The sequence below is a fragment of the Pholcus phalangioides genome, unplaced genomic scaffold (assembly GCF_987345545.1).
Source record: "Pholcus phalangioides strain wild (caught in Gottingen) unplaced genomic scaffold, Ppha-v1.0 ptg000041l_1, whole genome shotgun sequence".
Taxonomy (NCBI): Eukaryota; Metazoa; Arthropoda; class Arachnida; order Araneae; family Pholcidae; genus Pholcus; species Pholcus phalangioides.
The window spans coordinates 754,659-826,747 of NW_028301627.1; the positions used below are offsets into that span (position 1 = coordinate 754,659).

At 38.2% G+C, this 72,089-nt stretch overlaps 2 protein-coding genes across 2 annotated transcripts; one reads left to right on the forward strand and one right to left on the reverse strand.

Moving 5' to 3' along the window:
* Positions 1-16,701: 16,701 nt before the first annotated feature.
* On the forward strand, positions 16,702-21,680 carry LOC149065022 (transcription factor MafK-like). The gene is made up of 2 exons (XM_089254406.1): positions 16,702-16,957; positions 20,660-21,680. Exons 1-2 carry the CDS (start codon positions 16,886-16,888, stop codon positions 21,050-21,052), a joined length of 465 nt encoding a protein of 154 aa, XP_089110532.1. The 5' UTR covers positions 16,702-16,885; the 3' UTR covers positions 21,053-21,680.
* A 10,892-nt stretch (positions 21,681-32,572) lies between these two features.
* Ttc30 (tetratricopeptide repeat domain 30) lies at positions 32,573-58,419 on the reverse strand. The gene is made up of 16 exons (XM_089254450.1): positions 58,279-58,419; positions 54,388-54,453; positions 52,507-52,716; positions 52,347-52,403; positions 50,961-51,029; positions 50,261-50,327; positions 47,708-47,812; positions 46,710-46,838; positions 46,067-46,269; positions 44,741-44,806; positions 44,336-44,532; positions 42,876-43,086; positions 42,072-42,143; positions 40,177-40,280; positions 35,362-35,570; positions 32,573-33,744 (listed from the first exon to the last, which is right to left on the reverse strand). Exons 1-16 carry the CDS (start codon positions 58,324-58,326, stop codon positions 33,617-33,619), a joined length of 1,941 nt encoding a protein of 646 aa, XP_089110576.1. The 5' UTR covers positions 58,327-58,419; the 3' UTR covers positions 32,573-33,616.
* Positions 58,420-72,089: the final 13,670 nt, after the last annotated feature.

A 72,089-nucleotide genomic window follows, 5' to 3' on the forward strand; every position in this document is an offset into this window, starting at 1 on the left:
AACAGGACTATCGATCCAAAATTCTCTCTTTACGCTTTCGTTAAACGTCACCGCGTACGTGTGGTATATTTCCAGATCACTCAAGTGGTCCCCCCCCCGGTGCATTCTTACTTCAATTAAGTGGCCTGGGGCGAATTTCCAGCTAACCAAGTGGCCTGCGGTACATTTTCAGATTGCTTGAGTGGCCCGCGGCACATTCACAGATCACACAAATAATCTGCGGCGCTATTCTAGAGGTGTGTCCGCGACACGTTTCCACACCGATGAAGTGCTCCACACTCTTCAAAAGGTTGAGTCAAGTTGTAATGTGCCGCGAGTCATTCAGGTGGTCTGAAAATGTGCCACGGGTCGCTTGAGTCATCTGTGAATGTGCCACAAGTCACTTGGATGATCTGAAAGTGTGCAGCGGGCCACTTGAGTGGTTTAGAAATGTGTCAAGCACGCCCACTAAAATAATCTGTAAAAAAAATGCATCGAGCCACTTGAAGTGTATCGCAGACCATTAGGTGATGCGTGTGCTGCGAGCCACTCAAGTGATCTCGAAGCGTGCCGCGGGCCACTCAAATGATCTGTAAATGGGACTCCAGCCACTTACAACTGAGCCCACTCAAGTGAACTGGGGTTTTGCCGCGTTTCGCTCAAGTGATCTGGAAATGTGCTCGGGTAACTTTGGTGATTTGAATATATGCTGTTGGCAGCGTAAATGATCTGGAAATATGCCGCAAGCCGCTGAAGTAATTGGGAAATGAGTCCTTTTCTTAAATGATTTGATGATCGTTCGTGAGCCACTTGCGTGGTTTTGTCCCGGGCCACATAAGATAACTCCGAGGGCCATTGGTTAGCATGTGTGGTTTAAGGCAGACGTGGTTTAAGGTGACAGTCATTCATGAACATATGCAGGCCATTCTAATCGTTGTATCCTTCGGGTGTAATTTAACTCCAGGAGGTGTTACATCAGGGGTGTCTCATATTCAGTAGAGTTTGGGCCATTTCACTGATTATGAAATGTGTCGCGGGTCACCTGTAAATATGTCGGTCAGTTTAATACTCTGGAACTGTGCCGCGGTGATCTGTAAATATTCTGCGACACATTTACTGATCAGGGAAATGTGCCGCAGGGCACTTGAATGGCGTGTAAATGTGTCGTGAATAATGAGCGATCCGGAACTCTTCCGTGAGTGTGATCTAGGAATGTGCCACAGGTGAATCGGAACAGCAGCTGGGATAAAATCTGGAACTGTGCCCAGGGCGGGACTTAGGCAGGTGCAAAGGGTGCAGCCGCACCGGGGCCGCTAAATTTTAGGGGCCGCAAAACGAATTAAAAATACTTTGTTTACACTGAGAAAAAAACGTTCATTATCATTTTTATAGGACGGACTCGCGATGCGAGGATGCGGATTCGAACCCCACAGTGGTGGTCGGCTGAAGTTGGTTTTCTGTGGTTCCCAACTTCAAGGCGCAAATGCGAGCCGATCTCCCCGTTAAAAAGTCTCGCCACAGAGAGCAACAGTCCTACAACGATAAATCATTCAATCATAACGCTTCACTCATAGTTAGAAAAACTGGTGGCAGATGGCAGCACTACACATAACAAGCATTACAGAGAAACAAAAAAAACTTCACGTCAGGTTTCACTATACGTACACGCACATTCCCGCATGTACCGGTGGGAGGTTCCGCGGGAGGGGGGTGTAGCAGTAGTAGGTAGGGCCTCCAAAAAATGGCTCGGGGATCCACGATGTTCTTGTCAGCCATCTCGTTGGGCAGTTTGCCTGTTTCCCTACTGCTATTTTTCCTACTTTCCGGAATTGATGGAGAGCATAATTAACTAAAATTCAAAACCAATAGTATGAGATCACGCGTAAGAAAATTGATAGATCTCGAAAATCAACCGGATGAAGACTTTGATCTAAATGGGGGAGTAAAAATGCTGTTATCCTTGCATGTTGACCTCCATGAAAGCTTGGAATCTGTGTCCGGTAAGGTGGATAACTTACAGTGTGAGCTTCAAAGGTTTGAATCGTCTCTAGGAATTTTGGAAAATCGTGTTTCTGATCTTGAGAAAAACCGCTCTGGTGAAATGATATCTCGTGAGGACATCGGAAATCTGTATCGTTTGAACAGGCTGATGGTGGACAAAATTGATGAACTGGAAAACAGACATTAGAAGGGAAAACCTCGTCTTTGTTGGTGTCCCCGAGGGTCCAGACGAGACTGCTGAATCGCTTGAAAAAGTAATTAAAAAACTGTGCTCTGAAACTTTAGATGTGGATGGTGTTGAATTCGATAGAATTCCCAGATTGGGTCGCAAAGTAGGTGTGAGGCCTCGTCTAGTGATTGGTAAACTCACTTATTATCGTCACAAGATGTCTGTGCGCTTGGGAATGCTAGCAAGCTGAAGGGTTCTAAGATATTCATCAATGAGGACTTCAGTGCTCGCACCAGGTATGCTAGAAAGAAGTTGCTGGATTTTGCGAAAGATCCGCAGAACCCAGAGCGCAGCAGTTTTTCACTTAGGTACAACAGATTATTAATGAACGGAAAGATTTTCATGTTTGATCACGAAAAAGATTCGGTCTACGAAGACCAGCGTGTAAGTGATCCTTCGTCTGACAATCAATTAAGAGCGAGTGTTTAACCAGAGTGATTTGATTATTGGTAATCATGCCCGAAATGATACTGGTGATTTCACAGCCAGAGGGGAAAGTTGTGACTATTTTATGTGTCGAAGTGCGGTTTCGACCACTGGGCGGATTGATCCTGACTATCATAGTTCTATAAATAGTAATTCATACGTAGTTCCTGTATCTGTGAGTGATTTTTCAAATTGCGAAATAGTGTTAAATCATGTTTCACCAACTGACCATATATTTCCAAGTTGTGCCGATTCGAGTCCGATCACAGTTTCAGCAAACAAAAAAATATGTAATTTTCTAAAGTTTTTATCATATAATATATCTGGCTTTAATAACAAATCATGTTTCCCGGATTTTTTAAAATTTGTATTAAGTTTTGATTTATTTTTTTTGGCGGAAACATGGCTAACTAGTGAATTTAAAATGATTCCAGGATTTTCAAATTATACTATTATACAAGAAGCTGCAGTTAGGGAAAGTAATACGGGCCGACCTAGTGGTGGTATGCTATTAGGTTTAAAACAAGATGTAATAAAAAATTTCAAGCTCCTATTTAGATCCAGATTCTCTTTAATAATTCAGTTAAACCTCGGCGCAATTAACTATCTACTTGCCTTAAATTATTTTCCCCCTTCAAACAACTATGACGGTGATTTTGTAAATTTTTTAAATATATTTGCTGAATTTTGCGAAAATTTTGAATACGTGATATTAATGGGCGATTTTAATGCTCGTATGGGAACTAAACTCCAATTTCCAATGTTGCAATTAGATGAGATAATAGATCGCCGTTCTTTAGACAAGCGAACTGATAGACGGGGTGAAACTTTGTATGATTTTGCAATAACAAACAATTTGATTCTCCTAAACGGTTGCTTACCCTCTGATCATAAGGTTGAATTCACATACCTAGGGCACAACGGTGCGAGCGTAATTGATTTGATGTTTGTTTCCGAGATTCTCTATACCCAATCGGTGACCGATTTTGAGGTGGGTGATGATCCTGCTTCTGATCACATGCCGGTTTGGATGTCATTTTTCGACCCCCGTGAAATATCTTATCAGAGGCTTATTGGATGTTCTGTAGAAAGAGCTCGATGGATTGAGAGCTCGCGGATAGAATTTTGCCAAAATCTTAATACGAATTTGATGGAGATGTCTGAATCAGATTTTATAAACGATCCCCAACTTTTCACCACTGCTTTAATCAATTCGGCTAAAAATTCAGGAATGATCAAAACAACTCGACTGCGTCGTTCTTATACGAGTGGTTTTAATCCTAAATGGTATGATGACGAATGTCGTGCGTCAAAAATTGAAATGCGTAAAACACTTCGTAAACTAAAAAAAGATTATTCTGTATTACTCTCGTTACAATATCGCGCTCTGCGTAATAAACACAAAAAAAATTGTGAACAAAAGAGACGGAATTATTTTGCAAATTTGAATGAGATGCTCATAAATAGCCGAGATTCAAAAACATTTTGGTCACTCTTGGCTAGTCAAAACAAAAATCCCCTTGTTCCGAATGGTATATCAAAACAAGATTGGTTTGATCACTTTTTTAATCTGTTTAGTCCTGAGCCTGCTTCTCACATTATTTATGCAATTCATAACGAAGGCATAGATCCCATCTTAGATATTATGATTTCACCTTCCGAACTAAATACAGCTCTAACAAATCTTAAAATTAACAAAGCACATGGAGTGGATCTCATAGTAAATGAATTTCTGATCAATCTAACCCCCATTGGTATAAATTTACTGCTCAAAATTTTTAATAATTTTCTAGAAAAAACCTATGTCTCAAAAGATTGGCTTGAAGTCATGGTGCTGCCGATCTATAAAAAAGGTGATCGCTCTCTACCGTCCAACTACCGCCCGATATCATTAGTATCTTGTCAGTTTAAATTGTTCACGTCTATTTTGAATAATAGATTGACAAAATGGCTACAGACAAATAAGCTCATTCCGGAAGAGCAAGCTGGTTTTAGAAAAAATTACAGCTCTGTCGATCAGATCTTTGTACTCAACTGTATAATACAAGAGAAGCTCTCTAGACCTCGCGGAAGATTTTATGTCTTGTACGTTGACTTCAAGAATGCATTTGACATCATAGACCATGGGATCCTTTTTTACGTCTTAAGTAGATTTGGTTTGAGTTCTCGCTTCGTAAATTTGATCAAAGATATTTATCGCAAAGCTTCACTAACAATAAGTACTGATCTTGGTTCTACTGATAAAATTTATATTCAAAAAGGACTTCTGCAAGGAGAAATATTAAGCCCAACCTTATTTTCTTTATACATTGTTGAACTTATAAGCCGTTTCAATAACTCTGACATTTCTCCTATTCAACTTAGTTCAACAACCTCAATTCATTCTCTATTTTTTGCTGATGATTTAGTAATTTTGGGGGACTCGCCAATAAATTTACAAAGAAAAATAAATATACTTGATAGGTTTTGTGAGGAATTTCGGTTAAAAATAAATGTTGATAAAACCAAGGTCATGGTATTCAGACGCGCTGGTAAATTGAAAAATGCCGAGAAGTGGAGATTACGGAATACCCCACTTGAAATAGTAAATAATTATACATATTTGGGTGTACCGTTTTCGTCATCCGGTTCGTTCACACTTGCAAAAACTAGATTTGTGGCAAAGACAAAATTGGCTATCCAAAACGCTTGGCCAATTTTTTTAAAGGCAAAAATTTCATCCATAAATGTCGCTATGAAACTCTTCCATTCAATAATATTGTCCGTGCTGACATACGCAGCACCAGTCTGGTCGGCAGACTATATTGATGATCTGGAACATATTTTTTCTTTTTTCGTAAAAAAATTATTGCAAATATCACCAAATACACCCGGATACATGATTCGCGTTGAATTGGGTCAAGCTCGAGTGGCAATTACACTGAAAAAACTTCTTATTAAATTTTATGGACGAATCTTAACTATGAATAGCTCAAGATTTCCCAGGTTATGTTTCTCTAAACTTTTGAACAACTTGTTGGGCTCACACGGAAACTCCAAAATTAACTGGTTAAATTCCATTTTCAAAATTTTTGACAATACTGGCTTCAGCTACCTCAAAATGGTTGAAGATCCCACTGTTCTCAAACAACACCTCCCATTTATAATTCACACGCTGGTATCACAGAGTATTCAATTAGACATGCGATTCCTACAAACATGCTATGGTTCTGTTTTTTACCGCACTATTAAAAATGTTTTTGGAGCGGAGGATTACCTTTTGAGCACATCTGGGATTTTGTTCAAAAGAATATTAATTCAATTGCGTTTTGGTAGCAATTCTATTAGGATAAACGACAATTTTTTAATTATAAATTCCAATAGTAACTGTACATACTGCAATTTAAATCAGCTGGAAACGTGGAATCATGTGTTTCTTTACTGCCCTACTTTTGAGAACTACAGAAGAAAATATTTTGAACATATGTTACGCCCTTCCCTCGAACAAATACTAACATTGAGAAATGTCGATATACGTGATGTATATAATTTTCTTATTAATGTAGCCAAACATCGATCACTGTACAGTGAATAAGCCTTTTTCCGGTTAATATAAAATTACAAGTCTAGTACTTGGATATAGACTTTGTGTTTCTTGTATAACTAATTATTTTATTTTTATTTTATTTACTTTTTTTTCACCTTTTTTAACGATACTAGTTGTTTCATGTTGAGATACTTGGTGATTGTTTCAGGTTTGCTTATGTTGTTATTGTAATGTAAATTGTGCATGTAAATTTTGTGTTGCTACCCACTTTGAAATTGGCTTATTGCCAAATCAATAAAGTAAGTCTAAAGTCTAAGTCTAAAACCAATAGAAAAAAAAAAATACTTCTAAAAGTGATGAAAAAGAAAAAATTCTGGAATTGATCAGTTCTGATTCGTGAAATTTGGATTAGCTAATGTCGGGGGAATTTGAGTCACATAGACCATCTTATATAAAAAGTATTCACGAAACAATTTGCGACGAAGAGAAATGGTCACTATTTAAGTCACTTAGTGCCAAATGTGGTAGGATTTTTTTACAGTAACCGCACTCCCTCTCTTAAAAGATTTCTCTTTTACGCTGTGACAGTGATGGTAACTCGTGGGAAATTTCCCATAGTCGTGGGAAAAATTGGCCAAAATTTGCCCAAGTGGGAAATTTCTTAGCATTTGTGGGAAATTTTGAGAGTTCATCAAACAAAACAATTTTTTGCAACAAAAAAAAAAGAAATTAATGCAGTGCAATACTTTCCTATTGTAAAATACTTGATTATGTATTTTTCCCGCTAGATGGCAGCTCATTTTTTGGGAATGGGTGGGAAAAATTTAGTCAAAAGATAAATTTTTGAGGGAAATTTCGATGGAAGAGGTTACGATCACTGCGCTGTAATGTATCAGGGAGAGCGACGCGCAGTGGTCAATATAGCGAATTTAGGAGGAAAAAAATGTTTTCTCGGAAACTAATGAATATTTTTGAAAAATTCTTTTTTGCTTCTCATCAAAAATAGTCATCCACACAGGCTGAGATGTATAATTGAACAATAATAACGTTTGGCAATTTTAAAACTACTTTGGCATGATTACTACGTTTTCTACATTTTTGCAATTCTTTCCATTTCAATGAAATAATTACTCATTTCTAATTAATCTCTCCAGCTTTTAATTGAAGTTCTTACTTTTCTGATTGACTGTCTCCAAAATAATAATGCATCAGTCATATTTATCACGAGTAATATTTAAAATATTATAGTAATACCAAAGCACATTCTAAACAAGATATTGCCACGAAAAGCCGCTGTGATGGTCGGGTGGTTATAGTGACGGACACGCGATGCGAGGATCCGGGTTCGAACCCCACAGTGGTGGTCGGCTGAAGTTGGTTTTCTGTGGTTCCCAACTTCGAGGCGCAAATGCGAGCCGATCTCCCCGTTAAAAAGTCTCGCCGCAGAGAGCAACAGTCCTACAACGATGAACCATTCAATCATAACACTTCACTCATAGTTAGAAAAACTGGGGGCAGATGGCAGCACTACACATAACAAGCATTACAGAGAAACAACGAAAAACTTCACGTCAGGTTTCACTACACGTACACGCACATTCCCGCATGTACTGATTCGTTGAGGGTTCGGCGGGGATGTGGTGTAGCAGTAGTAGGTAGGGCCTCCAAAAAATGGCTCGGGGATCCATGATGTTCTTAAGTCAGCCACCTCTTTGGGCAGTTTGCCTGTTGTGGCGTTGTATTTGTATTTTGTATTGTATTAAAACTTGGGGGGGGGGGGGCAGAACACTTAATTGAAGTTTAATATGTAAAAAAATCAAGAGATTTTCACTCGAAAAATAATAAACTATTCTCTTACAACACGAAACATTAAAAATAAACAGTGCAAATAAACAAAATCTATGATTTGTGGGCTATTGAACATTTCAAATCGCTATGATCAGGGTCTATCAGGGTCTTGTTACTAGATCTCCACTTTTTTGATAAGAAACTGATGAAATATTTGATTTTCAGACGAAACTTACTACTCTTGACTTCCAGGCTATGTTCCAAAATTTTGACTTTTCTTCAATATATTGCAAGGGCGTAGCCAGGAATTTCGTTCGGGGGAGATTAAAGTGATAGACAATAGATTTGGCCATCTTTTTCCCTTTTTTCGGTCATTTTCCACATTTCGGGGGAGGGGGGGGGGGGACTTGGGATCTGGCCCCCCTCCCCCTCCCCTCGCTACGCCCTTGATATATTGGATTAACAGGTCTGCGCAAGCTCAACCCACCATTAGCGTGAATAACGTCAAACAACTCTAGACGAGTCACTCATGCACCCCCGATGTGAACAAATAATTTCCCGATTTGGACCACTGTGCGATGGGGCTAACGAGAAAGAGAGCTCCGTCGCTCTCTTTTCGTTAGCCCCCCCCCCCCGACTCTCCTCAGGACTCTTGGATATCTATTGAATCTTCATGCAGTTCGCATACCTTGCCGCTATGGCGGTCGAGTGGTCATAGTGACGGACTCGCATCGCAAGGACCCGGGTTCGAGCCCCACCGTCGCCATAGGGGTCGTCGGCTGAAGTTGGTTTTCTGTGGTTCCCAACTTCAAGGCGCGAATGCGAGCCGATCTCCCCGTTAAAAAGTCTCGCCACAGAGAGCAACAGACCTACAAAGAGCACAAACGTAATTCAATCATAACACATCACTCACTTCCCTTCTGAAATATAGATGGCAGCACTGAAAAACCAAACACAACACTACATATGCACTCAAACTGTTAGGTTACACACACAGTTACACCTCCGGCACAACTCACTAGGTAGTAAATCGCCCATAAGATAGACCTGAGTTGTGCTCGGTTTGACGACCGTTGGAAATGCTTGGGGGTTAGAATTGGGTTTACCACGCCATTACGAAGAAAAACGGTTTATTTCTTTATCATAGCTCTAAAACACTCATCAACCAATGGAACCGAATCACAAAAATAATGCACTGAAACAATCATTCGCATCACTTGTAGGAATATTATTTGTGTTGACAGATCTCGATAACTTTAAAATTTCAGTGAAATAGCGGAGCGCTCTTACACACACATTTTGTCGGATGCCATTCCCCCCCCTCGAATTGATTCCGAAAGAGTGACCCCGCGGGACATTTATTATCCTAGGGCCACTCATTTTTTTTTAATAGAAGTTAAAAAGGGGCTACACAGCCGTAGTCGTCTGATTTTTTACGGGCCACTTCATTGATTTGAAAAAGTTTTCCACTGAAGTTCATTTGAAACGTTTTCATTGATTTGAAAAAATATGTCACGTGCCACTTAAAAGCTTTGTAAACATGTTGCAAGTCACTCGCGTGATCTGTAATTACGTCGCCGGTCACTCGAGTTATTTATAAATGTGCTCCAGAACTGTGCGACGAATCATCTGTAAATATGGCATGTCGCGGGCCACTTCATTGATTTGCAAAAAAACGTGTCGCCGGTCACTTGAGTTATGTATAAATGTGCCATGGAGCATTTAAGTGCTTCAGAACTGCGCGACGAATCATCTGTAAATATAGCATGTCGCGGGCCACTTCATTGATTTGAAAAAACGTGTCGTGGGCCACTCGTCTAAACAGCGTCGCGAAACGCATGCGCTGGGGTAGGATTACGCGCTGTGATGGGCGACAAGCGGCCCAAGATTCCACGGCGACACCAGATCACCTTTAGATCGCTGGTGATGTCTCTGACCAAACATGGTGTAACTTGTTCCATGATGAGAAATACAAAAATAGTCTACATTTCTGGGGATAAGGGCCAACTCAGAGGCGAAAATGTCTAAAAATCGCAAAAGTTGCTAAAAGCTACAGGAAATAGGTCTTCAGAGTTTCAGCCTTATGTGGGAAGAACGAACGAGGCTGTATGTATGTGTAAATATCTCAAATTTCAGGAAGATTATGTAGGAACTTCCAAAGATATACATTAACTCTAATTAATCAGGAAAATTTAGGTATTGATTAAACAAGTTAATTACGTAGATTTTATTGCAAAATTCAATCATGGAAGTTTGGAAATTAATAATTGGAAATAAAATTCATCACTAACACTTACTCGCGTACTTCGTCCGGCTCAACAAAGAGACGTCATCGCGTGGAGGTTTTTTGCTAAGAAATCCGGATTATACCTATTTTTTTGACGAATCATTATCTTGTAGAAAAAAAAATCCGGTAGCAGAAAATTTCTCTTATAAAAAATTCTTGTAACTAAAAATTCTCATGTAAAAAAATTCCTATGACGAAAATTTCTCTTGTAATCTTTCTTTTAATAATAATATAGGATTTTTTTACAAGATAATTTTTTTTGCTATAGTAATTGTCTTATTCTATATTTTTAATTAATTATTATTTATTTATTTATTATTATTATTTTATGTATTATTATTGTTTTATGTATTATTATTGTTTTATTAATTAATTATTATTTATTTATTTATTATTATTATTTTATGTATTATTATTGTTTTATTAATTAATTATTATTTATTTATTATTATTTTGCATTCACGTCTTCGCCGTGGTTGGGAACGGACGTGCTTTTATCGCGCTCCACTCACCGACCAAAAGCAGCAGTTTTATCCGAAACCGTTGCCAGGGGATTACCGAAGGATTATCCGTCACGTTGGTGCGCCATTTTGTGTCTTTTTTTGTGTTTTTCTTCGTTCTCGTGTGTTTTACTTATCGTGTTGTTTATTTTTGGATCATATTCTGCGGTGTTTTCTTTTTTTTTTCTTCTAGCACACGTTGGATTTGCGAGATATGTGGTTTTTTCTTTATTATTGCTCTCAATTTTTTTAATTTTCGTTGTGTATTTTCGATCGACTTAAATTTTTTTTCTCGTTCGCATTTCATTTTCATTGTATTTTCGCCAGGTTTGTGTTTTCTCTCTTCTTTGATATAAATTCGTAGGTTTTTTGGACGTTAGTGTTAGCAAACAGTGTATACTTTTTCCCGGGTACTCTCAATAACTTTGTTTTTCCTTCCACTTGGGCCTATTGTTGTAGTGTTAGAGTGTGTTGTATTCTTTATATACATACAGGGTGGTAACTATCGACCGCTCAATAATTACACGCGTGATTCCTTGCGAAAAACTAATATGGAAAAGTGTTTTCCGTTTTTCGATCAAAATTCGATCGATAATTCATTCATTATTACAAAATATACAGGAAGGAATGTTGAGAAATATCCATACAAAAAACATAGACGCACCATTAAATGTAAATTAACAACAAAAAAAAAATATATTAAAGGAAATCTCAGACTGAGAAAATTTCAAATTATAATTGAAGAAATAATCACAAAACACCAAAATAGAATTGGAACCTAATTGAAGAAATTGTGTGAGAACTAAATGTGAAATATAGAAGAAAAACAATTGACAGAGAGATAATTTCAGCACTCATGAAAATTCAGAATAAATGAAATAAATTATTCCAAAATAAATGAAAGTTCAAGAAAATGAAATAAATACTTTCAGAATTAATGAAAATTCAGAGTATAATTGAAAGCAATGGTAGTTCCAGAATTGATGAAAATTCAGAATTCCAAAAATGACGAATGTTTAGAATTTATTGAAGAAACAATTTCAGAACTGGTAGAAATTCAGAATTTATAAAAGAGAAATAATTCTTTCTAAATAAAAATGCAGAATTCTCCAGAATGGACAATTTAGAATTTATGAAAGAAATTATTCCGGAATTTATGATAATTCAGAATTTATGAAAGAAATAATCATTATCGTAAGTGCCGGGGCCCGATGCGACCGCACCTGTTGCACCCCGAAGGGCGGGCAATATCGCCCACCAGGGGGCGATATTGCCCACTTTGGGAAACACTGTCCCAGATGCTCCACATTGGAGTAATTGGGGAATTTTTTGATACAAAGACAGGCAGAGATAGGTAACTCAAGCTTCAAAAAAAAAATCGAGCACCTATTTTTAGCACCTATAAAAAAAATTGATTTCATTTCTACATTTCTTTTACAGTCATTTTATTCTAAAATCAAGGATTAAAATTGTCTTTCCAGCTCAGAAATTACATCATTATTATGACCATATGCGTGCCCAGCGAGGGGCAGCTGCCCTCCTCCTCTAGAAGAGAGATTAAAGTGTAGTAATTGACAGACACAGCATAGACGTGCTAATTTAGTACCAGTGAGTTGCCCCCTCTAGTTCAGATCCTGGGTACCTCCTTGATAATGACTACGATCAAGAAATATTCATCTTACGTATGCGTCATGTTTTTTTAAAATTCACTGCAATTTGAAGAGGAGCTTCATTTGCCGCGATTAGCGACTTTTTGCGAATTTTGCATGAGGTGGCGACTTTGCTTACTTTTAGCATCTTTTAAGCGATAACGTAGCAATGTCCCGTATTTCGAAGTCCAGTTTTTCGTATTTTTCTTGAGCAAATATGGTCATGCAACTTTTCGCGTAGTCATCATAGGCATCACTTTGACGGGACAGGCACAGGATGATCCCCCATAGAAATCAATGTTAAAATTTATCTATCACCCACATAAAAAGAAAGAAAGAGAATCGATTCATTTCGACCATCTTTTCTAGATTTACTTCTTTCAGGAGCCGCTAAGGAAGCCGTCATGTTGGTTACCTTGGATACGGTTTGTATCTCTCAATCCCCTTCACTCAGAAAGGGAAATATCACGTGATCCAAAAGCCTCATTCAGTGTGACCATACATCCCGTATTTTCCGGGCCAATCCCGGTATTTTCTGTCTTTTTGGCCATCCCGACTTTTTAGCAAAAGTGTCCCGGTTTTTTCCGTATGCTACACGAAGCCTATTTGAATTTTTATTCTTTATTGAAGTCAAAGATTGAAATCATTTTTCAACTCATAAATTATGTCATGATAATTACAACCATAAATGAGAATATTAATCTCCCACATCTGTCTTGGTGAACGTTTTTTCGTGGAATTCATTTTAATTACTCTGACCATATCTCCTCAAATGAAATACGGGAAATTGAGATTCCAAATACGGGAAAATACGGGACATTGCCAATTATCGCCAAAAATGACGCCAAAAGTAAACAAAGTTGCCAAATATTGGAGAAATTACGTAAAAATCAAATCGCATAAATAAAGCATTAGTGCGAATTTCAGTGGATTTAAATGAATTCCACGAAATAAAACGTTCACCGAGACAAATGTGAGGGATTAATATTGTTATTTATAATTTTAATTAATATAATCTAATTTATGAGGGGGAAAATAATTTCATTGTATGACTTTAATAATGAATAAAAATTCAGGTAAGCTTCGTGTAAAAAACGGGAAAAACCGGGACACTTTCGCTAAAGCGTTGGGACGGCAAAAAAACAGGACAGACCGGGACTGTCCCGGGAAATACGAGACGCATGGTCACCCTACTCATAAATTGTTATGATAATTACAACCATAAATGAGAATGTTAATCTCCCACATCTGTCTTGGTGAACGTTTTTTTTCGTGGAATTCATTTTAATCCACTGCAATTTGCAGTAATGCTTCACTTCCCGATTGTGATTTTTTTTTTCGTACCTTCGGCAATATTTATGGTGACCATACGTCCTGTATTTCCTGGGACAGTCCCGGTTTTTTTTCTTTTGCAAGAAAAAGTCGGGACGGCCAGAAAAAGTGTCCCGTTTTTTACATGACGCTTTCTTGAATTTTTATTCTTTATTGAAGTCAAAGATTGAAATTTTTTTCCATCTCATAAATTATATTATGATAATTACAACTACAAATAAGAACATTAATCTCCCACATTTGTCTTGTTGAACGTTTTAATACGTAGAATTCATTTTAATCCACTGCAATTTGCAGTAACGCTTCGTTTCTGGCCATTGCGATTTTTCCGTAATTGGCAGCTTTTTACACTTTTGGCATTGTTCATGGCAATAATTGGCGATGTCCCGTATTTGGAATTCCAATTTCCCGTATTTCTCTTGAGGAAATATGGTCAGCTTAGCAATATTCGGCAACTTTGTACGGCTTTGGCGTCGTTTTTGTCAATAATTGGAAATTCCCCGTATTCCTAGGGTGACCATACGTCCCGTATTTCCCGGGACAGTCCCGGTTTTTCCTGTTTTTTTGGCCGTCCCAACTTTTGGCAAAAGTGTCCCGGTTTTTCCCGTATTTTACACGAAGCCTACTTGAATTTTTATTCTTTATTGAAGTCAAAGATTGACATTATTTTTCAACTCATAAATTATTTTATGATAATGACAACTATATATATGAGAATATTAATCTCCCACATTTGCCTTGGTGAACGTTTTTTTTTTCGTAGAATACATTTTGATCCACTGCAATTTGCAGTAATGCATCATTTCCCGCCATTGTAATTTTCCCTGTAATTTCAGCAATATTTGGCAACTTTGTTTGATTTTGGCGTCGTGTTTGACGATGTCCCGTATTTGGAATCCCAATGGCCCGTATTTCTCTCAAGGGAATATGGTCAGTTTACGTATTTCTATTTTATTGTGAATGAGTAGGTTGACCATATTCATTGACAATAAAAATAATTTTTCGATTGTTCAAAATAAATTATTTTTAAAAAAATAGTCTTTCTATCGGAATTTTTCTGTTCTTAATACAAATATTTCTGATAGTTAGGGTGACCATACGTCCCGTATTTCCCGGGACAGTCCCGGTATTTTCTCTTTTTTTGGCCGTCTCGACTTTTTGGCAAAAGTGTCCCGGGTTTTCCGTATTTCACACGACGTATTTTTCAACTCATAAATTACACTGCTGGCCACCGTAAATGCAACACCCTGAAGGAAGCATGCAAATAATATGAAATTTACAACATGCATTAGCGGAGGTGAGATATGCAAATGATTAGAATTTCAGCGCAGACGCACATCACGCGCGCCTGTGGCGCCACTTGAAAGCGCTATTTAAGGCTTGGAGATTCCGACGATTTGAAGTACGGCAATTGTGCTTTTCTTGTGGTTTTTTCAAAAAAACGATCAATTATGCCTCGTAGAAAACAGCGATCATCTTTTGATCAAGTATCCGAGTTCGACAGAGGAAGGATAGTGGCCTACCGAGATTGTGGATTATCTTTCAGGGAAATCGGTAGTCGTGTTGGACGAAACCAAACAACTGTAATGCGGATATGTGATCGTTGGATGCAGGAGGGTACGACGGACCGACGTGTTCGATCGCATCCACCTCAGTGCACCACTTCACGTGATGACAGGCGTATTGTGCGTATGGTAGTGACGGATCGCTCAGCCACATCACGAACCATAGCACAGCACATTCAGTCTGTACCGCATCATCCAGTGTCTGCGCGTACCATTCGACGCTGTTTACAGCAGAGTGGTCTGTCCGCAAGACGTCCATTGCTTCGTCTACCCTTGACGCAGAACCACAGACGTCTCCGCCGCCAATGGTGCGATGAAAGAAGGATGTGGACGGCACAATGGAATGAAATTGTCTTTACTGACGAGTCACGCTTCTGTCTGCAGCACCACGATGGTCGAATTCGAGTCTGGAGACACCGTGGAGAGAGGATGCTGAACAGCTGCGCTATGCACCGCCACACTGGTCCTGCACCGGGTATTATGGTATGGGGCGGTATTGGATATCACTCTCGCACTCCTCTAGTACGCATTGCCGGTACTTTAAAAAGCCAGCGCTACATCTCCGAGGTGTTGGAGCCAGTTGTCCTTCCTTACCTTCAGGGCTTGCCCACAGCCATATTTCAACAGGATAATGCGCGACCACACGTGGCACGCATTGTCCAAAGGTTCTTCGTTAATCGCCAGATTGAATTGCTTCCCTGGCCAGCTCGCTCTCCGGATCTTTCGCCGATAGAAAACATGTGGTCCATGGTTGCTCAACGATTGACCCAGATTACATCCCCAGCTGCCACACCAGATCAACTTTGGCAACGCGTGGAAGCTGCTTGGTCTGTTGTACCCCAAGAACACATCCAAAGTCTCTTTGAATCAATGCCGAGGCGTGTGGCAGCGGTCATCTCCAACAATGGCGGCTACTCTGGCTACTGATTTTGGCAGGAACCACACTTCACAGAAGTCTATAAATTTAATCATTTGATGCTTGGTCAACATGTTATCTACAAAATAAATATTGTTGCGATATCTCTTGTCTTTCTTGGTGTTGCAATTTGGGTGGCCAGCAGTGTATTTTATGATAGTTACAACTATATATGGGATATTAATCTCCCACATTTGCCTTGGTAAACGTTTTTTTTTTTTCGTGGAACACATTTTAATCCACCGCAATTTGCAGTAATGCATCATTTCCCGCCATTGTGATTTTCCCGTAATTTCAACAATATTTGGCAACTTTGTTTTGTTTTGGCGATAATTAGCTATGTCCCGTATTTGGAAGTTCGATGTCCCGTATTTTGTCAGAGGAAATATGGTAATCTTACTGATAGTAACGATGTTTTTGAGTGAAACATCGTGGTTGTGCGACCAATGAGGCACGTCGATCCAATAAGAAAAATAATGTTAATGTTTACATTGAACGCACGGTGACGAGGATGACTTGCAGAAATTGCGCCGCTATTAGTTGTTGTTGCATCATCGATTTTCGGTCGGTGTCGCAACTTGATTTCGCCTTTTAACCAACAACCAGGAGGCAAATGTTCGCGTGAGAAACCGCATTAGAAGCCCCCGGAGATTCGAATCGAAGTCACCGGAATCACTCACGAAAAAAATGAGTCAGCAAATGTTATGCGATGACCCTTGGAAACAACAACAGCAGCGACAGCCCGAGGAGGAAATGACAGTAAGCAAAATATATTCGGCGCTTATTTTTTTTTATTTCCTTTCCGGGCAGTGATTTGGCAAATTGTTTCAATGTAGGGGGAGCGAGACGAATATCGTGGACTCACTCCCCAGTAATAGCAATAGTAACGAGCCATTCGCCGGTGTCATTCGAGATCCGACCACCATCCTCGAGGTACGTTGTGATGAATCCCCCCTTCTCATGAGGTACGAAAACTAACATTTAGTATTTTCCTGTGCTTCAAGGAAATGCAGAGGAAGCGTAAGTACCATTCCTCCCCCCCCTCCGGAAATGCATAGGATACCACTAGTGCGTGATAGGCATGCCCCCCCCACAAGGGGTGGGCTGACAATGCTCCAGCCTGGGGCTCTGGAGGGTTTTAATCATTTTTTGGTTTTTCACGCTATAAATTCATCATAAAGGGGGCCCCCGTGAAAATCTGGTTGGGGGCCCGTAAAAGATCCCAGCCTAGGGGCCCTGCTTCAGGATGTAGGGGCCATGGTGATAGGTGACGTATATTTGCCGGAACCTGGGAGGGACTGAGGCAGGGCCATCTTTAGAGCATCATGGGCTCCCGGGCCAAGTGATTTTCTTGACCCCCTACCTGGCAAATTCTCAAATTTCAACCAGTTCTCATTTTTGTGAGGCCCCCGGGTAGACCCATGCGTTAAGACAGCACTGGACTGAGGTTATTTCAGCCACCCCCTGATACATTTAGGGGGGGCCATTCAAGTATTACGTAAGCAGATTTTCAGCCATTTTTGTCCGCCTTCCCTCCCCTGTCAGCAGCTTAGAATATTTCATATCTTTAAAAAGGGGTGGTTGATGACGTAAGCAAACTTCAAACCCCCCTTCCCATCAAAAGTCAGCAAATCCGAACCCCCCCCCGATGCTGACGTAATACTTGAATGACCCCTATCGAGGGAGCTGAGCACACTCCCTCCCCTAATGATCAACACTAGAATGGCCAGAGCAGTCACTTTGACAGTTTTTGACTTTACAATTTCTACAAACTTGACGGTATTTAATGCATACACTGAATTTTTTGAGACTTCGTTATTTCTATATTTTCCTTGGTGTACAAAAATTTGAAGATACTGAAGGTTTTGTTTGGGAGATACAGCGCCGCAACTATGGGGGGGGGGGGAGCAAGTGGGTCTCGTGCCCCGGACCAGAGGGGGCGCAAATTTTATTCTGAAACCTCTCCTTTAACATTACGAGGGGGCGCCAAAATGTGCACTTGCCCTGGGTGACCAAGCATCTAGTTGCAGCCCTGGGGAGATATCAACATTTGTACCTAGAACGGCTGAGAGCAGTCATTTTGATGACTACTAAACCATACATGTACCTCGTTCATATTCCTCTGTAGAACCTCTAATGAATTGCTATATGTTGGCGTGTACGTGTAGTGAAACCTGACATGAAGTTTGTTTCTGTGTAATGCTTGTTATGTATAGTGCTGCCATCTGCCACCAGTTTTTTTTTTTAAACTGACACTAAGTGTAATTATTGAATAATTGCATCGTTGTAGGCCTGTTGCTCTCTGTGGCAAGACTTTTCAATGGGGAGATCGGCTTGAAGTTGGAAATCAACTTCAGCAGACCACCATTGCAGCGACTGTGGGGTTTCAACCCGGATCCTCACTATGCAAGTCCGTCACTATGACCACTCGACCACCACAGCTGTGGTAAATTGTATTATGTTTCCTTGTTTGGGGCAGGCGTTGTATGTTTTCGTTTGTAGGCACATTCCCCCATCATTCGCTGATGGCATACCGAAAACACAACACATGACCAGTACATGTAACAGATAAGAAAATAATAATATTTGTTGCATATCATGTTACTCGGCTAGCTAAAAACGCTTTTCTCGGGAAAAGCAGAATTTCATCTACAGTGAAACTCTCCTTTTGCTGACAACCGCAGGATAAAAAAAAAATTGCCCATAAAAGAGGGGTGACCATATCACGGGGTTTTCCGTTTTAATTGTATTGGGTGGTATTAACAATAGCTGAAATAATTCTTTTATTTGAATGTTAATGAAATTCTGACAATATGAAATGCGTTTAAAGTTATTAAATATATTACAGTTGCATTAAGTACCGAATTAAAATTACAAAAGAAATATTATATACGAAGTTTACATATTGAATTGATATCTTTTGGAAAAAAACTGATCAATCGCAGTTCGGTGGGTTTTGTAGTGTATTCCAATGCCTTCAAAATGTATTTCAATCTATGTCAATCCATCGAATTCATTTGCTCAAAATCCGATTTTGCATTTTGCACTGTATTTGAGTTATCAATTTTTTTTTTCCTCTTAGTGATAGAGAGCGTCGAATACTAGAGCTGGCCGCATTAAACAGCGTGGAATAATGTAAAATATAGGAGCACAACCAGCAGCAGCACATGATTTGAAATTCTAAACGGACAACAGAAGTGCCAAACATTAACAACTTCAAGCGAAAATTTTTCATTCAAAAGTAGCCAGATATAGGAAATTGATCAAATATTTAAAGTTTTTCTGCCATCCAGTAAGAACAATTCGAACCAAAATTACAGCTAGTGGTGTCCATACAGGAATTGCATCCAATGGAACAAATGATGGAAATTGTGTCAGTGACCATATTTTAGGGGTCTGAACTGCATTATTTAAATAGGCTTTCGCCAAGATAATTTTATTTGGCCATGAGACAGGGGTGTCCGCATCAGAGGCGTGACAGTTAACTCTTTAACGCCCAGATAGAAAACCTGGGAGGGTCGTGAAAATACCAAGTTTTTTGTGTTCGAAGTGGACTCGTCCAAATTTCGGCCACTTTCCCTGTCCCCACCCTTTCTCCATGAATTTCTATTCATGCCACCCTTTGCATTGATGTTCACCCTTTCATTTCAATGGATTTTCGGGAGATGATTTGTCTACTGAAAACACCCCTTTCCTCACAGTATTATCTCTTTGTAAAATGCATTGAGTACCCTTAGTCCATTCTCAAGGAACATTCTAGTAAATCAGCTCTTAAAATCCCATTGATAGTACGTTGCAGTTGTCTTTTCCGTTCCCGCCTCTGACAAGAGCTTTCATCTCCTTCCCCGTAGGTGACAAAAGCCCACCAAAACATACCCATACCCCCTAGCTGGGCCGACTTGAGGCGGTTATGGGCATTAACCTACTCGGCCGACTTCGGGCGATCTGGGCATTATAGAGTTAAAAGGGATTTTACTGTACTTGCAATCAAAGCACCATTTCTTACCTAAGCCGAGATTATACACTGCGAAAGTTTCAGAAAAGTTCTTTTATAAATCTTGAAAAATTTAACCAATAAGCGTATCGTTTACATTCGAGCGAATATAACCAATAGGTTTATTGATAGTTTTTTTCTCAAGTTTTGTAAAAGATTTTTTGTCAAACTTTCATAGCGTAATCCTGGTCTTAAAAGTTTGAACAATAATAATATTACATCAATGCTAAATGATATTTCAGACAATGAATCTGAGAGGCTGAGGAAACTTACGTAACAATGACAATGAAGATCATGATTTTTCGCTACATTTATTGTTCAGGAAAAAACGCTCGAGCAATGAATGCACATTACCCTTGCCACTTCAATGAATGAAACTTTGTCAAGGAACTTTTTGCCACCTCCCGTTAATGGCGAGCTTCTTTCCTCTACGTAAAAAATAATAAAATTTATTTTTGTTTTTTCAGAGTTCGGAAAATTACTCAGACGACAGTAACTGCACCACGTGGTCCGGCGTCACAGATGACGAGCTGGTGACATTATCCGTCCGGGAACTGAACCGCATACTCAAGTCTTCTGGCCTCACCCGGCCTGAGATAATACGAATGAAACAGCGGAGGCGTACCCTCAAAAACCGGGGTTACGCCGCCAGCTGCCGCAACAAGAGGATGGAACAGAAAGACGAACTCGAGCACGCCCGCGTCATGGTCGTGCGAGACATAAACAGACTCAAGTCAGAGAAGCAGGAGATCCAGAACGACATTGACGAAATGTGTCAGAAGTACGAGGCACTCCAGAAGATGGCCATCGAGAACAACATACCGTTGCCACCCGAGTTGCTTGCATCTTTTTCGTCCTGAAACACTCGAGGGACGATGCCTTCTAATCGATAACATTTTAAACGAGATGTTTTGATGGTACTTCATTAACCTAGTCATTAATTTTTTTTCATTGTATCGACGACTATTTTACTTGTTGAGTGTTATTTATTGATTAACCCATGAGTATCGCCTTTTTTTTCGGGGTCGATGAATTGTTTTTATTAGTTATTGTATTACCCTTATTCTTTCATTATTTTATTCACGATACTAGTATTGGAATCGGGAAAAAATACTCATACAACCGAAATTTCACATGAATATATTATAACACATGCATCGAATTACGAAGCACGTTCACTCAGGTCACATCGTTAGGATTCTGTGTTAATTGTGATAAAAATGTCATTTTCATAAGAGGTCATTCAACTATTATGTCAGCATCGTTGGGAGGGTGTTTCGGATTTGCTGATGGGGGGGGGGGCAAGAGGTTGAATGATGCTTACGTCATCAACCATCCTTAAAAATATCAGATATTCTTAATGGCATTTTTATCGGGAATGCAAAAAACAAGAGAAACCTTTCGCTGGTTTGTGGGCACCTGAAATTACAATCTCTCTATTGATAAGTTCATCTATCGAGCTACTTTAGTGATCTCTAAACGTTTCCCAAATCCAAGTGATCTGGAAATGTGTATGGGCCACTCAAGTGTTCCAGAGATGTGTGGAACATTTAGAGATCCCTTATGTGGTATAGTTTTGGAGCACCTATACGGGCCCATGATGCAGTTCTACATCACTCAAGTTACCCGCGGGGCATTCTCAGATTATCTAAGTGATCCACGGCATACTTACAGATCATTTGAGTGACGCGCAACACAATTCCAGACCACTTAAGCTGCTCACTACACATCTCTGGAGATTAGTGGAGTCCTAGCTCCAGAGAATTCACAGCACCATATGGTTACGTTCAGTTGACTTGGTGTCCGTGAAAGATGACTATTTTTCTTTGCGCACATCCACCAGTTGCTCACATTTGAGGAAACGTATGATAGAGCACACTTCTCAATTGGCAGAAGTGTTCCGGAACTGTGTCGCGGGTCACTTGATCTGAAAATGTGCAACGGGCCACTTGAATGTTCAGGAATTGTGCCACGCGTAGTTCATTTTTACAAAATTAGGTTTTACGTGGCGGCCACATCAGATAACCCTGAGGGCTACATTTGGCCCACGAGCCATGGGTTTAACATATATTGCTTGAAAATTGGATTGCAACGAATTTCTGGAAGAGAAATTTTGAGTTGAAATAGCATTGAGCCTTCAAATAGAATTGAAACTAACAGAAATCGATGAGGTAACCCCCTACCCACGTCTCTAATCCAATATGAATTAGAAGGTTTGGGGAAAGTGCTGACAAAATTTTCACTGACAAAGATGAGAGGTCAGAAATGGCTAAAAATCTGCTGACATAATATGTGAATGGCCCCTGGAAATCTGTTCAATTATCGAGAGGACAACTTGCACGTTTTTTTTTAAAAAATGGCGTTATTTTGAGTGCTTTCTATAGTAGCACCTATTTGTTTGTGGTTTAAAGTCCAGTCGTTGAAACAGACCCATATACGAGGCTTGTTTCCCCCCCCCCCCCCGTCATCCAGATAACTGACCAGCATTGTACTGACTGAGCTTCCTCTGGTTTTTTAATTATTTGTAATGATTCGGCTAATCAAATGGGAGAAAAGTGATATTACGAAGCTGATATTATGATTTATTGGCTTGCCAGTTGAAACATTTCATTGTGATTAGCTTAACGGATGGCAGCGAGAGAGGACCCTGGTTCAGACATGTTAGATGAATGACATTACCTCGGTCCAGAATTATTTTTATTCAATCATCCAGTGCCTTAATGCGAGGAGTGTGTAAATGACTCTCTTATTTCTTCCTTCCGCTTGCAAACTATATTCTGGGCTCTGCAGGCGCCACGTAGCCATGACAATTGAAAAATTCATGCTCGAAGTTCTTTTATGTGTAGTCTGAGGCCGACGTAAAAAAATTTCGAAAATCGTATCAACTAACACTGAAAAGGGCTCATCAGTTTTGACCGTTCCCAGATCAAAGTGTAGTCTAAGAAATTTGGCTGGCATCCAAATTATTTTTCACTTTGTCTAGCCCAACATAATTGACACAAATTGTCTTTAGTTCGATCTTCGTATTAATGAGGAAACGTAAATCCTTCTTTGTCTGTTGATTTTTAAAAAGCCTGTATTAAAAGATCAGCGAGACGTGCCTTTTCAAATCAGGACACAAAGCTTTGTTTTAAAACCGAGTATAAAGTCTATTTTTGAACTCATATTTATAATGAAGCCATGGCGCTGCGTATCATTCTGTATTTATATTTCGTATGGGCGAACCATAAAGGTAAAAAGACACGATCCTAATAAGGGAATTTCTTATTGACCAATGAAATAGTGATTCGATTAAAGTCCAACACAGAAAATATTTAATTTTTTGGCAAGAAATTTGTATATTGAAGAGTTTTCTTATCAAGTTTGTGCCCCACCCAATGTTTCCAGTGATTGCGCCTAAGTTAGATTTCAGCTACAAACCTATAAAATTTTTCGTTAGCCGTTTTTTTTTGGAAGCCTACTGTGTTTATTTGTAACATTTTGTATCGAATGTGTAACATGTATATATATTTATTCAAGGATCAAATTTTTCTTTTGCATGTCGATAATTTTATGTTCATTTGATTTTCCGATATCACGGCCAAGTTTAGCCGAAAGCTGTCAGAATCTACGTAGAGTTTCATTCTAATGATAACCACTGGGGATGAAAGTATTATTATTATGCCACCAAAGATAATGTCTCCTGATTTTATGATTGTTTATGTTTAAGGGCGTCTCCAATTCTGTACAAGGCATCCAATTTTTCGCAGATTCTGATGAAGGTCATCGAGGTGGAAAATTTGTGTGTGTAATGTGGGTCAGTGAGTATAGCATCATGACCTATAGGAATGACTATGATAATACACCCATTTCGAAGTGCAATACCGTAGTCTTAATTGTGACCATGATAATCTGCAGAATGTAGGGCTATGCTCAGAGATGGGTGTAGCATCATAGTCTAATCATTACTTTGATAATCGTGTACATTGTACACTATGGCCAGTGGCAGATCAAAGTCGGTCAGGACCCTGGGCTCAAATGAAAATATTGGGCCCCCTAAATTAGAAAAAAGTGAAGTTTGTGTTTTTCAAGGTTCTTTACAAGTCGGGGCGCCCGCTGTTAAATCTGACTATGGCACTGTGTATTTTAACTGTAACCATGATAATTTGTGTTTGCAGTGCCGTAGTCTACAGATTATCATAGGCATTTTCCACCATGACCCCGGGGTGATTCTCACAATTTTTTGTTTTTTCACATTTTAAAGGGATCCCGCTCTAGGACGTGGGGGTCCATGACCCGGAAATTCTCTTTGGATGAGAAAGCTTATACCCCTTATGCAGATAGAGCGGGGGTGGGGGGAAATGTGTATCATAAAGCGTCTGATTATGGTCTGTGGGCATATGAATCTGTAGCTGTTCACTATACTCATTGATAAGTATAGCGTCAGTTTTTTTTATCAGATAATCTCTAGGCTATGGGGCTATACTTAGCACTAAGTAGGTATAGTCATCATAGTTTAATTATGATCATGATAATCCGTAGACTATGGCTCTGTACTCAAAGATGAGTATAGCATATTATGGTTTTTCATTATGACTATGATAATCTGTAAGCTATTTCACTATACTCAGATTTTTGGATGGGTATAGATTATGTCTCATTATGACCATGATAAATCATAATCTGCAGATACTGTAGACTATGGTACTAATTGTGAACATGATAATCTGTAGAAGATGGCACTGCATTCAGAGACAGGTACAGCGTCACAATCCAAATATGACCACAATAATATGTAGGCTATGGCACTGTATCCGAGGATGACGTCACTCTCTGCTATCCATGCTAAGGTTTTCAACAGCTGGCTGATGCAAAGATATATTTAGGAAATAGAGAAAATTCAACTCTCTGCTCTTGTGGGGACCTTATATCACCTTCCGGGTGATCACTGGAAGGGTTCACCTGGAAAATGAAAGGACATTGGTTCGATTCCCCGCAAGGACAGTTGAAAATTTTCTTTTCCAAATATATTTTCACATCAGTCAGCTGTTACAAACCTTTGTATGGCACTATATTTTTAATTATGGCCAGGGCTTTTTCTCACATTTCGGGGGGGGGGGGGGTCTATTGTTCTATCACTTTGTTCCCCCCCCCTGAACGAAATTTCTGGCTACGACCTGATTATGGTCATGATTTGTGTTTGTGGTACCATAGTCTACAGATTATAGACTATTTTCTATCATAACCGGATATTCTCTTTGAATTCCAACTTTTATCTCTTATGCAGATAGAGTGGCGGGGGAGTGTGTATATTATATATGTTCAGAGATGGGAACAGCATTATAATCTAATTATGGCTACAGTAAGCTGTGACTATATTCGGAGTTGGGTTATCATAGTCTAATCATGACTATGATAATCTATATCTATAGAGCTGTACTCAAAGATAGGTATATCATAGTCTGACTATGATAATCTGTAGACTGGCACTATACTTCTAATTATGAGCATGATAATCTGTTGATTACGACACTTTACTCAGAACAGGGGAGAGCAGGTGGGTCTGGTGCTCCAGAGGGGACGTTGAATTCACCCTGTAACTTTTTTTTCTCCATTACCTGGGGCATTAAAATATCTAGTTGTGGCCTTGGCTCAGAGAAGAGTGTAGCGTTGCAGTATCTAATTACGGCTTTGATAATCTGTGGGTTATGACTATAGCATCATGATCCCCGCAGTGCTCAGTGATGAGTATAGTGCTGCAGTGACTTTATAGAATCAAAGTCATCTATATTATATCAGTTTATGGCACTATATTTGATTATATGTATGAAATTGCGCACATCACAGAGTTCTGTCAGAATTTGTGGAAATCTGATGCCGTGTTCTGGTTGGAACACCCCGTTATGTTTTTACTCTCGTTTAATTTTTTGTTTTTAAAATAAAGTTGAAGTCACCGAATTCTCTGGCCCATGATCTCCACTTAAGGGCTTCCCCTTCGCTAATGTCATAGTCATGTTGATGAATTTCTATTACGGAATCGCAGAGAGATTTACAACCACACTTTATGAATACCTCACAATATAACTTTATTTTAACATTCCAATGAGAGAGAACTATAGCGTGATAAGAGATTTTCGCTTCACACACAGATCATGTATTTAGGAAAGCTCTCAAATTTTGGTATGGAAGCATTTATTTTGTTGTCGTCCTTAATTGAGAAGATAATGACTTCTGCTACGTTAGACTAGAGAAATAAAGCACAATTTTGATATGTATACATACTGGGTGCATATAGGTAACAGGCCATACTTCATTTTACTGGCGAACCGTTGGTCCTAGAGGCATACTTCCAATCAGAAAAAGGCGTCCAAATAACGTGTAGTGCTCAGATATGCCATTATGTTTCAGGTCTATCAACATAGGCCATTTACTTCCTAGTGAGTTTTGCTGGAAGTGTAAGTACCTAACAGTCTGATTGCATATCTAGTGTTGTGTATGATTTTTCAGTGCTGACATCTATATTTCAGAAGTGAAGTGTAATGTCTGAATACTTCTACTCTTTGTAGAACTATTTCTCTCTGTGGCGAGACTTTTTAAAGGGGAGATCGGCTTGCATTTGCACCTCAAAGTTGGAAAATAGTGACCTAGCTGGTGGTCATTTAGAGTGGACTGGTGAGTCCAAAAGAAACCGGTTTCAGTTGTCTTGATGGCCATATGTCCTTTCAGAATTTTTCTTCTCCCGATGTTTCCAGCATTAATCAAAGGGTAAGAAAGTCCACTCATTGTAAACATTTGGAGGGTACTGATCTTTACAATGAGTGGACTTTCTTACCCTTTGAGGAATGCTGAAAACATGAGAAGAAAAATTCTGTAAGGACATGTGGCCGTCAAGACAACTGAAACCGAATTTCTTTTGGACTCACCGGTCCACTCTAAATGACCATCAGCTAGCTCGCTGGCTATTTTCGTATATGTCAGCAATCACATCCTAAAATTTATGGCTATTGCGGTGACAATATGCAAGAAGTGTAGTGGCGATGCGTTTTCACTGCGTAGAAAAATTGTGTGTGTTTGATGGACGTTATTAAATGGGAATTTTTTCAAAACTTTTTGAGGATGACACCTTCCGACCCTTTTTATGTATAAGTGCAATATTCACTAGGATATTTGAAAAAGGGAGGAAAGTTGAAAAAAAAACAGCATTAAATGTGGGAAAACGGTTTACCCATATTTAATGTTTCTTTCCCAACTTTTGTCCGTTTTTTGAATATTGTACTTGGAAACATATAATTTTTTTTGGTTGGCATTAGGAGAGACGGCAACAACTTTCTTATTGGGTTTTTAGACAGAGGGTGTCAATATAACAGTTAATTTTTTTAAATAGCTAATATAACCCCTTGCAACACAAATGACGTATCTGAGTACTACACGTTATTTTGACACTTTTTCTAATTGGAAGTATGCCTGTAGGACCAACGGTCGCCAGTAAGATGCAGTATTCCCTGTTACCTAATGCATCCTGTATATACAGGGTGTACGAAAATTGTCCTTACACCACTATGACACTCGATAAAACCTGATGGCGAAGCTATGTAGCTTGTACATTACTCAATGTAATGAGGTTGCAGGAATGGCGATTTAAACTGATTCTTGGAATCGCCAATACCAACCACCAAAGTAGACTTTAATATTTAAATTTTTAAAAAAATCTACAGAGCAGCATAATTTTCTTTCATGGTTTTGCAGAGTGTCAAAGTCATAAAAATCTTCGTACATCCTGTACATTGATTTTTCATCAATATATATGTATCGATAACCCTGAGATATTAGCGTTTGCCTGTTTATGTGATAATTTTTTTGTGCAATAAAAGCAAATATTTTATATTGCGAACTGTGTTGACCATATTCATATCTCATGAGAGGATTGATATCATTATAAACTGAAACACGATGGTAATTCGAAATGTCAAACGATTTGAGATTATTTCGGAGACAGATGAGCATCAAATTTTGAGGCAATGCGTATTATACGAGTGTTTTAAAAGTTTAAATGCTAGTGGTATTTTTACCAGTAACTCCTACATATAGAGAAGGATCATGGAGCAGTTGAAAGCCCTGCCTTTTGCCCTCTATTTCACAGAATCTATCAACAGAAAGTAGACCAGATATGGAGCTTTCACATCCCAAGTCTGGCTCTCAAAAAGTAGAAAGTTTACAACACTTGTTCTATTCTTTCTTTTGATATTACCACCAAACCGCACCTCGTAAACATTCCTCTGAGGAACAAATATGTGCATGTTGGAATGTGCTGTGTACCTAAAGTGAAGTTTGTTTCTCAGAAATGCATAGGGTTACTAGATTCTGAAACTTAGATATTAGTGGGGCTACCAGATTCGAAAACTGAAAAAAGAGGATGTGTGCCTCTTTAAAAATGTCACCTTTCCTGATTTCCACAACAGATGGCGCCACTAACAAAAAATCTGCATAATAATTTTTCTCAACTGAAACAGCTGCTAAAAAAAACAAATACTGGTACCCTAGCTTATAATGAATTGTTCACACAGTCTAGTCAGTTTTATTACTTTGCCTAGAGTAAAGTGAGATGTTTTTTTTCCCTACACCCAGAAGTTTTTCGGAAGCATTTTTTTGCCAGAGCCAATTTCACCATAGGAATCAGCATTGATCGTTGTTCGTGCAGCCTATTTTTTTTATTTCTGAATGGAAGAGGTAACACCCCCGTCCTTTCCCACTTCTGTGTACAGATACAGCATTAGCTGTTGGTGAGCAAACAACAGCGTTCTTAAAATGGATATTGTGGTTGTTTTTCTCTCTCGTCAATATTGTGTGACATTTACATGGATGAGTTTGAGGCCAAGTTACTAGCCATTGTACACATTCTGTTTCTACAAAAGATATGTGGATGAAATTTGCTCTTTGGGAAGGATCGAGAGATTGGAGGAATTGTTGCAGGTCATGAATGAAATACATCCCTGCATACAATTCACAGCCGAATTTGAAAGCAATAAAACTCTACTATTTCTAGATGTCTTGGTGACTGAAAATAAAGAAAACTTTCAAACGTTGGTGTACAGAAAACCGTTTTCCGTTTCATTGCCTCCACAAAGATCTTGTCACCCATACAAACAAAAAAGTTCAGTTTTTCAATCGTACGTACATAGTTTTTGAAATCTGATCTAACTGTGCGTCATTAGATCAGGAACACGGCTTCATTCTTGCTATTGACATATATTGGGGGGGGGGGGATTTGACACGGAAATGGTCAATAACATCATCAGAAAAACAATGAGACCTAAAACTGAATCCACTTTTAATAACACAATACATACTTTATGGTAAAGATATTGTTGTTATACCTTTCAAATCTATTTCTCTCTGCAAAACTCAAGCAGACTTTCAACTGTTATCAAATACAGATCATCGACTTGCCATCCAAGAATTTTTGCCTTAGTCCTCCGAATGATTCCATCTCACCAACTAAACAATGGGGGTATTTATTATATTCCGTGCACAGATTGTCCCCATCAGTCAAACCATCTCTGAAATGTAGATTAAGTGAACATAAGAGGTAGGTTAAAAATCAGATTTACACGACTGGCGTGAAGACCACAAATTTCCAGAGGCTAAAATGATCCAAAAAATTTGATCACCATTTCTTTTAGACTTCTTTGAGGGTACTTACATAAAGGCTTTTCAAGAACAAACAGTAAATGACATAACAACACCCTCACCCAACACCCTCCGTTGCTCTACCACATTTTCATTTTGAAGAATATTTGAAGGGGCCAAGCTGGACATAATGATGTCACTGACAATGAAAAGCAACAGCTATGTTGTCAAAACTGATAATAAAAATACTGAAGTGAAGAAAATAACTCTGACCACATTTTTCATTGAGACACAGAACGTGTTTTCCACCTTGATAACGGCACCCACGAGTGCCGAAATATATGTCAGTGTATTATAAATTGTTATTTGTCCTCATCTAGTTGTGAATATTTTCTATGTATTTTTCATATTATCATGGAACAATCTGAGCCAACATAGCAACTGCCTTGCTTGGAGTCAACTTGAGTTCTGGTATTCTGGGAATTTTGATAGTGATTGGTCAAAACATGTGAGGAGGGGGGGAGAGAGAGAGCAAGCGATGTTTCGGAGTAGAAAAAATGAAAAATAATTCCGGAAAACTGAAAAGGAGGACAAAAGGGAGACTTTTTCTAAGTGTAGGAGGTTGCTTGAAATGACATAAAAAAAGAGTACGTCTGGTAACCCTAGAAATGAGGATGCTTGCACGTGCACTCTTGCGTGAAGACATGTGTGACTTACATATGTTTACAAAAGATGGGTGTCACCACAATACCAACAAAGAACATCAAGTGTTTTTCAACTGAAACACGGCCATACACTGTATTTCTCTGGGAAGGAAAATGGTGCTTTTTAAGAATTTAGATGGGTGATCTGGCACTGAGAGTTGTTTTCGCCCATTTTGTTTAGCTCTGAATGGAAGAAAAATGGGACATTTCAACACATGGGCCCTACCAGGGCACAGGTTGGGGAGACTTGGGTGCATAGAACTCCGTAGTAATGAAATTCAGTGCTATGATTTTGAAAATTATCTAAATTAATAAGTTGGTATTTCCAGTTGGGTAGTAGGGAGCCCCAAAATATCACTTTGCCAGTGGTGGTCTTGAGATGGCCCTGGGTAACCCCCCAGTACACGCCTGCTGCTATTCTCAAGATGGATGATGCATTCCTATTCTCAAGTTTTCATCTGAATATTATCATACTGAATATTATCTGGGCAAAGGGTCTGTTTCCCCCCCTCCCACAAAATGTGAGAAAATGACCGAAAAATGGGAAAAAGATAGCAAATCTAGTATGGTCCATCATTACTTTGGTCACCCCCTGAACGACATTTCTGGCTACGGACCTGATTGGAATAGTAGGTCTGTGAAACCCAAAGGAATAAGAACCCCTATGCGAGAGGTTTTTTTAAAATACATCCTTCATACCGGTAGAAAGGAAGCATGTGTGACTGCGGTTCGTATCCTACTTGGTTTCTCGTTTTTCACAAATTTAGAAGGTGAGTAGGTCAAAGTGTGCAAATTATGTGGGGGGGGGGGGGGGGGGAACCACCCAATTGATGAATTGTTGGCCACCTCTGACGACAGAGATGGATCATATGGGAAAAAACTTGTTCTCTCTGCGTAAATAGAACAGGCATTGAATTGGTGTGGAAAGAGTTTCAAGGTGCGAATATTTGGAAAAAAAGTCTTTCCACAAATGGCAATCAGGCCTACAACGTATAAAAATTCACACATAATATGAAAAGGTTATTTTCTCTTGTTCATATTATGTGTGAATTTTTATAAGTTGTAGGCCTGATTGCCGTTTGTGGAAAGACTTTTTTTCCAAATATTCGCACCTTGAAACTCTTTCCACACCAATTCAACGCCTGTTCTATTTACACAGAAAGAGCAAATTCTTTCCCATATGATCCATCTCTGTCATCAGAGGTAGCTAACAAATACTATGCAAGTAGAACGATATTAGTTTCTAGTGTTTCTGATAACAAGACACATGCATACCAGGTGTGGACAAATCTATTGCTTCAAGCACGTAAAAATTTTGACCGGGTAAGTATTTTCCTCCCAACTACACATGCCAGCATATCAAATACCGATTCATATTATTTCAAGTTCTTAGCTGCCAACTTTGGAGAATGAGAATTTTGGGAGGTTTTTGCGCGGATCCGAGAATTCTGTACAAAAATAAATGTAAAAGGGATCTTTTAAAACATTTTAAGGATTTTTCATTAGTAAAAAGGAAATTTAAAAGACATTTTCCCGTTGCAAAAATCACGACATTGTGCAAGCCATCGCCAATCATGGCCAACTAACAGGTTAAAGTCCTTGGGTTTAATTACCTCTCAAAAATTAAATCTTGCAAAACCAAAAAAATCTCCCCCGGCCCTGAAACGGGACTTATGGATAAAGCAGATACCTGTGATTGTGCCAATTTTGTATTTTGAAAGGCCAGATTGATGCTTGCGGATTGGCTAATTTTGTGTTTTCTCCCCAAAAATGAAATATTTTTCTGTGATTTGATGAAATGGCAACAATTTACACAACGCTTATGAAGCAGCAGTTTTTTTTTTCCCAGGTAAATTCTTGGGGAATAATTTTTCCCCTGAATATAGGGATATTTTACAATCACTGGCAAAATTTGGGAGATATAAGAATTTTTCAAGAGTCCGGGAGATACAGTAGAAATTCGGGAGACTTGGCAGCTATACAAGTTACATGCCCGACTGGGCATGTAAATTTTTGGAGATTTTTCCAGCACCGACTCAGACCTTCTCTCAGAAAAACTGACCTGAATCCCCCAAAAACAAACATTTATTTTGTTCCCTTGAATCAGTTCAAGCGTCACTACACAACAAACTCCAAAAAGGAAAACGATAAAATTCATCTGTATAGATTAATCGCATATAACAGCGTTTCTCAACCTTTGACTTGCGGAGCCTGTTTTGGTATATAATTTCTATAGCAGAGCCTCATGTTGGCCTATTTTTTTTATTTACTCATCAAAGCTACTAATTTACTTTTATTATTTCAAAATATTTATAATTAGATTTTTTCCCCGAGCGGCCTTTGGCTTTCCGGAGCACCAGTTGAGAATCGCTGGCATATAAGCATTAACAGAGTATAAAATTTTGAATATTATCTCAGATAATGATTGTGTTGTCAAGTAATGCACATAGTTTGCAGAAAAAATGACAAATACATAGAAACGATACATGCAGGCACTTGAAAAACATAACTACCACAAAACTGATTCGTCCACAATCTCGAGCAATGCATGAAACTCCAAAAAAAAGCTACGGATAATAAAGAAATGAATCAATGAGTAAACATTTAGATGTTTTACGAGCTGCTGTTCCAACATCGTTGATTGCATAACTAACTATACAAGAAAATTCATATACACAGAGAAGTAGTACTGCAGTACAATGTCCCTACCTTGTGCAGTGTAAAAATGCTTCAGCACACCACACACTCACACTGAATTAGCACATGGGGCCTAACTGTGCATAGAAAAAAACCCCAGCCCCATAAAAATGACTAGAATGGACGGAAATATGAAGTGATAATGCTTCCCTGGCAGAATCGGTATCAAAATACATATCTTTTTCAGGAACAATATGTCATCTCTTTGTTACCCGCTAAGGCACATAACAGTTATCCCATTTTGTAAGAATGGCAACGTTTATCGTCCAGGAATTATGATAGCTTGGTTATTCCCTTTCTGTGTGAGTGAAATTAAATTTTATAATAAAAACTTTTCTAAATGATACCACAGACTGAGAGGACTAGATCAAAACACAAAAATGGCTATTTCTAATGCAACGAGACATTGACTAGATACTATTCCATCAGTTCCATTAATATCGACTTCAGCAGCCTAGCTTCATAAGTCACAGTGTTCTTTCCAGGATGGACATGCATGTTTTCCAATGGAGGTTCCACGGTAGCTTTCACATTCCTTCCATAAACTGGAATAATAAGAATAAATGTGGTGAAAACATTATCATGGGGAAAACAATGAATATGCAATATTATGAATTAGAGACATCTTTTCTGTGCCCAAATTTCAGAATAAATTCTGATTCTCCTGATATTCGCAACGACTATCGATAAAAATTCAAGCAATGGCTATCAATTTAAATTCTTAAGGTATTAGTGGCTTGAAAGCATAATTATTTAGAATCAGGTTCAAACTGCACGTAATGCACAAATTAGCTCTTGTGCGCATGAAAAATGACATTAGTGTGACGAAATGATGAAAAAAAGGAACTGTAATCACACATTTAATACTACCATATTCTGTAACGTGAACTGTGTCTGTAATATTTGAAATAAATTTCTCTATGGTTGCGTGGGCAAAATATTCTGCATCATTATATATATATATAAATAAAAGCCTGCAGGGCTCCACCATAAAAATTATAAATTAAAAAGGGCTCGGTGAATCAAAAAAGGTTGAGAACCACTCCACTAGGGTATTATGCATAATCACTGTAGAGCCAGACATGACCCAAGCTCGGTCCCATGGGGGATATAAGCACATTACCCCGAGGGGTTGGGCCAAAACACCAGGCTCAGGAAATGTATCCGTCGTCTTAACCATTACACTACTGGACATATGCATAATTACTGGAAAAAAACAAATTTCAAGTATGTTATGATTGCCAGGCATAATATCCCCCCGAATCTGACCTCATTGGCACTCGACTCTGGATTTATTTCTGTTTCACCCTGCCAAGTATCTTACTGGGCAGGACTGCAGCATCTGATTTATGAAAAAAACCCTTTGGGTGGGTCAGGGGTGTATCCATAGCATGATATATATATATATAATTTACCAGATATGATTGGGAATTGGATATAATCAAAGGCAAAAGTGATAATTTTTTTAGAATTTATGAAATTTATCAACATCATTTGGACATTATGAATAATCACCAGTAAAAGTGATAAATTTATTAAAGTCAATTATTATACATATTGCCAATTATAACATAATAACTGACATCACATTTACTGTCACATAAAGTAGGTATATAAAGTGATGCTATACTCATATAAAAGGTACCACAAGACATTTAAGAATGTTGAACGATCAACTGGAAACATGCAATTGTGCCATCTATATGTAAAAAGAATACTACAAATTTTAAGAATTATTTCAGAACCCCAATATCGGAATAGTGAGGAAGCAAGCACACTAAGTTGCCTATCAACCAGTCACATAGGTATTCTAGTAGCCGATGCAGTGCAACCTCCATAACGAACACTCCCCGTTAACAGGCACTTTTGAAGTCTGTGAAACTGGGCCTCAATGTACTTCACTATATATTAATAGACACTCTTCCCCCCCCCTCCCCGTCAGCAAACAAACATTTCAGCCCCATGGTGTCAGTTATCAAGAGTTTCCACAACGCTATCATTTGGGTTGCCTGGAAACTACCAAGCTGGTATCTAGGTAGCTTGAGTATCCTAGGCTTATACATTCCCGGTAAGGCCCAATATTTCCAAGTATAATAATAAAACACCTGCATTAGAAGTTAAATATAGAAGCATATATATATATACACAATGGAAATTCGTACTTTCGCACTGAGTGAAAAACTGTAGACAGTCGTACATGACAGCATCTCGAATGGTGAAAACCTGCTTGGCTAAGTTTTCCAATAAGGAAAGGAAGCATCTTTTCGCATAGAACCAAGTGTCTGTCCCCAGCTTCTTGTTGTATGGCTCCAAGCTTTTAATAACCCTTGATATGCCAAAATCATAGTTGCCCTTCGCACAGTATAAGGTACTATATTGAAATGTGATATATGTATAAATTAGAATAAGAGGTTGGCAATGCATATTAAAAATAACACAACAAAAGGAAAAAAAGAACATGCATGAGAGCCAAGAAACTGCTCCACAGACCCTCTGTGCCAATAATATAAAGGCTACCAACCCCTTAATAGCAGTGTTCATTAACTGTTGGTCCGCAGACCAGTTTGTGGGTATTTCCTACTGGTCTGAGAAATATTATGTCCAATTAATGTAGCTGCTGCATAATTTTAGATTTAATTTTAAAATCGTACATGGGTTAAATACAAGGTTCGTTCAAAAAGTATCTGACTATAATTTTTTGTGTATAAACCAATGCAGTTGGGGTAGCATGGTTCGATATGTGTATGCAGGAGGTCCTAGTGTGCATGTATGAATTTTTACCTGCCAGCTGTCGGCAGGCCACCAAAGAATGAGGAAGTATAAGTGAATTGTGTTGCATTTTCGTTTTCGACAAAATGGCAGGAAAAACTTGAGAGAACGTTACTGCATTAAATTTTGCGTGAAGCTATGTGATTCCCGAATGGAAACAATCCGCAAGATTCAACAGACCTTTGGAGATGAAGAAATGGGCAACACACCAATAAAGGAGTGGCAACCGCTTCAAAGATGGCTGCACATCAGTGGAGAGTGAACCACTTTCTGGTAGGCCCTCAACACCCAGAAATGTGATCGTTATTGACCAAGTGAGGACTCTGGTGATACAGGATCATTGAATCATGATCAGAGAACTTTCAGATGAGGCTTCCTTCATTCTATTTTGACCAGCGATTTGGTATTCAGGAGATGTAATGTCAAAGTCATGCTGACCATCTTCTTTGAGTCCAGTGGTTCATCATGACTACGCACCATAAGGCAGAACCATCACCAAGGAGTACTACCAATAGGTTCTGCATTGCAATTAGCAGCTTCATCGCGAAGCATTGGAGTAACATTGCTCAAGTTTATCAAAAATAAAAATGTGATGCACTCATCACTTACAATGCCTAACTCATGTGGAATATGCTGGCAGGAAAAAATTCAAGCGTGTACACTAGGATTGCCTACATATGCGAACCAAACAACATACCTCCCTAACTTAATTGGTTCATTCACAAAAAATTATGGTTGGGTACTTTTTGAACAGACCTTGTATTACACTGTTAATTACAAGTTACACAAGTTAATTAGTTTTTATTTATGTATTAACCTTTCCAGCAGCAACCCCAAGATATCATGCCAAACTTGATCTGCTTCATTTGAGCCACCCCAAAAAATATTTTGTCTTCTAAAAATGCATTGAAGATCTTTTTACATTAAAACATGTTTTACATCATCTCCCTCCAACCAATCAACTGCCAGTGGGCGGAGTCAGCTCTTGTTCATGGTTCAATAGAAGAAATAGCAAGAAAAACAGATTGTTTGTTTCCCCCCCCCCTTTCTTTTAGCACGGTAAAGAAATACACACTCACTATAAATAACACAAAAAGATTTTTTTCCCAAATAAAAAGTCAAACGTCATGGCAGGTATTTCTGTATCATAGTAAGGGAAATAAAAACAATGGGTGGAGCCAATTTTCTCGTTAGGGGGCAGCAGTTATCAGCTCGCAATCAGAAAAAAGAATAATTCTTCTTGAAAATAAATGACAGTTTGCAAAGGTTTCACAATGTGGAAGCTATAATATGGATCAAGAACATTTTAAAATCGGCTGAAAGGGTCAACCCATTAGCAGGTCTGAAAATTATTTCTCCCATTTATTTTTTGCCATCTGCAAATTTTTTATCCTTTATTTTTTGGTCCGCCCACAAATTACTTCTATTATTATTATTTTTTTGGCTGTCTGAAAATATTTAATTTTCTCTTGTTTATTTTTTACTGGTCAGCAAATTATTTCTCATATTCATTTATTTTTTGCCGGTTCGCAAATAACTTCTCTTATTTATTCATTTCTTGCCAAAATGCTAATTATTTCTATTTATTTGTACTTTATCAGTCTGCGAATTACTACTACTACCGCATTCACTTTTTCTCCTGATTACTTTTTCACCAGCTACGACAGACCGATTCTGAATATTAATAAGCTTGGATATATGTAATGCCTCTTGTTTGTAATTAATTATGCAGCAGTTGTAAAAATGTTAAAGAACACTTCTTCAGGAAATACTATTTCAGCTGATTGCTTTCTCGTCTAAGTTCAAAGACCCCAAGTGAATTTTTTTTAAATTTTATTTCTTATAATAACATGATCATCGCTTATTCCCAAGAGATCATTACAATCTGTCCAGGGAATTTGTTACTGTTAGTAGTCCAAAGACTGATATTCGAACCCAGACCTGCACAGTCAGAAGCTAGCTCCCTAACCACTGGACTGCCAGGCGGCAGGCCAAATTGCTCTACGGTTAAGAATCTCTGCAGTCAGGGCTTAAGAGAGGGCACAAGGGATGTGGTGCACCCACGTGGCGAATTGTAAGGGGAGGCAGCTTAACCTTTAGTTATACACTAAAATTTTTAAAAATCCCCAATACTAAAAATTTGCATGACCGAAGGGAAATTTATGTTTCAGCTGACTGTGGGCTGCAAAAATTTTGCCACCCTTCTCTCATCCTTGTCTAATTTTCATGACTATTTATTTCTTAAATTTGTCACAGGCTATAGCCCTCTCAGCCTGTAAACGTACCTGTGTTTTTTTTCACTATTTTTTCGTCACTCTTTTCCTCTTGAATTGGCTCAGAGGGAAGTACATGAGGGGACTTGGCTACATCGTGTCGAAAGTTCCTATTCTTTTAGGCTAAAATACGATTGAGCATTGAGAATCGCTCTTCAGCAATTGAGCTTTCATGTTTGGCTTCTTTTCCCAGAAAAGAATTTATTTACAAATACAATGCCACAACAGGCAAAATGCCCAACGAGGTGGCTGAGAAGCCTAACATGACGAAGCCTAGTAAAAAAACAGGCTGTGCATGAGTTATGCACTGAAACACTAAATTATTGATAATTGGCTAAGCATATTTATGATCATATTAAGTTAGGTGATTTCCCCTTTTTTGCATGCATTCAAGTGATACATATAAAGCCTGATTCCCACACTTAGCTAGAGATGTCAGGTGAGAATATTCTTGAAGAAAGAGAATATTCTTCTGGATTGTAAAAATCAGAGAATAATCAAGAATATTCATTTCTTTCAAATAATGGAAAAAAAAAACTAATTTTATTTATATTATGAAATATATAATTCAGTTTTCAGTGCCTGGAACATTTGAAACACACACACAAAACAATTTTTGGCATAATCACCTCATAATGACAACTTTTAGTTCAATATTCTCAGAATATTCTCATGGTGAGAAGTTTGGTTATGAAGATTTTAGAAACACTAAAAAAAGTTATTTCAAATTACATAAATTTTCAGAAGTTAGTTCAAAACAAAGAGCAAAACCAAAGTTGATTGATAAAGGAGAAGCTATTCTTATGTAGTCACCTTCATTCTAAGAAGATACTCAACTGTTATTTTCTTCGATGTGCACACACTTAAATTTTGTATCACTCATACTTCTTTGCAAGTTGTGCAATTCAGCCATGTTGGTTTCATTTTCTTGCTTTTAAAGTTTAATATTGTGGGCTACAAACTTTTATATTCCCATTCTTCATGACAGGGAAGGAGATGGGACAGAGAATATTCACTGTACATAACTTGAGAGAATATTCTTATCAAGGAGAATATTTAAGAATATTCTCTGGAAAGACTACCATAAATAACTTGAGAATGATTCTTATTATTTTCTTAATATTTTCAAATAATTTATAATAATAGTTGTTCTGGAGAATATTATATATAACTATATTACAAATAACTTAATAATAAAAATTATTCTCGTTATTTATGATAGTCCTTGTAAAGTATATTCTCCTGGATGAGAATATTCTCAAGTTATTTATTTTAATACATGTTATATTACAAATATTCTCTGAAAAATATTATAAATAACTTGAGAATAATTATTATTTAAAATGAGAATATTCTCTAGTAATTTTGTAATAGTAGTCCTTCAGGAGAATATTCTCCTAAAGATTATTCTTGAGAATTTTACATCTCTACACGTAGTATTATGCCGGTGCCCATGGCCCTCACATCCTGCAGCAGGGTTCCTATTTTGCTATTCAACTATCTTTGGCTGGCCCCCATGATGAGTTTATAGTGTTAAAAAAAAGATAATCGACCCAGGCTTTTGGGACTGAGCCCTTTTAACCTCATCTTTGTGTGTGTGTGGGGGGGGGGGGGACATGTACACACTGTAAGTGAATTTCTTTTGTGCTAGTGGTCAAGGCTCTACTTTTCAGTGTGTGAAATTCCAGCATGCCCATCCTCCTCCCGCTAGGTCAGAATTTCCAAGAGCCCTTTTATTGTGAAAAATAGAAAAATGATGAGAATCATCCTGGACTGGAAACCTGCCAGTCTCACCCTTGTAGGAGCCATGCCAGTGCCAAACTGCTGAAAAGAGCACCCGTAAACCACTGTTTTTGATAGCAGTCAGTTGATAGGTCCCAAGAGTAATGCAGAAAAAAAAATTGTAAAAAATTCAAGAAAACTGAATATGCTCACCCTATAACAAGGTTAACTATGCTAAGATGAAAAATCTTTTTGTTCGGATCTTCATAGGCGAGCTGCTCTTCTTCTTTCTCAATTTTTCTCATCAACTCCTCTGCCTACAAGAAATAATTTATAATGAGTGCGGATTATATGAAAATTATTAATGATGAACATTTTTTTAATTACGTTCATAATCAGAGTAAGTTTCTACAATCTGAGAGAGAATTAATACATTTTTTCCTGGCATATTTATTTTTTCTTTCATAATGAATAGATTGGGAATGGGGATTACCACGAAAGTATCCAATGCATTCTGCCATCCTGCCTCTACAGGAGTGCAATAAGGTGACAAGGTGGGTTCAATGCAGTGATCATAATCACACAGCAATACAAAACAAATAAAACTCCTGACAATATATTGAGTTTTCAAAGAAATTACCAATAAAAATATACAAAACTTCAAAAAAGTAACTACACAGTTATGAGTATTTGCTCATAAATGTGGAGTGAATTGACAAATAAAAACACAAAAACATTAAGACTTAAAAATTGAAATGTACCATGAAAGTATGTATGCATGAGAGAAAATTGGAAGGGCATGACATCTGCTTTTGATGTTTTAATTTTTTACAAGATATTAAAAGATATTTAATTTTTGATCTTGCTGGGAAGGGTCATGCCTCTCTACCCCTGTGTACACCTCTGCCTCACATGACCCCCAAAAGAGTCTGAACTTATGAGGAATAGTCCCAGATCTTCAGTAAGGGCAATATTTAATTTAATGTTGTCCATAACTGATGGATATTAAATATGATTGCTGCAGCAATGACACCAAGTCAATAATCTCAAATCACGACAATATTTACACAGACCATACATACTCAGCCTATAGCCTGTACATAGCTTTTCACTCTATGACTGAGATGAGAGAGTAGCCTAAATGTGTCCACAAATCTCAGATTTATTGCGATTATGAGGATTGGACAAACTCCGGATCACCATGGCTGCTAAAAAATTGGTGCCCAAAAAATTTTCCTATGCCTGATAACTTGAGTCAGAAGTTTTCGAAATTTATGTCAGCCTATCTGCTAACATATAAAGATGTTACTAATTCTCAGAGTGTTTTCGTTGAGAAAAAAAAATGCTTTGCTCCTAATTTTTTTTTTTTAATGTTGATTAGCTGTATGCTAAATATTCAATATCTTGAGTTCCATTGTGGTTTCTACTGTGGATACCACTGCCCTCTACTTAGCACTGCCTAACTCAACTTGATACACAGTAATTATAAGCTACAGTAGAGTCTCGTTAATCTGAGGTGGACGGGATTGAAGCCACCTCGGATTATCAAAAAAAAAAAAAAATTGAATTATCCAAAAACAATAAAAAAAATGCTTTAAATATTTGTTTTACTTAAAAAAAAAACAAGAAAAATCAGTACTAGCATACTTATTGTATTGTTATTCTTGAATAAAGTGTTCAAAAAAAAAAAAAAGAAAGGGAAAAAGGCTCGCAGATGAGAGCGATTGAGAAAGAGTTGGGGGATGTGATTGATCGTGAACGATTCCGGGACACTGATAGTTTTCAACAGCTTTTTTCAATGATTTTATGATAGCAATTTGGGGACAATGTCATTGTTCAATTGGGTTCTCTCTGGGGAAAAAAAAAGTTAGAAAAAGAGGGTTTTGATTTTCAAGACTCTACCATACTTCATAAAAAACAGTCTCTTCATTTCCTCCCCCCCCCCCCCCATAAAAACCCAGTACACACACAGCTGTCTGAAATTGATCCATGATTAGTTTGAAAAAAAAAGAGAATTAGAAGAAAAGATCACGAGAATATAAATTTCCTTCATAAAATGCATACAAAAAATAATAATTAAAATTCAAGATTTGAATAAGAATACATACCTCTTCATTCTGAGTAGTCATGATATATGATACGCAGAGATTTGCTAGCACTATAGCGCTGACATTCAATATCTAAGGGAAAAGAAGAATATGAAAATCATGGAGGGTTAAAATGAAACTTTAAAACAACAAAAAGAACATTCCAGGCAAAAGCAGTGTAAGGATGATGCCATTCTCCGCTATCCATACGAAGGTGTTTAACAACTGGCTGTTGCGAAGATGAATTTTTGGAAAGAGAGAAAATTCAACTGCCTTTGCAGGAACTCAAAACCCACATGCTCCAAAGGAATTTCAATGTGTTGATAAAACGTGAGGAAATCAAAATTTTTTGGAACCAAAACTCTAGCTCAAAATCTTATCTTGCATCATGGTTCCCTCAGAGAGCTGAGGGTCTTACTGAGCTACAGCCCAGAGATGAACTTATCAGGGTTTTTTCACACAATAAATCTAGAAGAAGCTTGTGAAAAAACCTAGAATAGCAGCCTGACAAAGATTCCTTTAAAAAGCAGCCTTGTCTGGGGATCCCAACTCTCGGATTTGAGGGCCACGCTTAAGACTCAGTATGAAAATTTACATTCCTCTTTTTGAAACTATTTTATTGTGAGTTTTGATAACATTGCTTTTATAAAAACTGTGATAGAGCGATAGAGAAAAATCTGAAACTGATAAACTTGGGTAATTGAGCAATTATATGGAAAACTTTGTAATTCATTTCAATGTAATTCATGATTCAAGTAGGTCAAGTTCATACAGACAGCAAAGGAATGCTCAAGACAATGAAAATATGAAAGAAATACTGCATACCTTTTCATAGTTCTTTTTCACTATCGGTTCATAAAAGCCAGTAGCTTCTTTGAATTTATTTTCTTGCATGAACAAAACATGAGCGACATTCAACTTCCATACGTCATGCTCATTGCAGAACTCTACCGATTTTCTAAAGACCTTCTCAACTTGCTGGTAATTTTCCATCTCCCAATAAATTTTTGCCTGTGCCATCAGAACTGGTATGTACCTTAAAAAAAACATTATTTTAAAGGGTTTGAGTATCATAACTAGAAGCAATGTTTTCACACAAACAAGATTCTTGCAATTCACAAAAAACAATAGAGTAATGAATGAAAAGGTCAGACTAATTGCACTTTCCTGAGAAACCCTCAGTCAAATATCAGGCAAACCAAGACAATGGCCGAATCTCTATCAAGGCTGAAGATGTGTTTTGTCATGTGACACAATCCGTCTGACGCTCTGCCGATGAATGAAGGGAATATATTCATGAGAGAAATTTAAATACGCCTCTTAATTTTTGTTTAGCCCTCATAATTAGACAAATGATGCACATTAATGAGACGAATCATTCAAATTTTTTTGGAGGTTTATGCATATTGAAAATGCATTTTAATAAAAAAATTTAAAAAATTTGGTAAATTTTTTTTTCTTGAAAATAGAGTAAATAGCCAATCAAAATAATTTTGTAATCATGATTATAGTGATAGATATTGATCAATATTTTATCAAATTTTTAAGCATATAAAAATATTATAAGTATCATAATATGATGCTATAATGCATAAAGCATCAAAAATTTTTACAAATCATGTTACCAAAGGATACTTCATTCAATGAGGCATTTTATTGCTCAAAAATATTTTATGAAAATCATTCAGCTTTCATATTAAGGAAAAAGTAAAATTCAAAACAACACACAAATTTTTCAGATACTGATTTATTTACAAGAAATTCTCAATTTTTCAATCAAAGAAAAAATTCTAATGACTGTTATAGAAACATGTGAAACAAGATTCTCGCTGAAATTATTTATTATGATTGAAAATTTTTCCCCGAATGCATATTTGGAATTTCATTTGCATTCTTTGATTTTTGTGGCTGAAAGGGGCTCACTCGTGTATCTGCAAAGTTGTTTTATGACCACTCTGTATATGAAAATTTACTGCAGATAATTTTATGATCCACTAAATTTATAAAACTTATATTTTTAATAGAGAGAAATAAACAGCTGTTGTATGGCCAATCAAATAATGTAAAAACTATTATCCAAATCTAATATTTTAATCCAGGCTCTTTGTGAAAAGAACACTTCCCATACATATGGATAATAAAATTATGCTCATTCAGAAAAATTTCCTTGCTGCTCACTTAGAAACTATTGAAAGAATTAAAAAGATTGAAATTATTTTAAAGGAAAAAGTGCATGTTTTTGCATAAATTTTGTGGAAAAAATTTTTTTTTTGTTGCAAACTCACCTTTCCAAGGCTTCCTCACATTCATTGACTGCCTTTTTCACACCTTCTTCATCATGGTTCTGTCTTGCTTCTTGAACTTGTTTTGTCAACTTGCGCAATGTCTCTATGTGACGAGCTGCCATCTCATCAAACTTCTTGTAAGCCTCTTCTGGAGATGTCTGTTGAGTGATCAAGGCATCCAGAAAGTCAAACAGATACTACAATAAATAAATAAAAGATAATAAGCATTACAAAAACAATATGTTCCATTGGTTGATTAAGATTTCGAGTGTAATCATGATAAATGGACAATGTTTCTGCAATGGAAGTCATGAAATTACATGAAAACCCTGTTCACTAACTGGATTTGACTGGAGTCAGAAAACTAAAAACTGAATATAGTATGGTCAACTGATACAAACTTACTGGACTCAGATATTTATATGTGAGGTGAGCATTTTCTGCAAGAACATCAGCAGCCAAGTCGTAATACTGGAAAAAGAAAAATATACATTTCACAAATTTTGGTACTAATACATGAGTTTTGAAAAAATACTGACTATAGACTTGTATAATTTACAACATAACAAAAGTTGGAAAAAGCAGTTTCTCTGGACAAAAGACCATGGTATGTATGATTTAATTTTCTTCTTAATGTTTCCCCTGATTGATGCTACTGATTGGCTTCATTAGGAGGTGTCCAAGTCACATTATGGATACTGAATTAGAAGATTTATTTGAGCTACAAATTATTCTTTTTTTTGGCTGACTGACCAATGATCACAGCGTGTAAGTTACTTATGGTTTTTAGCATGTCAGGTGCTGCGTTACTTCCAATTTGGGGACTTGAAGAGAAGTCTCATATGTCATCCATATGTCTAGAAGGATGGTGAATGGATGATTGGGCAAGAGGCCCCAAGTTATCTGACTGGTTGTCTCACCCATTTTATTTGTAGCCAAGCAAGTTCTTGAGGATCTCCATCCTGTACAGCTTCATCACCTCCTCTTACCCTGATTGTATCAGTTTTTAATGTTTAAATATTTCAATGGCCTCTCTGTCCTTTCGAGGAAAGAAGCTGTCTTTGTCAGCACCTGGGTCTCAAAGAATTTTATTTTCTTGTCGCCGTTGAGAGAATGTTTGGCTACTTTCTTGCCAGACCTAATTAACGTTTTTTGTGTTATTTCATCCTGGTGGCTATGGATCTCTTCTTTGTGAAAATGTACGTCTGACCACACATGCAACGCACTCTGTATTAAACCCCCCCCCCCCGGCTGATCACATCAGCTACAGTCCACAGTGACCAATCAGGGCAAAGAAGCACCTGAGAAGCTGAAAAAGCATAAATATAATTGCAATTGTTGGCCAGTCAGCTTGTAGTTATCTTTTAGTTCAGTATTCAGTAATGTAACTTGAGTCTCGTTTACATGGAAATGAAAAACCAGTTTCTTCTCCTCTGCAATCTGGTAAAATCGCAAGCATCATGGGAAAGAGGCATGAAAATCTACCAAAGAAGAGGGTTACACTATATTTTTTGGGGAACTTTTCTTTTTCTTTCTCTATACTTAATCAAACCTCAACCTTTCACATGTAATTGGGGCTTTAGACACTTCTTGTGCCTGTGACACAGACTTATGGTGTTGAGGAAATGATAAGACAATGGAACCGGTACCAATAAGAGCACTTTAAGCAAAGAAACTGTCTTTTAACTGACAACAGCTGTGAAAACCTTGATAATAACAAAAGCTATTCACCTCATGTTGACAGTAAAGTAGCAATAAATTTCCAAATGTCTCGGGAGGAAATGGATTCTGTTGAATTAGAAACTGGAGTTTTTCAAAACCTTCTGTTGGATGAGTGTCCATATTCATCAGTGCTTGATTATGAAGTGTTACTGCATCAAGTTCCTCTTCAGCCCTCGGTGGCATGTCAGTCAATGCTTCTCTCGCTGCATCAACTGTAAATCATAAAATGGCATGATTGAAAATTGCACACACTACACTTCATGACCCTCCAACTCTGCAGATATCTACTGCAATGAAATTTACACATAATACAGGCTGAAGCAGAAAACAAAATGGCAATGCTGATGATTTTACATAAATTGATTCATTATTCATAACTCTAAAAATTAATGGAAATTTAGAAAAACCATATAATCTAGTGCATCCTGTTTAAGAGATCACTGTTGAAGACCACATTGAAAAGATTCCGATTAGAGAATTTTTTCACTTAAAATATTGGTCTTGAACACAACATATTAAGCGGGATCCACTGCGTCAATACAAAATCACATTTGAGGGCAAAGTTGTATAATTTCTTACGTATTTTAGTGCAATATTGAGATAACTTTTATACCAATCAAATTAAATAAAAACATTTCTTTTATCTACTCACAATTTTTCAGCTGGTATTCGATAGCAGCTTTCAAATTGAATGCCTCAATTAATGCCGTCTCGTGAAGAGTGATGGTATTGCCAACACTTCTCACCTCAATACCTTCTGTATTCATGCCAACACTCAACTCTATGAAACAAATCAGAGATTTCAAAAACTTCAATCAGGTTTTCAGCTGTGGTTATAGTTGTGCAAAAGGGTACAAAAAAGATGTGAATACACAATGACCATGAAAGAAAAATATGGATAATTGTACATGGCAAAAACATGATAAAGCATAATGCAATATACATCTTTCAAAGCAATATACCACAATGCACATCAAATTACACATGTAATATACAGCATAATATGCAATAAATCTCACTAAACAATACACAATATAGTGATTGGATAGTAATGACTGACTGAACATGTGTGGTTAAAGGACTAATACAATTTCGCACATCAAGGATTTATATTTTCTACATTACTCGTGATTGTCCTATTGCTTATGGGACTTGAATTTGCATAGTTTAACAAAACAGGAGATGGAGGGGCAATATAAAGGCATTTGAAACTTTGGGACTTTGGCTCAAGGCTGGCTTCTCTGCTGCTTGTTTTGTCCTGCCTATGTAGTTAAGTCAGGGGTATTAGATTGAATTCTGAATTGTTTTAAGATAAGGAAAAATCATCTTCAAAATATTGTTTTGCCTTCCCCCCCCCCCCCAACTCCAAGGGAGGGGGAGCTGGCAGCTGAGCTATAGCCAGAGCTTTCTTTTGGAGGGGGAAACCAGTGTTATGGGCGGGAGACCAAAGTGATAAGACTATATATTTTTAGTCACATGATACTACTTGTGTATCAGCCACATTTCTTTATTCAGAAATTTGTTCTAAAACTGGGGGTGGTGGCATTGACTTATACATGGATCAGTTTTTGTGGAGAAAAAACTTGACCTGCATTGAAGTTTTGGTACAGAATTAGAGTAGATGCCGCCTATTAATTGAAAAGGAATTACCTGGATGTTCTCTTATGCCTCTTTCGATGATTTCAGCTATGTGTTTTAAAGCAAGTGCATACTGCTTCGTTCGATAATAACACAAAGCAATGTTATATGACAAATCTGAGAAGAATGAAGAATATGTTATAAAACAGGCATCAAAACATAAATTAAATACCATAATACCTTTTACACATCATGTCAATTTCACATACTGAATGGAGACAGACTTATATAGATTTCGATCAAAATGCATACCTAAATGCATAAGAATTAACAGTTACTTAATAAATGAATTTTTCAACGTTCATGCAAATTAGTGCACCAATTGTAATAGATATTGATATATGCTAGAACCCAGCTAATCCGTGGACTAATTGGGAATGAGACCTGTTCGGATTACAAGGATTTGTTAACACTGATAATCTATTTAACAATGACTGAAACAATGGCGGGGAAATTAAAGTGATTTTTTTCCCTTCCAATGTCTTTGCTTCAGCCAATGGACTAAGGGGCATTATAATCCATCAAACAGGTATTCAAAAATGTTGCTTCGATATCTCATTGGAGATGAGAACAAGTTTCTTTTCACTCTCCAAAAAATGAAAAAAAATCAGTGAGATATGTCATTGACTGGCATGCAGAAATGTATGTGAAAACATAATGGAAACCTTGCTAAAGTAAACTTGGGCAAAATTATGGCCAAGACTTGCTTTCAACCATAATCAAGAAACAACAAAGGAATCCAATAAAATCCTCCAGCTTTTAAGAGCGCATCGTTTCTCCTACAAAAGATTCAAATTTTTGTCAAGGGCATCGTGGTGAGCTGCGAACATTAATGATTGCTTATTCAGGGCTTTGGAGCGGATCTTTCTTAGACAATTCTGGGAGCATCGCAGATAAACCACTGTACCACTGGGTTAGATTATATGATGTACAATAACCAAAGACTCATTCAGAAGCAGTGAAAACTTTTGAAATGGCAATTCCATATGCGAGGCAGCATGATAATGCAACCTCTGCAGACATGATTCTGCAATGGTGACTACGAACTGCATCGTCTGCTAGGTATATGTTGCTTCTTCAAATGAAAACAGAAGATTTTTTAAGGCAACTATGCAATTCATCATTATGAGGTGTGATTGGTGATTCATTGCCCCACCATCCATATGAAAAATATAACATGTTACAATGCATACAATGTAGCATTTATGAGTTTTATCTTTTGTTGTCGATTTTCAACTTTCTCGCTCATATTGACTTTTTTAAAGAGCAATTTGGATTAAGCAAGTTTTTGCATTAGCAGGGTTCTACAGTAAATGAATTACTGGACAGCGATTGAGATCATGTATTATGTGCAATTATGTTGCATAGTTATCAAGACAAGGATGGATGCTTTTTATAAGTATAAGTAAGCTTTAATAAGTACAAGTAATAAGCTTTATAAGTGAGTACATGTTATTGCCACTGAGCAATTACACTATCATATAAAAATAGGAGTGTTTTTAAGGATATCAATACAATTTCCACCACTTTCCTTGGCCTTCAAAAGTCCAAATCTGAATCCATTTAGAGAATATATGGGTTGATACCAAGACTCCCCCCCCCCCCCATCCTGAAGCCGGGCCCATAGGCTGTGATCTCTGGCAGGTTTCAAAGGCCAGGATTTTACTCTGGCATCTTCCATAGTAAATTTATGGTGCACAAAACAATAACAATAATGGAATTCATCTGCCTCTCCCATGTTAGGGCTATGAAGGATACATAAGCTATCATTTCCCACTGAATCACAGGCATTAGAAGGCAAGTCTCTGAATGTGAATGTCACTCTCTACATTTTAAAAATCTGTAGAAATGTAAGTTCTCTGAACATGTAGGTATATTGAAAAAACTGTATGAAATCCAATCTTAGTCACAATATGCAGGTGAATTCCAATTTAACAATTTTGTGATTCCGCAAATAAAAATTTCAGTCCCACCCAATGTGTAAAAACAAATCTGGGGATTTGACTGAAAATCTACTCTATTTCCTGATAACAGATGTTTAACATAATACCAATGAAAAATTTCTGATTCAGTAGTAAGCAATATCCAAAATATATAAACTTTTCAATGGTAATGCCCTGCCCTCCTAAAGAGAAGGAAAAAAAGTAAATTTGCAGATTTTCTTTATTCTTGGCATATTTGTCTTTTATGAAGCAACTCTCTCTTTGGGAAACATTTCTCTCTAAGAATGTAATGTGAAAAGCCTTCGAGCTTTGTTAAAAATGTGTCTAATAGAGAAAAAAATTATTTTTGGAATGAGAGAATGTATATGCAGGAAAAAGTAAGTTGGAGGTATTGCTATTACTATATTGCTGAATATGTGATGTAATATGATCTGACAGTTTCCCTTCCACCGAGTCATATAGGATACTTACACAAGCACAAAAATAAAGGCATCTGCCAGCGGGATAAAAGTGATATCCAAAATATAGATAGATAGATAGATAGAACCGCTCACAACCCCAGACTGATGCAAAGCACCTTACTTCCAAAATATATATAAATTAAAGCAAACTTGATTATTACCAGGGACATAACCTTCAACTTGCATTGCAGCAGTAAACTTCTTACATGCATCTTCATAACGACCTTCCTGGAAAAGAAATATATATTTAGCATTGATGACATACATTAAGTGTAACAATAAATTGGTCATTCAAATAGAACAAATAGCATAAAAAAAATTCCCCATGTATTACTGTGTACACCAGGGATCTTCATAGCATGGTCCACAGGCCAAGCTTGTTGGTAATGTGTATAGTATAGCTTAGTGGCTTATGGGTCTCGATAGTGTCAAAAATGGCTTGCACAATGGTTGGAGGTTTCTGGTGTAAGCTGATCTTGGATGATATACTGAGTGCATAGCTAACACTTCTTACTGCAAATTTCTTGCAAACCATTGATCCTTGAGACATACTTCCAATTACAAAATTTATTTAAATAACGTATGTGGACCCCAGATACATCATTCATATTGCAAGGAACTGCTTAACATGATAACTAAGAAATTGGCATGGGGAGCCTAAAGTTTTCTATGTGTGATTACTAAATGGCTTAGATAAAACAGAATTTTATGAAATTATGTAAGTACAAGTATGATTCTGTCTCCCCAAACTCTTTCAATTTCATCATCCATATCAAAGTTTAAAGAAGAATAAACGATAAAAAAAACTATACGAAAACTAAACTTCACATATTTATTGACACAGAAAAAAATTTGTCTTACTTTGTATAAGAGACAGCCCAAGTTCACTTCTGTATCGGGATCACTGGTTGAACATTGATCTACGAGGCTCTGCAAGATAAGCTCTAATCATTAAAATGAAGCATCAGTTTATAACAATGCTTTGACATAAATGTTAATCCTAAAATTTGATTTTTGACATACTATAGCATTTTTTTAAAAAATGATAGTGATTATGATTGCTCAGACACTTTGCTGATTTCCAGTATGCCTCCTCTGGGAGTGGAGGTGGTGTGGCAATATCATAATCATGCAAATGAAACTGAGCTTGTGATGTCATGTTACCAGATCTACAAAAGGTGATGTACCGATACAGTTTTGCTCTTGTTCTTTATCTCATGATGTAGGCTAAGTTGTTCCTGTTAATCATTAATTCTCCGTTCATGTTATCGGCAGATTAAAAAATGTTATAGAAAATATTTATTTAGTTGCGTGTTGGTTTCTTGCAACCACCAAGCTTTCCCATAGAACTGAAAAGAGCCGAGTTCTGAATTAATTACCATAAAAAGAAATTAAATCACACATTTTTGAATCATTTCAAGATGTATTGCTATGCAATGTTTGGTCAAAGGATGTGTCAGTGTCATACCATAATTTCACATAGATAAGTCACTGGGATGTATAAGCTGCATCTAGAAAAATGACAGGAGGAAAAGTAATTCATAGCAATACCACGACTTTGTATAAGCTGCACACTTCTGAAGCAAGACACAAAGAGGGTTTCGTGATACAGGCAGTAATTTTTATGGGAGAAGGGGAGGGCAGACAAAAAAAGTAGGGTTACCAGATGTCCTCCTTTTTGATGTCATTTGAAGCATCCTCCTATGTTTTAGAATAACCGTTTTTCCGCGGAACTATTTTTCTTATTCTTCCTTAGGAGAATTTTTTTCCTAAGAAATCCTCCTCTTTATTGACATGAATGTTTTTGTGTTTTTTTCCACTGACTAATAGCTGTCGAAAATCCCTGAATTTTTTGTTTTTGCTTTTTTTAGCAGTTCTTATTTAGTTGGGAAAAATTATTGTAGTAGCCGGTTTTTTTATCAGTCAGAATAGTGGCGTCATCTATAGTGAAAATTTGGAAAGCAAAGTTATTAAGGGTGGAAGTGCACAGGCATACACCTTTCTCAGTTTTCAAACCTGGTAACTCTATAGACAAAGTTCCTGTCAATTTGACCATCTTTTGCAAATCAGATTGATTTTTACTCACATATCTTCAGTGAAATAGATGGAAGAGCACAATGAAAAAACTATTGTAAGCAGAGTAAATTGTAGCAAATTACACAGTTTTTAGGCACAAAATTCAAAGCAGAACAGTATTATACAAAATAAATAAACATAAGCTAAATAAAAGCATCTGTGAATTGATACCTTTGCAGCAGCAAGATCTTCTTCCCCATATTTTATAGCTGCTTGAAGCTTAATTATCTATAGCAGAGAAAAACGACACAGAAAATTGGCGAATTTCAGAAAAACAATGGAATTTATTGCAAAAAAAAACTTCACGCACAATCAAAAGGTTTGCATTTACCTTTCCTTGATATTCAGAGTTCTCGATCTGACAGGTAACTTTCATTGCTTCTTGATACATACAAGCTTGGTACAAGGCCTGAGCATAGTATAGCTTGTAATCGTCTTCTTCTGGGCATATCGTCATCAGCTGCTCATAGCAGTTCGCAGCATTTACGAAATCTTGAGAGAAATAATAACAGTATGCTAGGAGGGAAAGTGCAGCTCTTGACTGTCAAAAAAAAAACACAGTGATAGGATAACTTCAAAATACAATTGGAAGGAAAGCAGGATACATATAAAAAATTTCAATTTTTATGTATATTTAAAAGTTTCGCATCACTTTTATACATCTATGTGGAACATATAATTGGGACAATATTGTTTCAAGCAATATGCAAAAATTTTGATTATATGACTGTAGAGTCGGTTTTTTTTCATTAACTCATGTAGCCTACTTCAATAGAGCTGGATCATTGAACTTGATTTTACAGCAGGTGGATATATTTTCAGAGCTATCATGGTGAATCTGGATCAGTGGTTCTCAACCTTTTTAGTGAACCGCAACTCTGGTAAATTTGAAATTCTTGCACCCAGGGCCGTCATTTCATCTTTTTCCAGGAGGGGGGGGGGGAAGCAAAACACTTGTACTCAATGTATGTATATATTATATATTTGTATATACATATATATATATATATACCATTTTTAGTGTATTTTCAAAAGTCGGGGGGGGGGAGGGGGAGCAACGGCCCCCCATGCCCCCCTAAATGACGGGCCTGCTTGCACCCCTAGTGAACTTAAATTTGCATTGTTTTGCACCTATTTAAATTATCACATCATAGAGCATTTCCCAGCTCTCACCCTTAAAATTATTCTCTTTGACCCCTACGATTGCTTATGTGCATCCTTGGTTGGGAACTACTGATCTAGGTATTCAATTTATGGTGCGCAAACATCTTTTTTTTTTATATTTACAGTGAAGCTTAATTTGTTCCACAAACAAAGCTTGTCATCCGAATTGTTTGTATATCCAATCAAACTTTCCCATTGGAAATGATGGAAATTCTGATAAAATTTGAAATCAATAGGCTTTCTGGATATTATGCCACCAAGGTGAACAGGAAAAAAAAGTGCAATTTCTCTCCACTGGGAATCGAACCCGGGATCTCTTGCATACCGGGCAAGTGCATTGACCATTATACCATAGAGAAACAACCCTCTTTGCCTTAAAACATGCATAGTAGCATGACTTGCGGAGTAGAGGCACTGCAGTCTTTTTAACTTCAGCTAATGGCCTCCCTTAGTTGTGGCCATGCTAATGAACACAGCATTCAATCAATAATAGATCACAATAATACAATAAAATAATCTAATATTACTATAAAGTAAATGTACGGTATGCTAATGCTGACAAATTAACCTAATATTATCTAAATGACGAGAGAAAGAGAGGAGGACTATCGTTTAGGACAATTCACAGATAATGTTGCCTGTTCAAGTTCAGTTGTCTTCTTCATTTGTGTGACAGAAAAAGAGCCTATCCAATGGCACTTGCTTTTTTGCATCCATTTTAGTATTTCTCAGAAATGGAAAATTGCATTGTCGTTGCTCGTTTTGCTGCAGCTATCATTACTTTTTTGATCAGATCATTATTGTGGTGATTTCCCAGGCCATCTGAAATTTTCAGGTTTTAAAACATAAATAGGCTATTTTTCCTAATTCCCTGACCGTTTTTGGTTAAAAAAAAAATTTCCAAGACAATTTCAAGTTTTCCTGGTTTTCCTTGACTCGTGTGAACCCTTGAGTATCATTATAAGACTGGTTTTACCGAATAAAAAAATATATTTGTGTAGCTTCGTATGACATACATGCATCACCATGAAAAAAAAAGAAAAATTACCTCACTGTGAAACTGCAACTGGTAATTCAGTATGGATATAGCTTCTCTGTATAAACCTTCTTTGATCTGAAAGGAAAATGTATTTATAGACACAGGCTACTCGGTACATTATACATAATTATATTATTCTTCTAACAAATAGAATGCTCGGTTTCATTTTCAAAAAAGTCTCTGCTTTCTCCTAAAGTCATTTTATCGCTTCTCCAAGGCTTAGTTCATCCTGGACTGGAGTACGCTGTCAGGTTTGGAGACCATACTTGCAGAAATACATTGACTTGGTCAAAGGGATACAGAGAAGAGCCACGTGTGCTCTTGATAGAACACGTTGGCTTAAGCTATGAAGAGAGACAATTTTTTAAATATGTTTACATTAGAAGAACACAGGTGCAGAGGGGATATGATCAAAGCATTCAAAATTTGCAATGGTATGGGCAGGATGGACCATGATTTATTAATTTGCCGTCAATCAACTGCTTTAACAAAGGGACACCAGTGTCGATTGATAAGAGACAATGCAAAGTTATGATGTCGCAGGGAATTTTTCTCTAATAGGGTTGTTAATAAATGGAATAGCTTACCCCTGGAGGTAGTAAATACTAACACAATTGACATGTTTAAAAACAAATACGATAACCATGTTGGGATAAATCGAGCAGCTATCCATAATTAGAATAAGACAACCATAAGTATTCTTTATGGGGGCATTGTATAATATTTTATCATGTATATACAGTGAATCCTGTTTAAGACAAACACTGCATGAGACAGAAACCTGTCTTAAACGGAATCAAAATATAGTCTGTTCAATTATTAGAGCTCCTATTTGCACCATTACAAAACGGAAATCTGTCTAAAATGGAATATTATTTGAGTCTGCTGATGTTCCGTTTCGTACAAGTTTCACTGTATATTGTTTCTATTTATTGTAATAGCATTTTTAATTGGGGTTGCTGTATTTCTGAAATATATGGCATCCATATTTGTTATGGGCCTCTTTTTCTCAGTCATCTTTCTTGTTGGATATTTGGCCTGTTGTGGCATTGTATTTGTATTCATAAAAAATTTTTCTTTCTTTTTTATAAATAATAAAACGGGTCTTGACAGATATAACATACTGAGAAATTGAATTTTCTGGATGTTGTGCCGAAATGACTTTCCAAATATTTGTTTCAATATCACATCCAGAAAATTCAATTTCTCAGTATATCTCGGGCCGAAAAACAATCTCTGATACAACATAGTTTTTCAAATCACCCATAATTCTGATATTCGAATAAATGCATGGGTTGAGTATATAGGAAATTTTGTTTGTGCACTAATGTACTTTTACAGCAATGCACATTGTCATGAAGTCTAGTAATTTTATTTGTGTGAGAGGTTTACGCCAACAGCAGATTTTTAATATGAGGATTATATTATACCAAAAGTAAAAGCCATTCCTGTTTGATCTATAACTCTTTAACATTAAATATTAAAGGACTGTGGACACACCTTGCTTGATATTTCTGAGAGAGATTAAAGCATTTCTAGGGCGCACCTGAAAAAAATTTATTAAATAACAGAAGATTTATATAGGCCTACATAAAATTGATTTCCTCTGTCGTGTACATGTTTGCCATACAAATCTACAATTTTTGACTGATTGTCTTTAAATTTTGTATATATACGAAACAGGACCTGACTTAATAAGCTGCATAAGGTGATAGCGAGATCACTTCTTAGTATTCCTTTACAACTTCACTCCATCATGTATCATGTAGTTTCATTTCAGTAACTTGCTTCATCCATCATACCCCGACTCCACCTGAGGAGTCTGGTCCTCTGTGAGCGATGCTCCTGAATTCAACTCTGACAGCTTGATCATCTTCTAAGGTCCACGAAGTAAAGGAAGTCGGCGGCCTAGTTTGAGAGTGGTAGGCAAAAACTTGGAAGGACTGATTCTACATTGAATGAAGATCTGGACTGTCACATCGAGGGAGCGAGACTTGTGGTGAAATTCAAACTTTGTCAAAATTTCTGACTTCAATAAGTTTAAATAATGTTAAATTCAATAATACTGGTAAATTGTAATAAGTTCATATTCTCGACTCTTGTGTTTGCTCATGAGGCTTATTATTATTAGTTTTTGGGGTCATTCAAGTATTAAGTCATCATCGATGAGAGGCTTCTGATTTGATGACTTTTGATGACAAGGGGGCAGGGGGGGGGGGTTTGGAAGATGCTTACGTCATCAACCATCCTTTGATAAAATTAAATATTCTTAATCGCCCTCTTTACTAGGTGTACCAGGAAACGAGAAAAGCCTTTCCCCAGCTTGTCGGCAACTGAACTATTGATAAATCCTCTATAGAACTGCTTTAGTGATCTCTAAATGTTCAGCAGATCCTTCAAGTGATTAAAAATGTGTCTGGAATTGTGAATCGGGTCACTTAAGCTATCTGTAGATGTGGCGCTTTAGTTCATTGTTACAAAATTAGTTTTGAGGGGGCAGGCCACATTTGGTCTGCGAGCCAAGGGTTTGCCATATATGGCCTAAATGGTAGGGTATCAATGAATTTCTTAAAAAGAAATTTTGAGTTCTTAGCCTTCAAATAACATTGAAATTAATATAAATTTATTATAACAACACGTATAAAAAGGTATTTCCTTTCAAAATTTTAATTTTTTTTAAAAATAATTTTTACATTATAAAAATACATTTTTGATTGCCTGGAGGCATGGGAGGCTCACGTGCCCCCCCCCCCCCGCGTTCGTCTCTGATCCCACCAATTTTCTCATTCATTAACTCCCTGACCCAATTAATCATTCATTCACTGACTATGTCAATGAAGTTTTTGTCTATGGATTTTCCTTTTGGTGAATTGCGTGGCAGCGAATTGTTGGCAATGAGTTTTCTACACATGGGCTGGGCTTGATTTCTGCATCTACAAGTGGGCAAAGAGTCATCCTCCCATAATTCAAGACTCTAAATGTTATTAACATGTATTTATTTTGACCAACTAAATAAATTTTTCTCCTTAGCTGGAATCTCCCCCCCCCCCATTCCAATATTTGCTTTGCCCAGGGGGTTCCCTCAAGTCAAAGTCGAACCCTGAGCAAAGAGACATTAGGTGGGTCCGAGATCTTTAATGTTGCTACACACAAATTTCAATCAGTACAATATTTGTGTTACAGTCAATTCCAGAAGTCTAGACTTTTTGCGAAGTGGCCAATGTTTGGGCAATGTAGAGGCATATGTTGCGTCCCACAAGAAGCCACATATAGATCTATATGTTAAATGCAATCTAATTTGATGTAAATAAATCGACCTGGGGAATTGCGGTCGGGGGGGAACAATGCCCCCACAGCATCAAAGGTAGAGTCCACTGATCTACTGTCTACGCATATATATACGAATCAACATCATCATCTTGCCCCCCAGACTTCCAAGTCTATCTCCACCTATGGGGGGTGTGACCGGGGGCACCTGTGGCCGGCGTTGAGGGTCGTGCCTCTTTCCCCCCCCCCCGGGCTTGTCTCAGCATGAGAGAGCAGCAGGTTTCTTTACCATCCGTGGCAGAAAGGGTGCCTAGGCTCCCCGCCCCAATCGCAAAGATCGAGGACTGGGGGCACCGGGCCGGGGAGCTCAGCATTTGACCCTTCTGGCTCGGCACACTCAGATCTCTCCAGCGTGGCCAAAACCCCTCGGGGTAATGTGTATATATTCTTTCCCCCCCCCCCCATGGGACAGAGCCTGGGTAATGTGTGAGGTTGGCCTTGGAAACTTCCCAGGGCGTAACATTTTAATTCAGCGCTACAATAATTTTAAATTTATAACAAGACATGAACTTTGTAAATAGGAGTTAACACCTAGATGGGAATATATTGTTTAAAAAATAACACAATCATTACCATGGAATATATGACTTTGGTGTAATCACCATCATTAATATGTGCCATGATAATTTATACATATATCATATAGTATTTAACGTACGGCACTCATTTCGTGAAATTTCACTAAATGTAAACAAATGAGTTCAGCATTTTCTTGGCCGGTATTGACTACTATAGATTTTTAGCCTAAAAAAATCAATTCAGTGCTATGACCATATGGCCCATATTTCCCGAATTTTATTATGATGATAAACACTGTATGAATCTCACACATTTGTCATTTTAACGTTTTTATTTTTTTAGCATTCATTTAAATCCACTGCGATTCGCAGAAGTGTTTTGTTTTCTACCATAGACAAATTTTAGAAATTCAAGCAATAACTGGAAACTTTGCTCGGATTTGGCATCCCTTTTGGCGACAATTGGCAATCTCCGGAGTTTTTCCGGTAACAAATATGGTAAATTCAGTTAGCAGTGAAACATTATATTAGAAAAAATTAGTTTCACCAAATTTAAATATAATTTTTAATTCGTTGTTCAGTTTAAAAATAATTTGACCCGTTTCACACAGAATATATATTTTTAAAAAAAATCAACAGTGAAGTGGCAACATGAGCTAGTGTCATCTGCTTTCGAAAAAAAGGCGGGTAGATAATAAATAAGGTAAAATAATAATAATATAAACACACGATAAATAATGTGTGTGAAAAAAAATAAGATATTGGAAGTGGCAACACTCTATTGTCGTCTGCTTCTAAGCTTTTTAAAAAAAAGTAGGTAACCCGTTACCAAACCTGGATTTGACCAAAAAAAAAACGATATTGTAAGTGGCAACACCAGCTATTGTCGTCTGCTATAAGGTGAGAAACAGCACAGCGTTTACAGGGTGTATAAAAAAAAGAGTCATTTGCTATTCTCGAGTGCGACGAGCAACATCTCCGCGTTGACCATGGATCCCGAAGAAGAATCGCGGCAAGTTTTCGCAAAGCAGCCAGAATACTTCGTCTTCGTGGACGCATCTTTCCCGATGGACGTCAAGACCCTGGGCACTGTTTGCGACGCTTTCATCGACGTGACATCACTGACAACCGCTATGAAAGGTTCTACCCGGGTCAAAGCCCTGGGTTTTTATTTCGTCGCTTCGGCAAAAAGCGCGACCTGCGTGTTCCCGTTGCAGCCGCTGAAAAACAACTTTTCGAAGCTTTACTCGTTCGTCGAATGCACGAAGAATGCTCTCGGTGCGTTGGATAAAGGCGAAGGACCCTGCAATGGTGCCATGTTGACCGAGTGCCTGAACGACGCCATCTATCAACATGAGAAGCTGCAAGAGGTAATGTGTTTCTTTTCCTGGATTTTCAATTGTGCGCGTCAAGGTCAGAGGCCGATTTATGGTTTTGCCGCCCGCGGGCTATAGAACTTTCCTGCCACTCTTTTCCTCTATTTTAGTTTTTCTTGTTGAAATTTGCCGCTACAGTCTGCTTAGCCCCTACTACCTCAAGGCCGTAGCGTACCTTCGCGGGGCCCCGGGACAGACATTTTCTTGGAGGCCCGTAAGAAGTAAAAAATTATGTAAAATAAATGTACATGTTTTATGAGTCCCCCATTCGGCCCGGGACAGTGCCCCGGTTACCCCAGTCCAGTTACGGCCCACCCTACCCACTTCTCTCTCTCTCTCTCTCTATATGCCTTTATCTCTGAGTCAGTCTCTTTTGATTTCTCACATGCTTACTTTCTGATTCATTCTTTTAGCCACTCACTGATATGTTTATCGGCTTTAAAAGTCACTCCCGTGCTTGCACAATCTGTAGGTAACTCTTCTGCCGTTCACTGACTTGATTCCTTGCTCTCCAGTTCACTCTTTTGGTCACCTGCATGTTTGCACACTCTTTTAGTTGCTCACTACTTCACCAAACACCAACTCTGGCCATATCGCTATATTGCAATTTACTGCCATTAGTGAGATGGGTTGGAAGTGAAGGTGCTGTCTATCGGTGGTCGCCTCGAGTTCGTTTGGTTAGTTGCTCACTGACCTGATCCCTCTATATTTGTCCCTCTTTTATCGTTCACTGACCCAAAGACAGTTGCTGTCAGGGCCGTCTTAAGAGTATCACGGGCCTCCAGGCCAAGTAATTTTCTAGGAGCCCTACTTGTCAAATCTACATGCTTACTCTCGAAAATTTCCGGATCTAATTTTTATGAGGTCCTCTCTTCTCCTGAGGCTCCCGGGCCGTGCCCGGATGGGCCGATGCGTTAAAACGGCACTGGTTGCTGCCTTAGTTGCGTAGCAGGGCCGAGCTTCGATAGGTGCGAAGGCTGTCATGGATTACTGCCTACAGCAAGACCCCTCGGCCAGGGTCGTCCTAAGAGTGTCATGGGCCCCCGTCCAAGTGATTTTTCGGAGGCCGTACCTGGTAAATCCTAGAAAATTTCAATCGGATCTCATTTTTGTGAGGCCCCCTCTTCTTTTGAGGCCCCCGGGCCGTGCCCGGGTGGGCCCATGCGTTAAGACGGTACTGCCCTCGGCTGGGAGCTTTGATGGGTCCAAGGTCATTTCCACAGGCCCCCTTTTACAGTGAATAGAGGGCTATTTCACTATATAGCCCCCCCCCCCTCTCTGTGCTGTGAAGAAACAAAACTTGATGAAAATCGTCCTGGGCCACTGAACCAGAGCCATGTCACCTCCCCTCCTTGTTGAGGGCCATGAAGACTACAGCCATGGTTCCTAGACGAAGGAATACAGCTGGGATGAAATTGCATACGCCATTTATTCACTACAAAAGGGACCTCCATGAGAAATATGTACTTGACATCTCCCCCCCCCCCACATTCTGGAGCCGAGTTCTCATGGGCAGGGATCCCAGGCCATATGGTGTTAAAAATAAAATAATAATGGGATTCTTCCCAAGCGCCGGAACTCTGTCAGCTTGGCCGTGCATGATATTTCCTGTCAACTCATGAGTGGGTACATGGAAGGGAGGGAGGGTTGGTAATGCCCCCATCCCCAACCGTTACTCGACCTAATATCAAAGTATTATGTGTAAATATGTGTCGATATCACATCATCATCGTGTCCCTCCCGCACCTTCCACTTATGTGTCAGACTTTTCCCTGTGGGGGGGGGGGGGGGAGATATTGCTACTTCAAACACCAACTCCGAGCTTATCGCTATATTGCAATTCAATGTCATTAAACAAGTCGGGTGGAAATGACGGTGCCATCTATCGGTGGTCGTCTCAAGCTTGTTAGGGAATATCTTCCTATATATTCTTTCCCCCCGGTTCGAACCTTGGACCTGATGGCAACCCTCACGGTGGTAGGCGAACATTTTACCACTGCGCTACTCAGGCGCTGGTGGGGAGGCCGGGAGGGGGGAAATTTTGCTGGTGCAGGCTACCATCGATGAAATAAACTCTTCTTACACACAGTTGGGGGGGAAAATGCGCCAATATAATATGTCCAGATAACCTACAAATACAGAATGATGAAAAACATTCAATTTATACACGTTACTGATGTAAATATGGTCAGATACAGATACAGATAGATTAACGTCCTCTATGCCTGCTAAGGGCTTTAGGACAGCTTTAGTTCAAATAAATATGGTCGGTCTTGACTTACTGTTGTTGATCCCGAAAGCTATACGACTTTGATCAGTACAGTTTATTAGTATGAAAAATATTTCTTTGCTGAAGGGTGTACTGCCATCTCGTGTTCAAGGATGATACTAGACGTGAGTTTTACTTTTCAAAGATAAATATTAGATGGCAGCAGCTATTCTATAATCAGTTTTATTTTTCCAATGATATTTTCCGGTCTGTCGATAGATGGCACAGTATTTTTGAAAATTTATTTACAAAAAAATTTAATTTTTTATGCCTTTTTCAAAAATGAAGTTTTTGGAAATTTCGATTTGATTTTCGATCTGAAATTTTTCCTTTCGTGACCATGAACAGAAATAATTTTTAATGAGATTTCCCAAAATCATAATTACCAATTATTAAAAAAAATCGTGCAATTTTGTCGGAAATTAAAGGAGCGGTCAAAACTGGGTTTTAACCTCTATATCAAGGCCGTAACTAGGATTTTGCCGCCCTCGCAACTTTATAACGGCGTTCTTTGTTCTCACGTGAAACTGCCGCCCGGGACAGTTGCCCTCCTCTAGTTCCGACCCTTGCTCTATATAACGGATTTTCAATTTTCATGCCTCAATTAATTTTTATGTCTTCTCTGCCTTTTTTTGTGGTGCTTTCTTGACATGGGCAGAGATTAGTGCCGTTTTAATGCATGGGGCCAATTCGGGCACAGCCCGGGCCAACAAGTGCAGAGGGGGAGAGGGGCCTCTTGATAATGACATTTTGGTAAGATTTTTGACGTTAAGCATGTGAGTTGGTGAGTAATCATTTATAGTCGGGGCTGAGGGAGCTCAGAAAAACCAATTTGCCTGAGGCTGAAGATGCTCTTAAGACGGTCTTAGTAGAGATCTCGCTCCCCCCCCCCCAACACAAAAGATGTGTGTGGGTCAGGGCCTTAACAAGAATTTTTGCCGCTCGGGGCAAACATGATTCAGCTGCCCTGGGCAAACAATTTTACCGCCCTCACAACTTTAAAACTCGATAATTTTATAACTGTGTTCTCCTATCTAAAACTGACGCCCCCTAAATTTTGCCGTCCGGGGCAGTTGCCCCCTGTCCCCTCTAGTTTCGGCCTAGATATATGTGTATGTATTGACATCATCAAGCTCCCCGACCCCCAGACTTTCAAGTCTTTCTCCGCCTATGGCCTGGCCTACAGTCACACTGGGACTGAAAACGTGTAGCAATCAATGGGAATATTTATCATAAAAAGAAATGTGACATTTTGACTTTTTAAATTTTTTTCAGTTATAATAACAAAATCAATTTATTAATTTTTGTTGTTGTTATTATGTAGGGTGTGGATTTAGGAGACCGTCCCCTGCTGCAGGTGATAATGTTGTCATCGCAGCCAATGGATAAGCTGACCGAAATGGCGACTGCCGCTGTATCACATGCTCGACATTCTTGTTTGAAAAAGTTCGAGGTACGTTTGTTTCGCTCGTGCAATTAATTAGTATAATTACCGTGCATATTATACAGTATCAGGGCCACCCTTACCAGCGCCCGGTGTAAAAATAATTGCTAGGCCCTGCGAGCACCACAGAAATATTTCGTCAATCGAGCCTGAAGAGTAAAATTAGGTGCTGTCAGTGCCCTGTCTCCCCTCTACCCCCAAAAGAAAAAAAAATATTATTCAGTATTAAAAAATTTATGTTAAAATGTTGATACACAAATGAGTAAAAAGCAGTAAAGCAAAAAAAAACAAAAAAAAAACCAATTAAAATAACATTTAAAATATAATACGACTCACTACTGCTTATTTTCAAATGCTTTTCAACATAACTTAACAGCTTCATTTGGTGAATTGACTCAACTTACAAAAATTTCATTTTTCTTGCTTTCACACCAGCGAAGTCCTCTATTACATCATCAAAACTTATTGTATCCACTATGTCTGTTTCGACTGATAATGTCACTATAGATGGCAGTCTTTCTCGACTTATTGTAGATCTTAAATAAGATTTTATTAATTTTAAGCGAGAAAAGCTTCTTTCCGCACTTGTCACTGGAACAGTAAGCAGTAGATCCTATACGCTAGTGGTGCGCAAATTTTTTGAAGCGCGAGCCGCCTTTTGAATAAAAAATTTATTGTATTTATATTAAAAAAATTTTAATATATAAATATTTACTTTGTTTTTTGATGTACTTGGTGCCCCTTAATGCAAGATGGTGTAGCGAGGTGTATGGTCATTGATTTTTGTATACAGGGTGATTAAGAAAGAATCATCTGATTTCAAAATGATTTTACACTTGAAATCGATCATTAACATAAATTGTTCATAAAACGTAGACACTTTTCCCCGGTATATTCACATATTACTTAGTATTTTCTATATTGTGTGTTTTTAATTTTTAAGAAATATACAGTTTTGAAAACCGGGCGATTCTGCGTGCCACCCTTGTCAAAATACTGACTTGATATCGACCGCCGCATGCCAGAAAAGCACTAATGTACAATATTTCCTTTTTTTTTATCAGGTGTTTGGATACCTTATTTTGCTATCTAAGTTGAGCCTGAAAGGCGATTGTGTATCCACGTTACAAAACATTTTAGGAAAATAACTTGCATAGAGTAACACAGGTAGAGTAAACCCTCAAACATTATTTCCCACGTTCTTTTTTTGCAAGGACATTGCACATTCGTGATTCAGGCATGACGGGGCCTATTATTGTTCAAATAGAATATGATAAAATTACATTGTATGGTACATGGTAATTAGCTCAGCTGAATAAAGGCATTTTTCAGTTTTGAACATATTTTTAAATAAAAATTAATATGAAGTTTTTATTTTGGAGCATCTCTCTGTGACCTCCCCTCCCACCACCACAGTTCATTATCACGGTTCGCGCACCACTGCTATGTGCTATGAAAGCGTTCGGAAAAGGGTTTTGGATTTTATTTACGAACTTTAAAACACATACAGCAGTTTGGATATCATCCGTTAATAGTTCGCGAAGCACTTTGACGCGCGTCTGAGGATTCTACACCCAAACAAATATGTTTGTCAGTCATATTGTTGGTGGCTTTAATTTCGGGCTGACGTTCCATTTCTTGTGAAATATCACCCACTTCCCTTTTCTCTTTACCAGAAGGCTGAATTTCGGGCTGCAGAAATTTTTCAAACGCACTACGTTGAAGATATTTTTTTCGATTTTCCGTTTTTTTTAGCTTTAGTCTTTTCACTGCCAGATTGTAATTTCCGAAATTTATCAACATGATGACATTATTGCTACGAAGATAGCTCTAATTTGAAAACTCGAATCTTACGATCACACTCACCCAGAATAGAAACGTAAAATTGCGCAGAAACTCTGCAAGTATGTTCGATTGAAATATTGCACTGTGTACGCATGCAAAATGCCACGCGTCTCGAAAACAGGTAGAAACTTTACCATAGCACAGTGTTGTGCTTACAAAAGATAGCAGAACATTAGAAAAAATTGTCATTTAGCCTTGATGTCAACACCGTATTTATAGAGTAAATAAACCTCCCCCACTTACAGGCATTCAATTTTTCTCCTCATATAGCTTCCCCTTGGAAGGAGCTTCAATATGAGGAACGTGTTGCTAATATCCGACCAACGACATGACGGTTAGCGCATGTTGTACTTGTTATATGTGTTTATGTCGCCTTATATATAAGTAACGTGTTCTAAAAAGAATGTTCCTACAAGTTAGTCTCAGTGGGTGTCTGCACCTGCTGTAGGGAGACACGATAACATCCTATGAAAGGGTATTAGAGTGTCTCCCTCGTGATACAATATTGAAAGATATAATACACACGCGTATACAGGGTGTTTCAAAAAAAAAAAAAATCACCGATTTGGAATTCGTATATTACGAAAAATATTGAACATAGACACTTAAGATTAATTTTATGTTACATGGCTAATCATAAAGTTTTTTACTAACCAAATTAAAGGTGCTCAATATTTCCACCTTGGGATGCATGGCATATGTCTATACGGTAGTCAAATTCGTCCCAAACTTTTGCGAGCATGTTTGCATCCACTGCGAGTGGATTTCTGTGGACTAGGTGCGAAACCGTCGCTCCACATTTTCGTCTGACATGCGGGGACGGCCAGGGGATTTTCTTTTACACAGACAACCCGCGTCTCGGGATTGTTTATAACATCGCCTAATGCTCTGAGCGGCAGGAAGTTCTGTTACGGACTAACACCTTGCGAAGCTTAGAACACAAAACGATTTCGGTTGTGCAGTCGCCATCTTGACAAACACTGAAGTGGTGGCCGAAGGAAGAACGTTAGCGCTATCTGACGGCAACTGCGTTAAACTCGATATTTCCCTCTTTCTACCCATACATTATTCGATCAAAACGAATTAAAAGCTGAATAGTTATGATTTTTTTTAAAATCGGATGATTCTTTTTGAAACACCCTGTATATACACTCATGTCCATAAATTAAGGATAATGCCAGCTCCGGCAAATAAAGGTTCAGAAACAAAACAAACGTTACTTATTCATAAAGCCCATTTATTAAACGAAAGATAAAGAACAAAAACGATGGTGTATGTATGATACCAGGGGCGTAGCCAGAAATTTCGTTCGGGGGGGGGACCACTTTCATTTCGGGGGGGGGGGAACAAAGTGACAGAACAATGGATTTGGCCATCTTTTTCCCTTTTTTCGGTCATTTTCTCACATTTCGGGGGGGGGGGACCAGACCCCCAAATCCCCCCCAGGCTACGCCCTTGTATGATACCATTCATAAAAACTACGATTTTTGCTCCCTGGAACAATTGTAAAAAATATCTCCTTTACAAAAACTTACTATTACATGGTTGGTATGATGGTTAATACATTGCATGTCTCCCATGCGATGAAATACAGTCCGTACAACTCCTAGGCATGCTGAGTATCAAATTATCGATCTGATCTTGGGAAAGATCAATCCACTCAGCAAGCAATTCCGATACACATGTAGGAGGTGGTTGACGGGCTGCAATTCGTCGGCCAAGCATGTCCCACACATGCTCTATCGGATTCAAGTCAGTTGAGAATGCTGGCCATTCTATACGGGTTATATCCTCAGATTCAAGGCATTCGTTTACGATGTTTGCTCGGTGAGGACGGGCGTTGCCATCCATAAACACAAATTCTGCGCCCATGGCACCCCTAAACAAACGTACATGTCGTTCCAGAATGATGTCCCGATAAATTTGGGCTTTCGTGGTTCCGGTTAGAACATGCAGATCTGTTCTGGAACCCAGTATAATTCCACCCCAAACGAGCAATGCTGCACCACCGTAACGGTGTCGTTCAATGATGTTGTCTTGGTGGTAACGGGCACCTGGTGTTCTCCATATGAAAGTCCGACGTGAATCAGACTGCAAGCTAAACCTGGACTCGTCGGAAAACATCACACAAGCCCACTGTGACGATGTCCACATTGCATGTTCTCTACTCCAGGCTAATCGCTGCCGACAGTGAGTTGCCGTGAGCGGAACACATCTGACAGGCCTGCGAGCATATAGACCAATATCTCCCAAACGTCTGTACACGGTTTGCCTTTAAACTGTGGTACCCGTAGCTGCAGATAGCTGACGAGAAAGGTCGGATGCTGTGCTCCGTCTGCTTCTTTTGGCAGTTACTGCCAAATACCGGTCTTCATTCGGCGTTGTAACTCGGGGGCGACCTGTACTGCAACGTCTACTGACATTTCCGTTATCTTGGAATCGTTGCCAAAGCCTAGAGATGCCACTTTGGGCAATTCCGAGTTCCTCGGATACTTCCATCTGAGTACGCCCATATTACAGTCGGCCGATAATTCTACCACGTAAAAAATCATCCACATGCGTCCTCTGTGTCATAACTATTCGCTTATGGCACTGAGCGCCTTACAGAACTCTTGTGAACAATTTTACTTCTTTGCCACCATTCCTTATATACCCCCCTCTTACACTCTCGTCATTGTGACGTACTATCGGCATCATCTGGTGGCTTCCTGAAATTTGCATATCATTCTTGCAGATGTGTGTGATAATTCTACAGGTGAAATTTTTACTTTAGATTTCGATTTCCGTGTGATTCTGAATTATCCTTAATTTATGGACATGAGTGTACATACATACTTATGTATGCACACTCGATGTTTAGTACCATACGATGTTTAGTGCATCGTTCGACCGCATCCCACATCCGCATTCAACAAATAACGGTTCTTTTTTTTGTTTTATCATTACTGTATATAATTAGTGTATGTGTAACGAATAATTTTCGCTTATATTCATTACATTATTTAGATGTTTCTACCATTTTCTTTGTCAAAATGCAACAACCTAGTTTTATTATTGAGATTTTTACAAACATTACAATATTTTTTCTATTTTTTTTTATTACCACTAATATTTATTACCAAATTTATTTGCCCTGTGTAGTAGAATTGCTGTATATCACATCCAGTAAAAATTCTGTCAATGGCCACACTACGTTCCTTAAGAACTCATCATTCGAGAAAGGAATCGTCAGTAGAGATGAACTAATTTGGAAGCGTTCCCCCCCCCCCACCTTCCAGTAGAGGTGAACTAATGCGGAAAAATACGGAAAAAGTAAAAATTGCAGAACAAAAGCTTCATTAGAGGTGACCCCTCCAGAGAGGTTTCACTGTATCATGTTTACAGAGAGCCGCAACTAGGGCCAGGGAAAATGGGTCTTATGTCTCGGGTGCTGAAACGATGGGAGGAAGGGGAGGGGGTGTCGAATTTGGCAGTTTCTGTAACTACTATCACTACTAAACCGCACATGCACTTAATCCATATTCCCCCAACGAAACCTCTAACGAATGGGTATGTACCATGTACCATGTCGGAATGTGCGTGTATGCGTTGTGAACCTAATGTGAAGTTTATTTCTTTGTTACGTGTTGCTAGTCAAGTGCTGTCATGTGAATTCCGAATTCGGAAGCTGACTAATTGGCTGGTTGTAGTTTCTTTGACTGGTCTTTCAACATAACGGGGCGCCAGAATGCATACTTCCCACGGCCGACCGAGTTCCTAGTTGCGTCCCAGACTGAGCGAGTGGAACTTTTCGCTCAATCACGAATAGCTTTGGTGGTAGGGTGGGGATCATTATTACAATGACAGTTATGAAGCTTGTCCAATTATCTCTCATTATTATTGCAAGAAGAAAACATTTACCGTGAATTTTTATCAATTTTTTTGTTGTTGTCACTGATTTTATGACGGGTGTGAATCCAAAAAATTCCAGGTTTTCCATTTGCCAGTTCGCATCCCACCGAAATGCAAAACAGAGGCTACCGGATTGAACTGTGACGGGAATCAGCCATTGCCCTCATCTGCAAGTTCCGACGACGTGGAAACTGTCAAGAGCTTGATCGAGATCTCGAGGCTGGAAAACAACAAGTTCAAGCTGGAGATGTTATTCAAGCAGATGCTCTACGACCTGACCACGGATTCGGAGCACGTGCGCATCTTGGTAAGTCATCATCCCTCTGATTAAGAAATAAATAGTTTATTTTTTGTTTTTCCTTGATTTCAAACTCAAAGGTGCTGGACTCTTGACAGATTTACCAAACCCCAATGAATTCACAAATATTCAACACAACGCACACCTCTCTCCCTTCCCATCTGAATATGTAATAACGTGTGTACGGGATGTATCGAGCAAAGGTTGGGGGTTACCGGACGTCTTCATTTTTAATCGCGCGTATGTACAGGACGTCGAGTTACCAAACATCCTCAATCAGACCTGCCAATTCTCCGGATTTAGGCGGGAGACTCCGGATTTTTCATCCTTCCTCTCACTCTCCGGATTTGTTGAAATTTTTCCGGATTTTGGCAGAAAATTAGATTTTACGCGAGCTTTCACGTTGTCATGACGTCAATGACTGCCGTCGTCGTTAGGGGAAACACCCACAGAGGACAGCCGTGGTCATTTCCATCGAGCAGCCGTAAAAAAAGTCTTGGTGACCGCATTTAAGCAACTGGCAAAGACGTGACTTTGTTTATGTAGCGTTTTTTGGCAATCATTTATCGGGGCATGAACTTGGTTGCCGAAATTCCTCTATAATCATTATTGTATTCCACGAACAGTCGTGCGGTAAACACAAGTTTTCTCACCAGCAGCTTTGAAGTTTTTTAATTGTTTCCTCCGATTAAATAAGTCTTCAGAAAGAAAATGTAAAACTTTAAGCTATATAAAGCTGAATATAAAGCTTTCATATATCCAAGATTATCAATCACTGTTAGCATCCACGAAAAGAAACATGTTTTATGAACAGTATATAGATGTGATTTCTCTATTCTGCATGGAAAGACTGACATGGAATTATATTCTGCTCGGGGCAATGGAACCTGCCTTGGGGGGGGGGGGGGGGTGTCTATGAGTGCCGGAGGGGGGGGGTAGCCCCCCCTCAATCTTCAATCTCCGGATTTCTGGATTCCAAAAGTTGGCACGTCTGCTCATTTTTGAGCGTCCTCATACATTTTTGAAATTGTTCCCTATCGTCCTCATTTCAAATTTTCCAGAGAATTTTTTTTTTCTTTTTAGGGATAAAAAATACACAGTGGATCAAAAACCAATCATTATTAATAGTTCACAGTAGAACCGCATTATAACGGACACTTAAAAAAATGTAATTTAATACTCGTATTAAAGGGTGTCTATTTTTATCTGACGAATTTTACATTTTCAAGCAAGCAATTCAACACCGATCGTTGTGTTGTTTTGCGTAAACATGATTGACTCATATTCCATTCGGAAGCCAGAAAAATTCGCCAGATTAAGGCGATGAAAAAGTATACATCTTTTTCAATTCAATCTATGTTGAAGGCAGGGCCATCTTAAGAGCATCACGGGCCCCTGGGTCAAGTAGTTTTTCTGAAGCTCTACCTGGTAAATTATAGAAAATTTCAACTGGATCTCATTTTTGTGAGGCCCTTCTTCTCTTGAGGCCCCTGGACAGTGCCCTGGTGGCCCATGCATTAAGACGGTACAGGTTGAACGCTGTTTTTTATTTGATACATAATTAAACATTCTTTATATCTAACTACTGTACTTATATACTTGTTGATATACATCTTGTTGCATTAGACTCCTGTAGGAATTATTTGTTATAAACCTAACTTTCATTAAAACGGACAGCCTTTAGCCCCTATTAGTCGGTTATGAGGTTCTACTGTATTTAGTTGTTTTTTTCCACACAAAATTTACACGCTTTGACCAATCGGTGCCTAAATCAGGGCTGGCAAAATCGCAAAAAAAAGAAAAAAATCTAAGCGCCACAACAATTTTTTGGGAACCAAAAATTTTTTGCCCAAAGTAAAGGGTCCAAAAGAATGCTTCTTTTGACTTTTTAAGGACATAATGACCCTCTTTCATGTTGACAGATATGCTGCTATATATTCTATAAATTCCAAATCATTTTGTGCCGCTCTCAGTCTGCAATTCAGTAACCATACAAAGAAAATTTTTAGGTGCCAGTGCCGATTTCTTAGCCACCATGGTGACCGACTTGGCGCCTGGTATTTGGCCAGCCCTGAAATAAATTCACAGAAAATAAGAATCCAAGTTGCTTCTGAACAGTGCAGATGCTATTCCAGCCACGGTTCTGTGTTTCATGGAACGAGTATGAAAAGACAATTCGAAAACAGCTCTAGAGAAAGAAAACGACAGTATCTATCTTGAGAATAACATTTCCTTCACTCAGAAACAGCTAATATTATGAGCTGGGAATGGGCTTAAGGATGGGGGGGGGGGAGAGGGGGACAGGTTCTCAACAGCTTGCATCATATGCCTCCGGGCAAAGTAATATTCCTTTGGCCCCTACTACCTGGATGCAAATACCAATCCACTAATTTATATACTCTCTCAAATCGTAGCACTTGATTTCATTATCGTGGCAACACCCTTCAGTTTTCCTTATGCACGTGACCCCCCCCCACCTCCCCCCCAGCAGTGATCGGGTGGGCACATGCATTAAAATGATACCAGCAGGGAAATTTTCCAGAAATTTATTTGTGGGGGAGCAACTGGCTTGTCCGCCACTTGTACAAGAATTTATTTTTTTTTGGGAATGAGTATGCACTGAGAATATGGAGAAATGATAAATATGGAAGAGATCATGCGAAAATATGACATAAATTCAACCACTTATCAGTTTCTCCCGTACGTTATGGGTGCACTACATATATTTTGCCATAAAAACTAA

What these genes read in the sequence shown, in the direction of transcription:
- LOC149065022 (XM_089254406.1), top strand. Translation starts at nt 16,886, where the DNA reads ATGAGTCAGCAAATGTTATGCGATGACCCTTGGAAACAACAACAGCAG. An exon ending in AGCCCGAGGAGGAAATGACA is followed by an intron (nt 16,958 to 20,659) that starts GTAAGCAAAATA and finishes TTGTTTTTTCAG; the next exon opens with AGTTCGGAAAATTACTCAGA.
- Ttc30 (XM_089254450.1), bottom strand. Translation starts at nt 58,326, where the DNA reads ATGGCACATATTAATGATGGTGATTACACCAAAGTCATATATTCCATG. An exon ending in CATATAAATATCTGAGTCCA is followed by an intron (nt 44,533 to 44,740) that starts GTAAGTTTGTAT and finishes TATTTATTGTAG; the next exon opens with TATCTGTTTGACTTTCTGGA. An exon ending in TGTGAGGAAGCCTTGGAAAG is followed by an intron (nt 43,087 to 44,335) that starts GTGAGTTTGCAA and finishes GTTTTTTTTAAG; the next exon opens with GTACATACCAGTTCTGATGG.